Source organism: Megascapheus bottae, chromosome 17 (genome assembly GCF_031878675.1).
Source record: "Megascapheus bottae isolate mThoBot1 chromosome 17, mThoBot2.hap1, whole genome shotgun sequence".
Taxonomy (NCBI): domain Eukaryota; kingdom Metazoa; phylum Chordata; class Mammalia; order Rodentia; family Geomyidae; genus Megascapheus; species Megascapheus bottae.
In genome coordinates this window covers 34178758-34247104 of record NC_143525.1, presented here as the reverse complement: position 1 = coordinate 34247104, position 68347 = coordinate 34178758, and the positions used below count along the sequence as shown (strand labels likewise).

The following is a 68347-nucleotide window of genomic DNA, read 5'->3' as shown; positions in this document are numbered from 1 at the left end:
AGGAAAAGTCCTGCACCTGGGGAGGGGGCACATTGCCTAGGAAGGGAAGGAAATGGTGGAAGGAAAAAGAAAGAAGGCAGGGATGTTCTCTCCTGCACCCGAGGGAGGCAGAAGCCAGCCCCCACCCAGGCAGAACTGGCAGAGGCAGAGGGAGGAAGAGAGAAAAAGAGAGGGAGAGACAGAGGGGGAAGACAGGGAGGGAGGGAATAGGAAAGGAAGGACGAAGGGAGGGGAAGGAGGAGGAAGATTTGGGAAGGGTGTGTGCATGTGTGAGAAAGAGAGAAAGAGGGAGAAAGGGAGAGAAAACGTGCAAGCAAGTGCAGCTGAGTCTCCGGCACACACCACAGACACGTGCAGACACACACACACACACACACACACACACACACACTCACTCACCCCGCATGCGCAGAGCTGCAGAGCTCTGGTACTGTTCAAGGAGATATTCAGAGCCCTCCCCAGCCCACACATGCACTAGAAACACTCTCACATGGATACATGGATGGGTGTACAACACACCCACGCACTAACGTGTACAAAAATGCTGATAGCCACTAAAGCTGTCCCCTCCCCCTTCCTATGCCTGGTAAAAGAGAAAATGAAACAGGCAGCCAAAGGCTCAGGGAGCTAAGAGCCCATCTCTTTTAGAAGAGAGAGAAAGAAGGACCAGGCGAAGGAGAAGGTGGGCTGGGTGCCTGGACCAATCACGCTGCTCTTTGCCATTTCTGGGGAGGTGTGGCTGTGCCTTTGGCACTAACTTGTAACTCCCACCTCTGCCAGTCCTACTCCTCAAGCTCAGTGCCCATCCCACAGCAAAGAAACAGGGAGAGCATTCCTGGGCATAATAACACCCATTTTATTCCTCTTGTCTGCTTCAGAACTTCTGACCCCTCCCTTTAAATTACCACACACAACATAAGGGGTGTTAGTAGCCCAGTTTTGACCTGCCAAGTCACACTAAGGTGAAAGTACATGTGCCTTGCTGCACACTAGCCCAAGATGTGTGTGTGTGTGTGTGTGTGTGTGTGTACTCGCGCCCTGGGAGGGAAGAATCCACAGGTATTGTTTAACATGCCAGGAAGCAACATGGAATGAACACTGAACATGGTTCCCATTCTTCTGTCTGAGGTGAGTTCCCTCTCTGTCTCTCATTTCCTCCTCCCTTGGTCTGTCTGTCTTTGTCTCTCCCCCCCCCCCCCCACCTCTCTCTGTCTATTTCTGTCTCTGACTCTCTCATAGGAGTGCTAGGGATCAAACTCAGTGCCTTGCACATGCTGGGCAAGCATTTTACCACTGAGTTATTCCCGCCCCAACCCCCCCCACCCCAACCACCTTACAATCTTGTCCTCACTCTCAGTGAAGCAGATAACACAAGCCCAGGTCTAGTTCTGCACGTTGTGAATGGTTAAAAACCCAGCCCCTCAACTCCCAGCCTGTCACTTCTGCTTCCCCCACCAAAGAGGTTCCCCAAGCACACCTCTGTAGCTAGGAGTTAATTGAGATTGGGTCCCACTCCAAAGATTCCAGTCACCCTACCAAGGGGCACCCCCATTGCCCTCACCTTACGTTGAAGGGAAGGCACTGATTAAAGAGGTTGGGGTAACCTAGGGCAGACCTCAGATCTCCAGGTGCTATGCCTACCACACATACTTTCCTCAGTGCCTCAGTTCCTCTCTGTTACCACCCTTCATACTAATGACCGATCTGAGTGAGGCAGGCCCAGGTCCTGGTTGATGGATGGTAGTACATAGGTGGCATGCTAGCCTGCGCCCCACCCAAAACACACACCCTGGGAAAGAGTAAAGCTACTACTACCTCTTTGTATAAGGGAGAGAGCTGGGGGGGGGGGAGGGGATTGTTTCCTTGTTATCACTCCTGCTGCCATCACTCAGACTTGTCCCAAAAGAGATGCAGTGGTGCCAGGACGTGTGCCCTTATCTGGGGAGGTGTGTCCTAGGATGAGATGCCAAGGGCTCCTTTTAGGCTAAAAGGTGAGGGTTAGGGAACAGATTCTAGCTTGCAAAAATAAGTAACAGAGGGAGAGGTGACCTTAGTGGTGAGGAGGCTGAAAAATGGAGACCCACTGTCCTCTACCAAGTCTTATTCCCATTCCTGTGATGTTTCCACCTAGCTTCTCCAAGAGATTCAGGGGACCCACGACCCCCAGGTTTCTTCAATCACCATAGCAGGTTAATACATATTGCTTGGTACAAACAAGGTACTTTTCAAAGCATCTGAACTATCTATCAACGTGGAAGGCTTAATGAAGTAGATATTAATATCCTTACTTTACACATAAGGCAAGAGGGAAATCAAGTCTTCTCAAGGTCACCCAACCAACAGGAGGAAGAGCTAGGAGTCAAACTCAGACAGTCTAGCTCCAAAACCATGCCTGCCCTTTTATCATGACAGCACATAGCCTGCTGGAAAGATACTTTGTTCTTTCATCCGACTATGTGTGGTAAGCCTCAGTTTTCTCTTTTGTAGCAGCCCATGGATGCGCTACAGTAGAATCCTTACTGGTGCCTCATCCTTCAAGTAGTCCAAAGCTAGAGGGAGCCTGGCCAGAAATGCCTGGTACCTACCCCCTGAGTTTCGGGTCTCCTGTCCCAGTAGCCTCTGCTTAAATTCCTTCTTTGCCCTTTCCACCCTCACTTGTGAGTAAGGGGTTCTCCTTTCACTCCACAACAGTCTGAGCAGTTGTACTCTCAGAGTCAGGCCTAAAGCTAGGCAAGGAGAACACAGCTGTTGGGCATCTTTGAGGTGGGTCTCAGCTGCCAGGGGTGTGGAGAAAGGCCATTGTAAGTCCTGCTGTGGACCCAGCCAATTCCCGCCACTGCTGAACAGGGTCATGCTTTTCCCACTTAGGTCAGTGTGGAGGGAGGAGCCGCAGCCTTCGTACCCATGGCTCCCACAGAACTGGTGTCCCCTGGCCCCAGGTGCCAGCCTGAGGGATCAGCATAGGGAATAGCTGACAACCCGTCTCCCCCATTCCCAGCCCCTCAAACTTGTTGGCCAGCCTCAGCTGCAGCACTAAGGAAGCGCAGGATGTCCTGAGCAGCCAGCAGAACCCCCCCACCCCCCACCCCAACCTCCGGCTGACCCCAGAGGCGGGGCGGGCGGGATAGAAGGCCAGAGTTTGAGCATTAACAACTGGAAAAGTATGAAGAACATTGCTGCCAGTTCCCATCTCAAAGACAAGCGGCTGTGGCAGAAACGGAGACAAGGGGCAGGGGGAGAGAAAGAGAGTCACAGACTGGCAGAGAAACAAGCAGTGAGGGAGAGAATCAGACACCCCAAGTCAGAGCAACAGAGAGAGACAAGAGTTAGAAATTCCAAGTCAAAAATACACATCACTCACACAGACACTGGTCAGCATATGGCCTCGGAAGGGAAGTTTCCAAGGGACAGGAGGGTAGGGGTGGGAAAGGAGGTTGAACTCAGGGTGGGAGGCAGACATTCAGCTGGGGGCAATTAAGGGGACCCAGGAAAGGCTCAAGCCAGGTCCCTGCTCTGGCTTTTATGGTAGGAACAAGAAAACCCAGCTGCTCCCTAGGAGCCAGCCCTCCCCCAGTAGCCAGGACAATCCCAGCTGCTGGAAGTCACTGGATGCTGCTTCAGGCCCATGGCTCACCCTCTGGAGTCCCCCTAGCACCCATTTTGCTTTTGTTTGTCTTCGCCCCCCCACTCCAAAAAAATTTATTGCTATGCAGTGTCTGAACTTAGAAGACAGAAAGAAGCTGGAAGGAAAAGTCAGTGGTTGTATGTGTGTATCTAGGTGTGTGCCTGATTGCTGTGGCTGCCATGTGTGTACCTAGAGTTGTCTAGACACTGCCAGAGTGGACTTCTGACTGTGTGGACTTGTGTCTTGTGCATGTGTTCTGCACACAAGTCTGTGGGACAGTGCACAAATTGAGTGCACCTGAGTTCCTGCAGTCAATCAACTAACAGGTGTTTCCAGAACACACCCTGTGCTAGGCTCTGGGTGGGATCCAGAGGTCTTCTAAGTGATTCTCCCAGGTTTCAAGGAGCTTGCCATCTAGTAATCAGGTGGTATGACAAGGGACAGTGATGGAGAATGTGTTCCTGGGAATGCTCACTCTGCACCATTATGCTGAAGTCCTTTCATACAGATGAATTTTATTTTTCTCGGGAGTGGAGGTTTATTGTCTATAGGACCTCAGAATTCCACGGTAAGAGTCCAGGAAAATACTTGTTGCTAGGCTGTGTACACATGTATTGATGTGTTCACTGCGTTTGTGTTTGACTGAGTGACAGCGACGGTCATGGCAGGCGACGATGACTGCGTGACTGGGCATATGTGAGCACATGTGCGCCTGCGAGTGACAGGGTCTTTTGTAATTGTGTGGCTGTGTGCACGCATGCATGCATGCATGCATGCAAGAGTGACTTTCTCTGTGTGGGTGACAGTGACTCCTCCTTGCTCCTGTGTGTGACAGCATCTCCGTGTGACCCTGTGCGTGGGTATGTGCATAGGCTGGTCTCCCTGCTCTTGGTCTCTCGTGGGTGTGTCCCGCCCCTCCGAGCTCCACCATGCAGCCTCAGCCTGCCTTTTTCCCTTGTCCCCATGTGGGTGTGTCCAACATCTCCTGTCCTTGAGTCTGCCTGGGTGTCCCTGGGTATGCATGTGGCTGTGTGGGCATATCTGTGTCTGCATGTCACCTTTGCTTCCCCCTTCATCTTGGACAATGGCCCCCTTCATCCCCTCCCCCTTCTGGGGCCAGAGCCAGCATTGAGGGGCAGGCTCCAATCGCACTGGCTTTCCTTCTGTGTGCAGCCCCCCCCCCCCCCAGTCCCTGGAATGGGTGGCTGTCTCCATTGCTTCTGACATCTTCCCAGGCCTTCCTTTCACACTGGACAAGGGAGGGCCCTAGTCGGAGAAGGGGCACTAGAGACACGTTGCAAAGGGAGGGGAAAAAAGGAAGGGAGGGGGCACGCACAACACAGGTCCGTTCCTTCCTCTCTTCTCCAACCATGCCAGCCAGTTAACTCCCCTAATCATCTTGGGACCATCAAGCACACCCCCATCATCACACACACACACACACACACACACACACGCACTCCCCCCCCATCAGCCGCGTTTTTGCAATTAGGAGTGTTGCAACCAGAGCCATGCTCAATTGGGGAGGCGGGAGCGGGGAGGGGGCCTTCCCCGGTCCAAGCAAGCCCCCTCCCACCACCGCACTCACGCTGCCCTCCGCCGCTGGAGAGGCAGGTTTGTAAAGGCCACTCGGTCTCCGAGGCTAGGGGTGGGGGCCGGGTGTATGGGGGGGGGGGCAGGCCTCCGGCGCACCGTAAACAAACCGCGGCGCGGCGGGCGGGGGAGCCTGGGCCCCGGGGGCCCCAGGCCCGGGAATGCGCCGCAAACCGGCCGGACAGACGCCGGGCGGGCCCTCGAGGGGGAGGCCCGGACGCCATCTCCGCCTGCGAACCCGGGGGCCCCCCCGACCGCCCAGCACCACCTCCCTTCCTCATGGGCGTTCAGTTGCAAGCTCCCCGGCTATGACAGGGTCACCCGGACGCCGGGGAAAGGCGACGCTGGGCAACGGGAACCCCCGGGGTACCCCCCAGCTTCGCCGGCCAAGCTGGCGAGACCCGCGGCTTTGCATAATCAATCGCGAGGTATTTGCATATTAATGCCCCCTCGCGCCCTCCTCCTTACCTCGGCGTGGTGCGCCGGACCCGGGCTGGGTAGGCGACCGCGGGGGGGTCCTAGCGCCCCGAGCCGGAGGCGTCCATGGGGGGCCGGTGGGGCCCGGGCCGCCCGCCTCCAGCGCCCGGGTGTGAGTGCGAGTGAGCGCGGGGGGGGGGCGGGGGGCGAGTGTGGCGGCCCCGCGGCTCCTCCGGCAGAGGCGGCGGCCGCTCTGGCTCCTCCCTCCCCCGCCCCGCTCCGCTCCGGCTGGGGCTCGGGCTCGGCGCGCCCGGCCCGGCTCGCGGCTGCTCCCTGCAGGCCGCCGCCGCCGCCGCCCCCCCCCCCCGCCCTCCGCCCCCCGTCCTCCGCCCTCCGCCGCGCCCCGGGTCCCCGGCCGGCCGCCCCACCAGCGCCCCGGATCTCGGCTCGGGTCGGACTCGCCCTCCCTACCCCAGGCCGGAGTAGTATACTGGGTGACACGCTTTGGAAACGATGTCATGAAAAGAAAAGAAAAGAAAAAAGCGAAAGCTTCGACTCGCTGCGAGACTTGGGAGGCTTCGGGGTCTGCGCCCCGGGGTGGGAAGGAGGGGTGGCGAGCCCGCCTCCACTTGCCAGATCGCCCCAAGTACCCGACCGCGTGTGGGCGCCGCCGTGTTCGTGGTTTGGTTTTGTTTCGTTTTCGGGGTTCGGGTCCCTCCTCTCCCTTAAACTCCCCTGTGACCTTGAACGAATCACCCCCGCGGCCAGGGGCAGGGCTCCCCCCGCTCGACCCGCGAGGCCCTCCTCCCTGCAGCCCTCTCCCCGCTCCCTCCTCACCATGCTGGGTCCACGGCCTCCCCTCTCAAACGTCCCCCTTTCTCCATGGAGACTCCTTTCCTTCCACCGATGACGACTATTCCCCAACCATCTCCCCGCCACCCCCTGCTGAGCGAGAGGACAAGGCGAGACTAGCCATGGCCCCTCATCTCCCGACTTCACAGAGGTGGCATTTCCTCCCAGGCTCGTCCCATCAACATCCAAATGGCACCAGGGCCAAACCAAAGGAAGCTGCAAACAAATGGACCCCGTTTCCCCAGGACAGAGGTCTTCACGCCGGCCCCAGACTCCTGCACATACACGCACGTGTGGACACGCACTCATACTCAAAACACACCTGCATTCATGGACATAAAACCATGCCAGTGACGCCAGAGCCCCTTTCATCTCAGGATCTCCTAGCGCCAGGCAGAAGTCTAATTACCCTAGCACCCCCCTCTGGCCCCGCCGGTTCCCCCGCTGTCATTAGCCCAGTTTTACCAGCGGGGGCCATATGCCTTCCCACGGCTCCCGGGGTGGGGCCCTGCCTCTACAGCCAGCTCTTGGGGAGGAGTGAGTGAATGAGTGTGTGTGTGTCTGAGGGGGAGCTGGCTCTGCTAATTGTCCCGTTTATACTGGACAGAATCATGTGCCCGGTGGGATGCTGACCAAAACAGCCTACATAACTCAGGCTGGCCTCATCCGTCCAACTGCATCCTCCTCTCCCATGGAGGCTATGGGCCCAGCCTCTTCTCCAAGCACAGGGAGGCTGAGAGGACAGCTGGAATGAAATCCTCAGGGCACAGTATGCAATAGGAAATGATAGTGGCTATGCAATGGGTGGAAAATCCGCAGTGTGCCCTGGCAGCTGCAGTGGGAAATCGAGGCTGCAGTGTGCAGAGTCAGCATGCAGTAAGTGAACCAACCTGTGTTCAGTCTGGGCTCTCAATGGACATGCAACAGCTGCAGTGTAGGGCAAGTGGCTGCAGTGTACAGTCAGTGCTGTGTGTAGTGGGAGGTGCACTGAGTGTGGCTGTCTGCCAGTTGATGCCACCTCATCAGTGAGCAGGTTTGGCTGAGAAACCCTGGGGAGCAAGGCCGTGGCATGCCATGCTCAGAGCATGTGTTCTACTCTGTACGGAAATAGTTCCTTGTACACGAGGAGTTGGGAAACAAATACAATGCATGAGGTATACAGTTATAATCTGCTTAGACCAGATAGAACTAGATGAAGGTGGTATCCTTTTATTTTTTCTTTTATTTTGCCAGTCCTAGGGCTTGAACTCGGGGCCTGGGCACTGTCCCTGAGCTTCTTTACACAAGGCTAACACTTCAGCCACAGCACCATTTCTGGCCTTTTCTGTTTATGTAGTAGCGAGGAATCGAACCCAAGGCTTCATGCATGCTAGGCAAGCACTCTGCCACTAAGCCACATTCCCAGGCTTCCTTTTGTCCTTTCTTGTCTTGTTATATAGCTTATGCTGCCTCAAACTCATGGTTCTCCTGCCCCAGACTTCAGAGTGCTAATATTAAAGGGGTGTACCACTACATCCAGCCATTCTGTCTTTCTTCACCAAATGTGCAAGGCCAGTACTTTTGATACTAGGTGGAGACTTTTTGAAATCCTAGACCCAGAGCCAGAAAATGAAATTCCTCCTGATTTACCTTCTACTATCCCATCAGAGGCAGAATGGGGCACTTTGAATTCAAAGAAAAGGATTCAGGCCTGGAGCTTGGCCTAGTGGTACAGTGCTGGCCTAGCATGCACAAAGGCCTGGGGGTTCGATTCCTCAGTCCCACACACATAGAAAAAAGCTGGAAGTGATGCTTGTGGCTCAAGTGATAGAGCATTGAGAAAGTCCAAGGACAGTACTCAGGCCCTGAGTTCAAGCCCCAGGACTGGCAAAAAACAAGATAAGGGCTTATCTTTCCCATCTCCCTACTTCTCCCTCTTTCCTGGGTTCCCAGTACAGATTGATGACCTACCTGGGCAAGGGCAAAGTGAATAGCATGTTGCCTTCAAAGATACAGCTCACCAGATGCCAGGCCAGTTCTGGGCCTATAAGCTTCTATCTATGGGTCGCAGGATTCTTCTTCCCACCCGCTCACCCTGCCAACCTGTGCTTTGAAGCTTCTAGCTCTTCTGAGATTCAGTTCATTCCATCTCCTGTTCCCTCCTTGTCATGAAATCTCAGACTATCCTTGCTTACCTTCCCCTACTTCTCCAGGAACCCCCACTTCTGCACCTGTGCAGAAAGCCTGAGGGTGGAGCATGAATGAGATGGTTAGACCCTTTAGGAGACTGTCTGCCAGTCCCCTCCCCTTCATCTTAAATTTTGGTTGCCAAGGAGGCAGCAGGAATAATCTGCTCTCGGGGCTTCCATTGGAGAAGTCGTACCCAGGCCCCTCCTTCCTTCTTTTCTTTGCCTTCCTCCTAGGCTGTTGCTAGGAGGCGCCCCCAAGATTTCTTGAGGTTCCCACCCCTAGAAACCAAGGAATCTGTTTCTAACGAGGTTTTTCCCAAAGCCTAGCAGCTAAGACCCATATAGCACCACTAGGTTCTTCTAGGAAGCCTTATGTATCTTAGGGGTTTGGGGAAGCAAGATAGGCCTCTTTGCCAGCCCTCATATATGGCCTAGGCCTAAGTAATCCCCCTTCCTTTTCTTTATTTCTTTATTTAGTCCTAGGGATCAAACTCAGGGTTGATAGTTTAGCATGTGCTCTACACTGAGCTGCATTTCCAGCTCCCAGCTTCCTCCAATCTCATCTTGACCACTAGGGTTTGGGGTGATGTCAGCAAGTGATGAAATATCCAGCAAACACTGGCTCTGACGATACAGACTCAGTTATTGGGGGTGCTCTGAGGCTCCAGCCATTGGGACTGGTTGGCAAAAAGCCTGTCTCCTATTTCCCCAAATGACTAGAGATGTGCAAAGCTTTCTAAGACAGGTAGAAGGTATTATGTAGGATCTTAGTGTCACAGGAAACTGAGGCAGGGCCAGCAAGGAGAACCTAAAGGCTGGATGTTTCTCCCCCTTCGAGATCTGCCAGTCAAGAAATGACAGAAGAGGAAATTAGTAAATTATGGGACAATATATGGCAATGAAATGTCTAGGAACTACCAAATAATTACCCTGATAAGAGTAAACTGGCCAAAGACTGGCTAGAAGTATGGTTCAAGTGTTGGAGTGCCAGCTGAACCAGCAACCTAAGCAAGTTTAAGCCCTTAAGTTCAAATCCCAGAACTAGAAGAAAACATAGGGCGGGGAATGTGGCTTAGTCATAGAGCACTTTCTTAGCATGCATGAAGTCCTAGGTTAGATTCCTCTCTACTGTATAAACAGAGAAAGTCAGAAGTGGTGCTGTGGCTCAAGTAGTAGAGTGCTAGCCTTGTGCAAAGAAGTCAGGGACAGTGCCCAGGGCTTGATTTCAAGCCCCAGCCCTGGCCAAAAAAGAAAAAAAAAAGTAATGTGATCACTTAATGTTCCCCTTTCAGTCACTTTTGTCTCAGTCACTTTGGGCAAAGATCATCAAAGAGGAGCCAGAGGAACTTGTGGACAGGGATGGGAGGAATAAACTGGGAGAAAGTGAAGGGATGATATTTGTCCAAAAAGGACACATATTCATTATCTGACTACAAAATGGTAACTTCTCCATACGACACCTTAATAATAACAGTAAATTCTTATTTATTTATTTATTTTTGCCAGTCCTGGGCTTGGGCTCAGGGCCTGAGCACTGTCCCTGGATTTTCTCAAGGTTAGGGCTCTACCACTTGAGTCACAGCACTACTTCTGGCTTTTTGCTATGTATGTGGTACCAAGAAATCGAACCCAGGTCTTCGTCCATGCTAGGCAAGCACTCTACCACTAGGCCAAACTCCCGGTCTCTTATTTATTTATTTAATATATTTTTGCCAGTCCTAGGGCTTAAACTCGGGGTTTGGGCAGTGTCCTTGGACACTTTTTGCTCAAGGTTAGTGCTCTGCCACCTGAGTCACAGTGCCATTTCTGGCTTTTCCTGTGTATGTGGTACTGGGAAATCAAACCCAGAGTTTCATGTATGCGAGGCGAGCATTCTACCACCAGGCTATGCTCCCATGACCAACCCCCTCCTCCCAAAAAAGGAGGAGCCAGGGAAAATAAGGGATTGACTGAACATTGCTTTTAATAGCAAAGACAAAAAGTAGGAACAAAAAATGAACTGATGGGGTTGGGAGTTTGGCCTAGTGGTAGAGTGCTTGCTTAGCATGCACAAAGACCTGGGTTCAATTCCTCGGTACCACATACATAGAAAAAGCTGGAAATGGTGCTGTGCCTCAAGTGGTACAGCTCTAGCCTTGAGAAAACCCAAGGACAGTGCTCAGGCCCAGAGTTCAAGCCAGGACTGGCAAGAAGAAGTAGAAGAAGAAGAAGCAGGAGGAGGAGGAGGAGGAGGAAGAGGAGAAGAGAAGAAAAAGAAGAGGAGGAAGAGGAGGGGGAGGAGAAGAGAAGAAGAAGAGGAGGAGGAGGAAGGGGAGGAGGAGGAGAAAAGAAGAAGAAGAGGAGGAGCAGCAGCAGCTACTACTGATCATTTCTGCAGGCTGCCATTTCTGGTTTCTTATCTTTCTATTTATTGAATTGAGTTTTTTGAGTATTTAATATGTGCCAGGTATTGGGTCCTCCAAATGTCCTCACCTTCTGGTTTTTTTCATCCGGTTCATCCTGCCTTTGCCAGCAGGAGGCAGAACAGGAGGAGGTCTTTTTAATCCTCAGAGTTGGGTGCTTATATCCTTTCAGTCTTTCCCTTGCAGTCTTTCCCTTCCAGTTGGAGGAGAGGATGGGCAGTTGGAGTAGAGGTGTGGCGTATAAAGTAGAATGGCTTTCTTGGACTGAAGGTAGAGAGGGGACATCCATTGAGGGTGTGGAGAGGGAGACAACCTCCAGGGTGTTGAGGAAGAGATTATTCTGAGGTTTAGTTCACATTTTGCCCTTTCAAACTGGGCATGGTGGCTCACACTTGTAACCATGTAAGCTTTCTCAAAAGCCCAAATAAAGAAAAATAAAACCAAATGACCTTTCACTGTGGAGCAGCTGAAGACAGAGGCAGATTGCTGGGGACCCAGGGCCTGCCTCTGAAGTACAGTCACCGTGTAGATCTCTTCCCAACCATCTTCTTCTCCAGGTAAAGCGCAAAGCAGGATTTTGATTTTTGAGCTGGTAGGAGGATGAAACTAGTCTGAAGCCCACTACGTGTGAGCAATGTGAGTGCGAGTCTTTTCCCATACATCTGTTTCTCACAGTGGATCTGCCCAGGCAAGTTTCCAGAGGGAAATGTCCCACTTAGGTAACTCAGTTTTTCTCTGGGGAGAAGGAAAGCTGACATGTCCTGGGCCTTGTATGCAGCAATTTCAGGGTTTATGAGTTTTGGACTCCTCTTTCTGTCTCTCTGTCTCTCTGTCTCTGTCTCTCTCTGTCTCTCTGTCTCTGTCTCTGTCTCTGTCTCTCTCTCTCTCTCTCTCTCTCTCTCTCTCTCTCTCTCTCTCTCTCTCTCTCTCTCTCTCTCGCTTTCTCTGTTGGGAGAGGGACAGGGAAGACAGATGGCTCAATTCCAGGAGCTGGCTCTTTGTCACTATGAAGTGGGGGGCACCTCCCTAAAATCTGCTAGGCTTTCTGACGGAGGAGCTGGTTTGAGCTCAGAGTATTATCATCCTCAGAGCCTAAATATCTTCCATTCCCATTGGGCTGCACCAACCAACACTTACTAACCCTGTGTCAAGCAGTCACAAAGCTGACAGCTTTTCTCCAAGAAGGCTAGTTTAAGCTATGAAGGGTAGGAAAAGAGCTGCAGGACCCAGAAATGGTGTAAGGGATGTGTGGGAGGAGGTCCTAGGCTGCTGTAATAGAAAATGAATAGGGAGCTGAGGAGCAAGCACAGGTGGAATGAAGGGCAAAGTGGTAATGTTAAGTATAAGCCTGCATGGCTGAGGAAGCCTGGAGGTTAAGCACAAGGACTCTGAGTTATCCTTCCTTCTGCTTGGGTGCTTTGGTGACACACATTTGTTAGCTATTGTGTATAAATATGGTTCCACAGTGGTGTCACTTGATAGGCACAAAGGGAGCAGAAAGAAGGGGGCTGAAAGTTTGAAGAGACAGAGCCATAAGCATCTTAGAAAAATTCAGTTTGGGGGGCCGGGAGTTTGGCCTAGTGGTTAAAGTGCCTACCTAGCATGCACGAAGACCCAGGTTCGATTCCTCAGTACCACATACGTAGCAAAAAGCAAGAAGTGGTGCTGTGGCTCAAGTGGTAGAGCTCTAGCCTTGAGAAAATCCAGGGACAGTGCTCAGGCCCTGAGTTCAAGCCCCAGGACTGGCAAAAAAAAAATTCAGTTTGGGGTCTGGAATTTGGTCTAGTGGTGAGTGCTTGCCTAGCATGCATGAAGACTGGGTTCGATTCCTCAGTACCACATACATAGAAAAAAAAACTGCGGGGCCAGGGGTTTGTCCTAGTGGTAGAGTGCTTGCTTAGCATGCACGAAGACCCCGATTCGATTCCTCGGCACCACATACACAGAAAAAAAAAAAAGCCAGAAGTGGTGCTGAGGCTCAAGTGGTAGAGCACTAGCCTTGAGAAAGCCCAAGGGCAGTATTTAGGCCCTGAACACTGGGAAAAAAATTAAAAAGAAAGATTCAGTTTGGATTTCTTGCAGCTATACTCTCTGCTTCAGACAGTATTCCTTGTTTCCCTGTTTAAACCTTGCTCAAAGTACTCAGGAACCTGCCATTCTCTTCCCTAAGAAGCTACAAGGCCACTTCCACAGCCCAAATTGGATCTCTTTCAGATTCATCCTGACTGTTATTCAGAAGGTGGCCTAGGACCTGGCATGGTGGCACACACAGTGTGTGTGTGTGTGTGTGTGTGTGTGTGTGTGTGTGTGTGTGCGAGAGAGAGAGAGAGAGAGAGAGAGAGAGAGAGAGAGAGAGAGAGAGAGAGAGAGAGAGAGAGAGAGAGAGAGAGAGAGAGAGAGAGAGAGAGAGAGAGAGAGAGAAAGAGAGAGAGAGAGATCTTCAGATTTCGGCCTTCTGAGTAACTAGGCTTTCAGAAGCGAGTCACTGGAGCCAAACTTCTTAGTTTTTATCAAACATTCTCTTTCTGTTCCAGGAACTGACCTACAATACTGCATTAAATTCAGTCATCATGTCTCTCTAGGAAATTGGAGAGTTTCTTAGAGTTAAAGCCTTGCTTTGGTAATCTTAACCTCAGTTTCCTCCTTACTTTTCCCAGTGTGCAATCAATATGCAGGGTCAGTATAGTTTGTGAAAACAGCCAAATGAGTGGGAATGAATTGGTGATATGTTGCAATCAACTGTACTTCAATGTCACTTCTGGAATACAAGTATGGAAATAGGAACCAGGGTGGCATTAGAGGCTTTGGAGGAAAAAACAAAAAAAAGCCCCCCGAAGAATACCACACCAAGCTCACGCCTATAATTATAGCTACTCACGAGGCTGAGATCCGAGAATCAAAGTTCAAAGCCAGCCAGGGCACAAAAGGACCTGAGACTCTTATCTTCAGTTAACCTCTAGAAAATGGGGAGTGGGGTAGCCTTGAGCTGAAGAGCTCAGGGACAGCGCCCAGGCCAGTTCAAGCCCCATGACCCACCAAAAAAAAAAAAAAAGAGCCAGTAGACAGTGACATCGTTGGGTAACACCTGGCTGTTTCCTAGACCCTCACTGAACTTTGGTTCGCGCTAGGTCAATCTCTGTTTCCGAGGCTCTCTAGCTCAACCACCGTTCCAGCTTTACAAAACTACATTTCCCAGAAGACACTATGGCGGAACTTGCCTTTTTCATGCGTTTTTATTGGTAGATGTGTTTTAGCTCCAGCCAATAGAGAGCGAGTTCCCTGATAGGCGCCAAGATGGCGCTGCCGAAGATCTAGAACTTGATGGTCCGGTAGGCTCAAATTTGCAGAGGTGGTGAATGAAAGGAGAAGAATTGAGAGTTTCAGGTATGGAGAAGGCACAGAAAGTGTGTGTGTAGGGGTGGATCTGGATTTGTGGCGGCAGTGGAGGAGGAACGAAGCTAGAACTAAGGGCTCACTTAGGCAGCGGAGCCCCCGTCTGTGTTTGTCTTAGCGGGTGTGACGCCTCTTGTCAGTGCGGACTCGAGGGAAGGTTGGCACCGGAGGAGAGGTCCTGAGAGGAGCTAGACGTCCCCCCACCCCCAGTTTCTCCGCTTTGCTTATATCTTCCCGACTCTTAAATTTTTAGAACTCCGCCTGCCGTGTTCCTCCCCCCTCCATCCCCCACCTCACCCCCGGCCTCATCTCTTCTCCGACTCCATTTCTCCTATCTCAAAGCTGGCGGCCACCAGCCCGGTCTCCTCGGAGTAAAATCATGAAGGTGGTGAACTTGAAGCAAGCCATTCTGCAGGCTTGGAAGGAGCGATGGAGCGACTACCAGTGGGCAATCAACATGAAGAAATTCTTTCCCAAAGGAGCCACCTGGGACATTCTCAACCTGGCAGGTCTCCGGTGAAATGGGCATACCTTCGTATGGGAGGGGTAAACCCAGAAAACTTGTAACCACTCTGCTTTACCTTGTTATTTGCCTTGCAGAAGCACTACTGGAGCAGGCTATGATTGGACCTTCTCCCAATCCTCTTATCCTTTCTTACCTGAAGTACGCCATTAGTTCCCAGGTAAACTCTTTTAACATTAGCTTCTCTCCCTCCCATAAAAAAACAAGTGAGAGTTTTGAGCTGGGTGTCAATGTCTCACATCTGTAGTCCTAGCTACTCAAGATCTGAGAATGGGAGTTCAAAACTAGCTTGAGCAGATTTGTATTTCCATTTAATCAGCAAAAGGCCAAAAGTGGAGGTATGAGGTATGGCTCAAGTGGTAGAGCACTTGCTTTAAGTGAAAATGCCAAGCAAAAGTATGAGACCTTGAGCTCAAGCCTCTGAAACAGCACAAAAAAAAAAAAAAAAGATTTTGCGCTTGACAATTTGCACATGTCAGTGCAATTTTCAGTCTATATCTTCTCCTGATTACTTCTTTGAACTTTCAGGGTTTTGTTTTTTTTTTTTTAATATGGCACTTCATTTGTGGTGATGAATATTATATTCACTTGACTTGTTCTATTGATAAGTATTTACAAATGTTTGTCTGTGTCAGGCAGCTGTGAACTAGACCTGATTTCATTACATTAAGAATGTAGGCTGGGTGCAGTGGCTCGTGCCTGTAATCTTAGCTACTCAGGAGGCTGAGAGCTGAGGATCGTGGTTCAAAGCCAGGCCAGGCACTAAAGAACATGAGACTTTTATCTCCAATTAACCACTAGAAAACAGGAAGTAGGGCTGAGGCTCTAGAGGTAGCCTTGAGCTGAAGAGCTCAGGGACAGTGCTCAAGCCCACAGTCTAAGCCCTACGACTCACAAAAAAAAAAAAAAATGTTGTGGGTAATGTGGACTGTAAACAGTAACAGGATGGGTTTATGATAAAGATTATGATGAATTACAGATGGTATAGGAGGATAGGGAGGGGATATTTTATGTAGTCAGCGCAGTCTAGATGAAGTGGTGTTTAAATCAGGACCTCAAAGTTGAGTAGGAGTTAGCCAGGCAGATGAATTAGAGTGTGAAAAGCAAATGCAAAGATTAGGAGGCACGGCCTAGTGGTAGAGTGCTTGCCTAGCATGAAAGACCTGGGTTCGCTTTGTCAGTACCACATACATAGAAAAAAGCCAGAAGTGGTGCTGAGGTTCAGGTGGTAGAGTTCTAGCCTTGAGAAAGCCCAAGGGCAGTGCTCAGGCCCTGAGTTCAAGGCCCAGGACTGGTAAAAAAAAAAAATTAGGAGACAGAAGTCATGTGGTAGTGTTGGAAGTACTGAAAATAAGAGGTGGGAAGGTAGCCCAGTGGTAGTATGTTTGCTTAGCATTCACTAGGTTCTGTGTTTGATCCCCAGTACCACAGAAAGGATTGACAACAATTTGGTGTGGCTAGAAAAACTATTTTCATACACAGCTTTTGTTTATGTGTATTATATTACTCATAAAAATTAATGTCTACCAGGGGCTGGTAGTTTGGCCTAGTGGTAGAGTGCATGCCTAGTATGCATGAAGACCCAAGTTCCATTCCTCTGTACCCCATGCATAGAAAAAAGCCAGAAGTGGTGCTATGGCTCAGGTGGTAGAGCCCTGGCCTTGAGGGAAAACCCAAGCATAGTGCTCAGGCCCTGAGTCATGCCCCAGGACTGGCAAAAAAAAATTAATATCTACCATAGAGATTAGAACTGAGGAAATATCTGAGCTAATTTGAGATAATTCATTGTACTTGAATGTAAGTAACAATATAGGATTAGAAGGCGTGAGTTGCCAGCACCTGGCTTCATAACCTTTTGCCTGAGCTAGCCATGAACTACAATCCTTCTAATCTCCTGAGTAAGTAGAATTACAAGCTTGAACTGCTGGGCCAGTTCAATTTATATTTTGTATTTCATTGTATTAAACTCCATTGGTCCTGCCAGGCACCAATAGTTCACACCTGTAATCCTAGCCTGTCAGAAGGCTGAGATCTGAGGATTGTGGTTTTAAGCCAGTGTGAGCAGGAAAGCTCTTGAGTCTCTTATCTCCAATAAACTACTCAAAGCCAGAAGTGGAGCTGTGGCTCAAGTAGTAGAGTGCTAGCTTTGAGCAAAAGAAGCTCATGGACAGCAACCAGTTCAAGCCCTCGGACTGGCTAAAAATTTTAAAAAGTCCATTGGTCCCTAGTTGGATGATATGGCTCATGCCTGGTATCCTAGCTACTCAGGAGGCTGCGATCTGAGGATAGAGGTTTAAAGTCTAGATAGACAAACACCAAAAACCCTTTTATTTCCAACTAGCAAAAAGTTGGAAGTGGGGATATAGCGTGTACCTCAAGTGGTAGGTGCCAGCTTTGAGCAGAAAAGCAAAGGAAGAGCCTTCTAAGCAAGAATGCCAGGCCCTTGGATCAAGTCCCAGTATGCACACCAAAAACAAACCCTTGGCCTACCTCATGCAGTGCCCCATGGTGCAGAGAATCATGCCAGGTGATCACCTTTACACTAAGATGTACATATAGTGATAGGGCTGTTTTGCCTTTTTTTTTTTTTTTTTTTGTCCTGGTTGAGCTCAGGGCCTGAGCACTGTCCTTGAGTTTCCTCAAGGCTAGCACTCTACCACTTGAGCCCCCCACCACTTCCAGCTTTTTCTAAGTCTGTGGTACCAAGGAATCAAACCTGGCTCTTTTTGCATGCTAGGCAAGCACTCTACCTCTAGGTCATACTCTTGGCTGTCTTGCACTTTGAATGGATATTTTACCATTTGAATGGATTTTGGAGCATCATAAAATGGTCATTTGGAAAGTATCCATTGCTGAGTTAATGCAGCTATAATAAGTCCTTGCTATCTGTAGGCATATGGTTCTAAGAAGATCACCATGAATTATCAGAATGCAGGATTCAGTGCTTTTTAAAGATACCTAAATTTACTTATGCTTGTGGCGTATGCCTAAAATCCTAGCTACTTAGGAGGCTGAGCTCTGAGGCTCTCAGTTTAGATACAATCTTGGCAGACAAATCCACAAGTCTGTTATCTCCATATACAGAAAACCAGAAGTGAATGCCTGGCTCAAGTGGTAGAGTACCAGCTGTGAACTGAAATGTGAGCCAGGGCTTGAGTGCCTGAGGTCAATCCCCAGAACTAGGGCAGACAGACACAAAAAGTGAACTCAAATTCACCTTGACTAGATACACAACAGGTCTGAGATCCGTAACTTGGAACTACATGGAGCAAGCTACACTGCTGTGACACAATTTATTGTCACATACATCTTTGTAGTATTAATAGATGTTATTTCAAGTTATTTCAAATTCTGCAGATGGTGGATTCGTTTTTCCCATATTGCTGCCCAACTTTTGCTAATCATATGCTGTTTTCAACAAATCTTAAAATTTCCTTTTATTGCTTTAAATTAAGCACATTATGTTCCTTTTTGCCTTAGGTGGATTACCATAGCCTTTGTCTTGCCTTTTGGTGCCAGTAGGGCTTGAACCCAAGGCCCGGGAAATGTCCCTGGAGCTTTTTCACTCAAGGCTGATGCTCTAACACTTGATGTAAGCTCCACTTCCAACTTTCTGCTGATTAATTGGAGATAAGAGTGTCATGGACTTTTCTACCCTGGCTGGCTTTGAACTGCAGTTCTCAGATGTCAGCCTCTTGTGTTAACTATTTTGGGAAGTATATTTTCACAAAATTAAAGGTAGGGAAACAGCAGATCATAATGATTTAAACACAAGTGGTGATAACTTAGAAAGGACTGAGAGCAAGCTGGGCACAGTGGCTCTCGCCAGTAATCCTACCTACTCAGGAGGCCGAGATCTGAGGATCAAGGTTCAAAGCCAAACCCGGGCACAAAAGGACACAAAAGGCACAAAAAGACTGGAGACTCTTATCTCCATTTAACCTCTAGAAAACATTAACCTCGAGGAAATGAGAAGTGGGGCTTGGCTCAAGGGTAGGGTGGTAGCCTTGAACTGTAGAGCTCAGGGACAACACCTGTAGAGCTCTGGCCAAGTTCAAGCCCCATGACCCACAAAAAAGAAAGAAAGGACTGAGAGCAGCTCTATTAAGCTATGGAGTGTCTGTGAACGTATTTAAATTTTTTGAAACTTATGATTTTAATAAATTTATTACTACTACTATTACTACTATGGCTATTATATTTTTTATTTATTTATTTTTTGCTGGTACTGAAGTCTCAACTCAGGACCCTTTCCTGACTTGCCTTACTTGCTTGGCTGGGGCTATACTAAATGAACTGTGACATCAGCCCTGGTTTTCACTGTTATTTTAGAGATGTCGTCTCATGGGCTTTCTGATCTGGGGTAGTTTTGAACTGTGATTCTCTAGATCTCAGCCTCTTAAGTAGCTAGGATTATAGGGATGAGCAACTGGCACTGGCTATTTGTTTTTTTTATTGACCATGTATGGTTAAAACCAGATGAAATTTGTGAATAAGGTGGGCTTACTTTAATTATTGAATCCACTGCACAACTGTGAGAAAATGAGAGTGAAAAAGGTAAAAAAAAAATAGTAGTATTTTAAAAATAGTTTTGGCCAGGCATGATAGCGCAAAGTAACACCTTAGTAGTATTTTAAAAATAGTGTTGGCCAGGCATGCAGTGCATGCTTAGAATCTCTGCTGTTTAAGCCAGGCGTGATGGCTCATTCCTGTAATCCTAGCTACTCTGGAGGCTGAAATCTGAGGATCTCAGTTCAAAGCCAGGTCTCACCCTGGCTTGAGACTCTTTTTTTTTTTTTTTTTTTTTGGCCAGTCCTGGGCTTGAGCTCAGGGCCTGAGCACTGTCCTTGGACTTTCTCAAGGTTAGAGCTCTACCACTTGAGCCTTAGCACCACTTGCAGCTTTTTTCTATGTATGTGGTACCAAGGAATCAAACCCGGGCCTTCATGCATGCTAGGCAAGCACTTTAACCACTAGGCCAAACCCCCAGCCCCTGGTTTGAGACTCTTAATCCCCAATTAATCTCTAGAAAATGGGAAATGGGGCTGTGGCTCAGGGGTAGGGCGGTATCCTTAAGCTGAAGAGCTCAAGATAGAGTGCTAGCCTTGAGCTAAACAAACTCAGACAGTGCCCTGGCCCAGAGTTCAAGTCCCATGACCCCCTCCCCCACTTTATTTCCTTGGGAAATAGAGAAGGATCACAATCCAAGGCTGTTTCTGGGCCTAGTGTAAAAAGCTTGTTCATTTTTTATTCCATTCCTGGGGCTTAAACTATGGGGCCAGGGCACTGTCTGAGCTTGTTTAGCTCAAGGCTAGCACTCTACCACTTGAGCTACAGCACTACTTCCAGCCTTTTCTGAGTAGTTTGTTCATTTATTTATTTTTGTTGGTGTTGGGACTTCTATCTGGTGATTAATTGGAAATAGAGTCTAATGAACTTTTGTGCCCAGCCTGGCTTTGACTTGCGATCCTCAGCTTCTGAGTAGCTAGGATTACAGGCAGTAGCCATTGGTGCCCAGCTGAGTTGCTGATTTAAAAACAAAACAAAAAAACTTAACAGGGCTTTGTGCAGCTAGGCAAGCACTCTACAACTAGGCTATACTGTCTGCCCCCTGGCCTTGTTTTTGTTTTTTTTTCCTTTGTGGTGGTAGGGGTCAAACTCGTGGTCTTATAATTAGTAGGCAAATGCTATACTACTGACATATATCCCTAACCCTGCGTTTTTTAATCTTTATATATTTACATTTTTTTTTTCATTCAGTAGTGGCTTGAACTCTGGGCCTGGGTGTTGTCCCTGAGCTCTTCAGCTCAAGGCAACTGCCCTGTCCCTTGAGCCTCAGCTCCACTTCCCATTTTCTAGTGGTTAATTGAAGAGTCTCACATTCTTTAGTGGTTCTTTAGTGCCTGGGCTGGCTTTGAACTGCGATCATCAGATCTCAGCCTCATGAGTAGTTAGGATTACAGTCATAAGCCACCTGCTTAGCTTTTGCAATTGTGGGACTTAAACTTAGGGCTTGGGCACTGTCCTTGAGCCATAGCTCCATTTTTAGTTTGTTGGTAGTTAATTGGAGATTTAGTTTGTTGGTAGTTAATTGGAGATAAAGAGTCTCACGGACTTTCCTATCTTGGATGGTTTGGAATCATGATCCTCAGATCTTAGGCTCCTGAGTAGCTAAGCATGAGCCACCAGTGCCTGCTTTGTGTGGGGTGGGATGGTTGATAGATGTGGGGGCTGGAAATGACACTTGGGGTCTCACATATACCGAGCAAGCACTGCCATCAAGTTGGGCCCTTAACACGGAAATTATTTTCATTGTCATTCTTGCACTTTTTGTTTTCCCTAAATGGCTTTTTTCTTGCTTAAAGAATTCCTTGCTTGAAGGATCTAAATATATTCTCTACTTTTTGCCAACAAAAATTAGACTTTGCTGGATGCTGGTAGCTTTTGCCTAGAATCCTAACTACCCTTGAGGATAAGATTGGGAAGTTTGAGATTAAAGGCCAGCCGGGCAGAAAAGTTTACAGACCCCCTCTCAACTAAGCATGGTGGCACTAGCCTGTCATCCTATGAGGGGAAGCTTAAAATAGGTGGATTGTGGTCCAGAACTATGCTCAAATGGCAGGTGAGACCTTATCTCATCTATAGCCAGCACATAGGGCTGGAGACTTAGCAATGTGAAGCCCTCAATTCAAACTCCAGTACTGAAGTAAAGAAAGGGGAGGAGGGGGAAGGGGGGCAAGGGAGGGAGGAGAGGAAGATATTTTTTTCTGTTTCTGTTTAGTCCATTTAGAGTGTATTGGATGAGGGAGGGAGTCCAGGTTGCTCATTTAATTTTCCAAATAGATAGTGGACTCTATTTTTTTTTTGCTAGTCCTGGGGCTTAAACTCAGGGCCTGGGCATTGTCCCTGAGCTTCTTTATGTTCAAGGCTAGTGCTCTATCACCTGAGCCATAGCCCCACTTCTGGCTTTTTCTGTTTGTGTGGTACTGAGGAATCGAACCTAGGGCTTAATGCATGCTAGGGAAGCACTCTACTACTAAGCCACTTAAGACTTGATATATGCTAGGCAAGCACTCTCCTACTAAACCACATTCCTAACATGGACTCTACTGTCTTTATTGAGAAGCCTCTTTGTCATATCTTAAATTCTCTTATCGACAGCACTTGCTTCTTGATACTTTAGTTTCATTTCAGTACTATGTTTGTCTTATGCCAGTACTTTACCAGTTGTTTCGCTTTGCTTTGTTTGTTGCACTGGGGATCCAGCCCCGGTTCTTGTACCTGCTAGGCAGATGTTCTAGCACTGAGCTACATCCCCTGCTCTATTTTTTTTTTTTTTTTTTTTTTGCCAGTTATGGGCTTGAGCTCAGGGCCTGAGCACTGTCCTTGGACTTTCTCAAGGTCAGAGCTCTACCACTTGAGCCTCAGCACCACTTCAGGCTTTTTTTTCTATGTATGTGGTACCGAGGAATCGAACCCGGGTCTTCATGCATGCTAGGCAAGCACTTTAACCACTAGGCCAAACTCCCGGCCCCCCCCTGCTCTATTTTTTTTTTGCCAGTCCTGGGCTTGAGCTCAGGGCCTGAGCACTGTCCTTGGATTTCTTCAAGGCTAGAGCTCTACCACTTGAGCCTCAGCACCACTCCTGTTTTTTTTCTACGTATGTGGTACCAAGGAATTGAACCTGGGTCTTCATGTATGCTAGGCAAGCACTCTACCACTAGGCCAAACTCCCGGCCCTGTTCTATTATTTTGATTACTATACTCTGTTTTGACATCTGATTAGGCAAGTCTTCCCTCACTTGTTTTATTCTTCAAAAATTTCTTGGCTGTTTTCAGGCTGTTTGTCACTTTCCAGACAAATTTTAGAATCAAACTTGTTAAGTTTCCTCAAAAGCCTTAGGATTTTAGTAGAGGTTTTTCTAGACTTTGTAGATTAATTTTGGAAACTTATGAATTAATTTTAGAACTACTCTGGTGGTAGTTTTAGTTTAAGAGACTTAGAATGTAGGGCAGGAGACCATCTATGCTGAGTTTTTTGTTGTTGTTGTTTTGCATTTTTTAAATAAAGGACCAGTTAGTAAATATTTTGAACTTTATAGGCTAAATGTCTGAAGCCAGTATTCATTCTATACATTTTGGAAGCAAATATTGATAATGTGTAAATAAATGGTATATCTGTGTCTAATAAAACCCTTGATTTAGGTTATGATAGTGATTCAAATGAGAAGTGATATCACTATAAAACTAAAAAGTGACAGCAGACAAAATGATAGATCCAAAGACAATTTAGGGAGTGACATGGAGAGGATCTGATTAACTGGATGAGGAGAGTCAGCAGGGGAAAGAAGTCAAGATGATAGCGGTGTTTCCGACTTGGAGACTGGATAATTCCTGAGTTCATGAAGAAACAACAGGAGCAGAGTAAGACGGTTAGAGTTGGAATGAGAGTGAGGATAGCATGTTTGATCCTGGCCTTGTTAGTTTCAAGGTCGCTTGGAGAGCTGTTTGAGAGGACAGTCAGGCGTACATAGGGTTTATGTATGCAACTTAGAAGAAGGTCTAGGTAGGAGCTGTTGATTTGGTAGTTGTATATATATGTGTTGGGTTTTTGCTGCTGTGACACAGTCTCTGAGATAAACAATTTAGAGGAAAAAGACTGGTTTTCAGAGATTTCTGTCTATTGTTGGCCATCTATATTGTTTCTGGGCATGGTAGGTCAGAACATCGAGGTAGAAGGGTATAGAGGAGGGAAGCAGAACGAGGCCTGGAACAAGATACAACCCCCGAGAATGTGCTGTAAGTCACCTACTTTCTCCATCTAGGCCTCATCTCCAGGAGTTTCTACTCCCTCCCAATAATACCATCCAATTTTGAATTCATCTGTGGGACAATTCATTGATGAAGGCAGAAGTCGTCATTGTCCAGTTACTTCTTACTGATTGGATCCACCAACTAGGGACTTCAACACATTGAAACCATAACAGAAGGCATCAGCCTTCAGTAGTAGGGAGTCTAGCCTAGTGGTAGAGTGCTTGCCTAGCATGCACGAAGCCCTGTGTTTGATTCCTTAGTACCACATACAGAAAAAGTTGGAAGTGGTGCTGTGGCTCAAGTGGCAGAGCACTAGCTTTGAGCAAAATGTATCCAAAGACAGTGCCCAGGTCCTGAGTTCAGGATCTGGGACTGAAAGAAAAAAATAGTAGAGAGTGTGGTAAAGAGAAGTGGCCCAAGCCAATTCTTGAAGAACCACTCATATCTGATGAACATGCACAGGAAAAGAATTCCTCATAGGCCTCTGAAAGACCAAGTAGGAAAGGAGAAATGTGAGAATATGATATCCAGGAAAGTAAAAGGAGAGGGTTGAAAATTGTGTGTGCATTTCGTGTTATCAGAAGCTGCCAAGAGGCCAGGTGAGATCACAGTTGAGTTCCAGTGAGTTTAATATCAAGAGTTTGTTGATGGCCTCATGAGAAGATTCACAGGGTGGCAAGGATCGAGGTGATTGGAGTGGTTGAACATTAAAGGGAAGGTGTGGAGATAGAGACAGTGAATGTATAGAAATGTTAGCTGGAGCCGAGACAGTGGCTCACGCCAGCAATCCTAGCTACTCAGAAGGCCGAGATATGAGGATCTTGGTTCAAAGCCAGCCCAGGCACAAAAAGACCTGAGACTTTTATCTCCAATTAACCTCTAGAAAACAGGAAGTGGGACTTGGCTCCAGGATAGGGCAGTAGCCTTGAGCTGAAGAGCCCAGGGATAGTGCCCAGGCCCAGTTCAAGCCCCATGACTCACCAAAAAAAAAAAAAAAAAAAATGGATAAAAAAGAAATGTTAGCTGGGCTGGGTGTGGTGGCTCACGCTTGTAATTCTAGCTACTCAGGAGGCTAAGATTTGAGGATTGAGGTTCAAAACCAGCCAGGGCAGTAAAACCTTGAGATACTTTATCTCCAATTAAGATATAAAGCAGAAGTGGTGTTGAGGCTCCAGGGGTAGGGTGGTAGCATTGAGCTAAAGAGCTCGGGAACAGTACCCAGGCCCAGAGTTCAAGCTCCACGACTGGGGGGGGGGGGGGACATATTAGCTGGGTGCTGGTAATTCATACCTGTAATCCTAGCTACTCTGGAGGCTGAGAGATCTCAGCCAGGCAGGAAAGTTCAAGAGACTCTTTATCTCCAGTTAACTACTAAAAAAACACCGGAAGTGGTGCAGTGGCTCAAAGTGGTAAAGTGCTGTCCTTGAATGAAAGCACTCAGGGACAGTGCCCAGCCCCTGAACAAGTCCCACAATTGGGGGGAGGGGGAAGTCTAGGAAGAGCAGAAGAGTGAGGGTGGCTAATGGAGGTGTGACATTTTCTTTAAAACAGAAAAATCTTGAGATGTGTAAACAATGATGAGGCAAGGAGGAGAAAGAGCTAAAGAGAATGAAATAAATAGACATGACAGACCTCTGTGACCTATCAAGTACTATGTAAAATTAGTAATTTCTTCTTCCCTGAGTCAAGAGGCTCTTTGGTCCAATATTGTGTTTGGAGAGGACACTTAGGAGTGCTTGGGGTGATGAATCTGAAGAAGAGCAGATCGGATTAGAGAGCAGATGGAGGGTCAGACTCAGGCCACTTGCTGCTGGCCACCAGCCTTGGGGGCTTCTGAGTCAGAGTTAGGTTGGTAGTATTAATCAGAATAGAATAGGCTATATCTTTCTGCAAGAAAGGAGAAAGTATATCAACACTTAGGAAATGTATCCAGAATTTACCAAAAAATTAAAAAAAAAAAAGGTCTGAATCTGAGGAATTATAAACTCATTTAAACTAACAGCATCCCTCAGAGCATACGGAACTGGGGGGAGTCAGTATGGGCCTCAGGATGGGGTCTGTTTTTAGTAGGGACATTCAGCTCCCCCTAGAGGTTGGTATCCAGCAAGTTTTAGTTCTCTGCCAAGCTCTTGCTATGGGGACATGGGCTATAAATAAACAAACACTAGCCTGGAACGTTATGGTCATTCTGCCCAGGCAAGCTCCCAATTTTTTGATCACTGTCAGACACTAGCCTTGGCTTCACAGTATGTCCTGCTCATGGTAATTCTGAATACTAATTGTATTTAAGCTTTCTCTGGTTTGCTTCTGTCTATGCAAGAGTTCTAGGTAAAGGTTTCTGGATGGAAGCTGCCTGTTCAAGGGACAGGGAAATTATGCATGGAAAGACAGTTCATCATACTTTGATCATTGGGGCTGAGTTAAATTTTCTTCTTAAATTTTTGGAGAGTTCTACTAAAGCAGAGACATCTCAAGAAGCAGATGATTATTGTGTCATTGTATCTGAATTTTCATTTCAGTGTGATTTGCCATTGATTTTGAGAATACCATTGTCACTATTTTCCATAACATAACTTGTATTTTATTGACACTGTTTTTACTGCTTGTTTTTTTTTTAATTATTTTTTTTTCTTGGTTGTGGGGCTTGAATTCTGGGTCTGGGTGCTGTCCCTGTGTTCTTTAGCTCAAGGCTACTGCTCTACCTCTGGGCCTGGGCATTGTCCCTGAGCTCTTCATCTCAAGGCTACCACCCTATCCCTGAGCCACAACGCCACTTTTGCTTTTCTAGTGGTTAATTGGAGATAAGGTGCCATGTTCTTTAGTGCCTGGGCTGGCTTTGAACCGAGATCCTTAGATCTCAGCCTCCTAAGTAGTTAGGATTACAGGCGTGAGCCACCCACCACCACCCACACTGGCTTGTTACTGTTACTATTGTTTGATGTGATTAGGGTAGAATCCAGAGCCCTGTGAGTGCTAGACAAATGCTTTATCATTGATGTATACTCCTGCGCCTTCTCTAATTGTTTCTTAAAAATATAACAACTTAGTGCTTGAGTGCTTGCCTAGCATGAATGAAGCCCTGGGTCTGATTCCTCAGTACCACATACACAGAAAATGTACTGTGGCTCGAGTGGTAGAATGCTAACCATGAGCTAGAGAAGCTCAGGGACAGGACCCAGGTCCTGGGTGCAAACCCTAGGACTAGAAAAAAAAAAAACTACACACACACACATACACACGCGTGTGCGTGCAAACTTAGCTGGGTAGTCACACCTGTTATCCTAGCTCTAGGCTGGTATTCTTCCACTTGAGCCACACCTCCCAATACCAGCTTTTTGCTGGGTAATTGGAAATAAGAGTATCATGGATTTATATGCTTAGGCTTGCTTCAAACCTTCATCCTCAGATTTCAGCTTCCTTGGTAGCTAGGTTTATAGGTGGGAGCCACTGGTACTGAGTTATCTCTGTGTGTGTGTGTGTGTGTGTGTGTATGTGTACATGTGCTAGAACTTGAACCTAGGGCCTAGGCGCTCCCTGACCTTTTTTTGCTCAAGGTTTGCACTCTACCACGTGAGCTAAAGATCCATTTCCAGCTTTTTACTGGTTAACTAGAGATTAGAATGTCATAGGCTTTCCTGGGCTAGTTTTGAGCACAATCTTAAAATCTCAGCCTGGTGAGAGCTAAGATTACAGTTGTGGGCCACTGGCACCCGGCAATCACCTGTCTTCTAATAAGTTCACAAAGTTTTTTGGAGGGGTTGAGCTTTCAGAGCTACATCAATTTGAAGCATCAGTATTTGTTCCCGTCACTGTAGTCTGCTTGTCTGAATGCTATCTTTCTTCCTTCCCTCTAGATGGTATCCTACTCTTCTGTCCTCACAGCTATCAGTAAGGTATGACCGCAACCACTCACACACTGGGGGAGTGGGGGCAGACCTATGATAGTGACAGACAAGGTCCATTTTATTTATTACTATGATCATGTGACTTCTGGGACTGGACAGAGTCCATGATGCTTCTGGTTTTGCCACTTCTCCTGGGAGATCTGGGAAGTGGGGACTGGAATTAGGAGTCTGTTTCCACATGGAAAGGGTACAGAGTCTGAAACCTGAGATTGGAGGCAAGAAAAGCATGTACCATCTGCTGCCATGCAGGAAACCTGGGGGTTACCAGGCATTCTGGAACCTCTCTACTCTTCTTTCCAGTTTGATGACTTTTCCCGGGACCTGTGTGTCCAGGCTTTGCTGGATATCATAGACATGTTTTGTGACCGACTAAGGTAAGGGTTGGAAGAGGGGGTAAAGAACATTCCAGCATTCTCTCAGTGTAAAGAAGCCCCTAGCACTTAGCTGAGACCAGTTTTGGGTTCCTCCATTTCCTCTCCCCACCTGCCTATTCCTATCTTTTCTATTTATTCCCTTAGGACAAAATGCCTCTTGTCTACTTGAAATAGCTCATTTGAAATCCTGTCTGGTGGAAGTTGGCTGGGCTAAGTGTCTTCCCTCGGACTTCACTGGGTTTCCAAATCTGTTCCCTAGTAGGGGAGTGCCAGAGACTGAGGAACATGGGTGTGGGTCAGATTTCAGCCATTGGAGCAGAGACAGATTTTTGTATCTTTTCCTGTAGCTGTCATGGCAAAGCCGAGGAGTGCATTGGACTGTGCCGAGCCCTTCTCAGCGCCCTCCACTGGCTTCTGCGTTGCACAGCGGCCTCTGCAGAACGGATTCAGGAAGGACTGGAGGCTGTTACATCAGCTACTGGGGAGAAGCAGCTTGTCATGTGTCTGCAGTGCCTGGAGAAGACCCTCAGCAGCACCAAGAACCGGGCTCTGCTGCACATCGCCAAGCTAGAGGAGGCCTGTATGTCCCCTGTGTGCCCCACCTGTTGCTGCTTCTGTAGGGGATCCTTTGATTGAGAGGGGAGAGGCAGGATGCCATCCCACTTCTTTCCAGGAGGATCTGAAACCATCCCACTTCCTTTTCTCTCTCCCATAAGCATTGCATACATCCCAGGGACTTGGGCAGGGTGGCGCCCGAGCCAATCAACCAAAAGGTATTTACTGAGCATTGTCCTATTCCCAGCCCTATGCTAGGTGCTGGGGGTGGGGGGTAAGGGGGGACTACCAAAGAAGCATGTGGCAGGGTCCCTGCCCTCAACAAGTGTATGCACTAGTGGATAGCAAGATTTGTATACCATATAGAGAGAGCAGATTAGATGACAAGGACTCTAGTGCAACTGGGAGAGTGCTTGCTTAGCAAGCATAGGGCCCTGAGTTCAATCCCCAATATTAGAAAACAAATGAACACATTAGCAGACAAAACAAGTTCACCTGTCTGCTCTTTTTTGTCTCAGCATTATTCATCTTCCAGATACAGACTCTTCACCTGGAGTCTACTGTCAGGCCTGTGTTCCAGCCACCTCCATTCAAGTTTAGGTGTTAACTATTGGAACTTTCCTGACTATTGGAACAGACAAATCTATGGGAGGGAAATCTTACAGCAGTGGGGGGGGGGTCCTGAGGGTACAATCTCTTTTTGGGCTCCAGTAGCTTCAGACCACCTGTTTTCTATGGATAAGAATGGTAAAATGGGTAACATCCAAGTCCTTATCTTTAGGGTCCAGTTGGAGAGTTTGTTAGAAAATTACTCTATTATTCTCCAGATATGTCTTATTGTCTGGGAGAAGTCCAGAAAGAGACCTACTATGTCAGAATGGGCTGTATTGATAGTCTCTTCTCTACCTTGAGCACTTGATAAATGTTTATTGGCTGAAAAGTGGATGAATACTTAATTTTAATGGATCTTAGGTCTTGTCTTTCTTTCTCACCATGCTACATGGAGATTGATGGGTTAGTTGGTGCCATTATTCATCATTTGACCCATTGGAATTGTAACCAGGATAAGCGACTTCTAATTAAGTTTTAAATGTGTAGTAGTTACATCCATGTAGTACCCGTGTGTGGGGGTATTTAGGAGAGGGACCAGTCTGACAAGTGGTTAGAGGAGCTGAGGCTTGAAGCTATAATGAGGTGTCCCAGAAGACGAGAGCAGTGAGGGCCAAGCCTGGAAGGGAATGCGTGGTGTTTAGGATCCTAGCTTGCCTAGGGTAGAAGTGGCTGCTGCAAGCAGGGCTTTTTGGATTGGTCTGTTCCTGATTTATGGCCAGTGTCCCTGTTCTGGCCTCTGGAGGAGGGTTTAGCCTCCCTGCGCTTCTCTCATTGGCTGCTAAAGTGAGTCCATGTGACTCCTGAAAGTCAGGCAGTTGGGAGCAGTTTTACAAGGTTTGGTCCTTGTTGCTCATACCTCTTCTAGAAACAGTGCATGCCGCCTTCAGGGCTTTGGCTTCCACATCTTCTTCAGGGGAAGCTTCTCAGCATTGTTTCATGAGCCCAATTGGTACCACAGTCAAGGAGTCTGGGGCCAAACTACCTCTCCACTGTTTCATATCCTGTCTCTGCCTTTCCTTTTCTCTGCCAGCCTCCTGGACTGCCATTGAACATTCTCTTTTGAAGCTTGGGGAGATCTTGACCAATCTCAGCAACCCCCAGCTCCGGAGCCAGGCTGAGCAGTGTGGCACACTGATTAGGAGGTACCAGGCTTCCAGGGGGAGGTAGTGAAGGGAGAGAGAGAAAGTGCCTTGGGGCATTGTGGAAAGATTTCCACTCTCACCATCACTCCTTAACACTGTCTTCTATCTCTGTCCCCTCAGCATCCCCACAATGCTGTCTGTGCATTCAGAGAAGCTGCACAAGACCGGCTTCCCTACTGTCCATGCGCTGATCTTGCTGGAGGGCACCATGAACCTGACTGGCGAGACACAGCCCCTGGTGGAGCAGCTGATGATGGTGAAACGCATGCAGGTGGGAGGGGCCAAAAGGCTCCACTTTCCCAAGGTGGGCCAGTCATTTGTGGGCGCATGGGGGGTCGTTTCTGTACTTCTTGGGAATAATAGGTTTTCTCTTTATCCCTGGACTGTAGATACCAGAAGTGCACAATTCTATCATTCAGCCTTCCATCCCCGGTTCTCAGCCCTGGAGCTGAGACATGGTTGGGCTGTGCAGTGCCTCTTGTCTCTGGAGCGTCAGGAGCATGGGGGGCTGTGGGCACCCTCTCATGCCTCACCTCCAAACTTCCCACAGCATATCCCCACCCCACTGTTCGTGCTGGAGATCTGGAAAGCTTGCTTCGTGGGGCTCATTGAATCTCCTGAGGGGACACAGGAGCTGAAGTGGACAGCTTTTACCTACCTCAAGGTACTTGGGGACATGGAGCAACAGAGTCAGTGTGGGGATAGTTCTCAGGAAATGGGTAAACTGCTGATCTTTGCCTTGTGTGTCCCCCTGCTGGCCTCAGGCTCAGCCTGTTGAGTCTCTAGTGCAAGTTCCAGCCATATTTTCTGAATCTGTGTGTTGCCATTTTGTGAGGCTCACTGTTTTCTTCTTCCTACAAGGTGCTGCTCAGCTCATTGTTAGCCATATTGGTACAAGGCAGCTTGGGGGCTGGGGAAAATGGCCTCCATCCCCTTGAACTTGGCTACTGCTTTGCTTATGGCTTTTCCTTGTTGAGTCAGTAGAAGTGACAGGGCTTCATGTCCTATGGGCCACGAAGTATGGGTGGTCGTGTGGCTGTGGGGTTTCTGATTGGGCTGTAAAAGAACCTGGGCCCTTCAGTAGTGAGTAAATGAGAAAAGAAATTGATTTTCCTATTTTTCCCTCCTACCATACTGTAGATTCCTCAGGTTTTGGTGAAGTTAAAGAAATATTCTCATGGAGACAAGGTGAGTTGAAGAAATGAGAATGAATACATAGTGTTTTTCTGGGTGCCAGTGTATTCCTGTACCCTGGAGAAAGCAGAAGCGTGCATATGGCTGAACACCTATATGCATCTTTGCCTATCTGCACAGGCTCTAGACTAGGAGGCCTAAGTTGATCCCTCCAGCAGATAAGGCTGCCCATGATAATCAGGCACGATAACCATATCAGAATGGGGACGGAGAGACCCCCAGTACCAGTGCCTGGGCTACTGGTGAGCACAGCTGGCTTCAGGTTCTCACCACAGCAGGGTGTCCTTATGCGCCTGCAGTGCAGGCTGCAGGAGGCCTGGAGGACCTAAACCCAGGCAGAGGCTTCTGACTCTTTCAGGACTTCACTGAAGATGTCAACTGTGCTTTTGAGTTCCTGCTGAAGCTCACCCCGTTGTTGGACAAAGCTGACCAGCGCTGCAAGTATGAACTCCCCTATTCCCCAGTACTTCCCTGGAAGGTATTCTGAGCCCTTCCTGTGCTCCCCAAGCCAGCTGACTTGCAGGAGACGTTGCCTATTTGTTTACTACCCTCAGTCTGGGCCGGAGGCAAAGGCTTATGGTTGTCATTGCCCACAGTCTCCCAGACTTGCCGTGGGCACTCCACTTGTCTTAATCCCAAAGGAGGGAGAAGCGTGGAAGGAGCCCGCCCTGTTCCTCATGCCCTCAGTGCCCACTTCCCTTGTCCTTGTTTTCTTCACAGCTGTGACTGTACAAACTTCCTCCTCCAAGAGTGTAACAAGCAGGGCCTTCTGTCTGAAGCCAATTTTGCCAACCTTGTGGCCAAGCGGTAAGTGTGAGGCCACTTGGGTTGCCTCAAGGGCCTCTTGCTTCCCTATGTCCTGCTAACACTGCTGCTAAAAAGCACAGTTGACATCCTCAGTGGCTAACTCAGTCGTGTGTGCGTGTATGTGTGTGTGTGTGTGTGTGTGTGTGTGTGTGCGCGTGCGCGCGCGCGCCCATGCGTATGTGCTCTATATCTTGAACTCAGGGACTTGTCCTCTCACTTGGCTTTTTTTTTTTTGCCAGTCCTGGGGCTTGAACTCAGGGCTTGAGCACTGTCCTTGGGCTTTCTCAAGGCTAGTGCTCTACCAATTGAGCCACAGCACCACTTCTGGCTTTTTCTTTGTATGTGATATCGAGGAATCAAACCCCGGTCTTTGTGCATGCTAGGCAAGCACTCTACCACTAGGCTAAACTCCCGGCTTGCTTGCCTTTTTTTTTTTTTGTCATGGGACTTGAACTCTGGGTCTCATTGTCCCTTCCTGTTTTCATGTGATTCATTGGAGATAAGAGTCTCAGGGACTTTTTAGTGCCCGGATTTTTTAGTGCCTGGGCTGGTTTTGAATCGTGATCCTCAGATCTCCGTCTCCTGAGTAGCTGGGATTACAGGCATGAACCACCGCACCCGGCTCACTTGGCTTTTTTGCTCATGGCTGGTAATTTTACTGCTTGAGCTATGCCTTCAGTCTAGTAAGTTAACTGAAGACAAGAGTCTCTTGGATTTTTCTCTTTGGGCTGACTTTGAACTTTGATTCTCAGATCTTAGCCTCCTGAGTAGCTAACTAGGTAACTAGGTTTATAGGTGTGAGCCACTGGCACCTAGCTTAAACATTTTTTTTTTTTTTTTTTTTTTTTTTTTGTGGATCATGGGACTTGAGGATGCTGTCCATAAGCTCTTCAGCATAAAGCTACCACTCTACCCCTTGAACCACAGGGCCATTTCCCCTTTTCTAGTGATTAAATGGAGATAAGAGTTTCACGGACTTTAGTGCCCAGGCTGGCTTTGAATTGCAATCCTCAGATCTCAGCCTCCTGGGTAGCCAGGATTACAGACGTGAGCCACTGTGCCTGGCTTAGATAAACGTTTAAAATAGATGTAATGATCAAGGACAACTTGAAATGGTTACAATATTGAATATCCTTTTTCTTTGTAAACCTTACCACAAGTCTCAAAGTTTGGGATTTTGTCATTGCTGTATTGTGTGCTGAGCTTCTGTCCTAGAGCCTCATGTTTACTAGGCAAGTGCTACACCACTGAGCTATATATTAAGCCCTCAAAGGTTCCTACATGCCTGTGTGCTTGCTTGCCTTCTCTCCCTTCCCCTGCTCGCTCGCTTTCCTTCTTTCTTTCTTTCTTTCTTTCTTTCTTTCTTTCTTTCTTTCTTTCTTTCTTTCTTTCTGTCTTGGGGCTTAAACTCAGGGCATGGGTACTGTCCCTAAGCCTCTTTATGCTCAAGGCTAGGGCTCTACCACTTGAGCTACAGTGCCATTTCCATTTTTTTTTGAGTAATGGTATTGGAGGTAAGAGCCTCGTGGGGACTTTTCTCCCTGGGCTGGCTTCCTACCACAATCCTCAGATCTCCAGTCTCCTGAGTAGCTAGGGTTACTGGTGTGCACTACCAGTGCCCAGCTCCTATATGCGTTCCACTCTGCTTCTTTTTCTGCGGTTTTACTATAGAGTATATAAAAAATGCTTTGTTCCTGTTTCCTCCTCTTGACCACCTGGTCATGGCCATAGTGCAGCAGACCGAGATCCAGAAGTAAAATCATCAGAAAATGCCAACATCCAGCCCAATCCTGGGTTGATCCTCAGAGCAGAGCCCACTGTCACAAACATCCTTAAGGTGAGCCATCAGGACTCCCTTTTCTTCCTTTTAGCTCTCCTTCCAAGTAGACTAAACAGGACCCCCAGACCTCTCCTGTCTGGTTGCTGTATATAGCTGCTTTGGGAATAGAGAAAGGGGATAGGCAAGGACAGAAAGCTGACACTAGTCGGACTTCATTTGTGTCCCAGGCACTGTGGTAGATGCCTTCAGAGACCACTGCATTGAGGACATGGTGGTGAAACTCCCAGCCGGTTCTCAGCCATTCCCACCACCACTGCACCACTGTACCAGCACAGTTAAGTGGGGGTGGGCCATAGAGCAAGGATAGGTTTTTTTTTTTTTTGCCAGTCCTGGGCTTGAGCTCAGGGCCTGAGCACTGTCCTTGGACTTTCTCAAGAATAGAGCTCTACCACTTGAGCCTCAGCACCACTTCTGGCTTTTTTCTATGTTCGTGGTACCGAGGAATCAAACCCAGGTCTTCGTGCATGCTAGGGAGGCACTCTATCACTAGGCCAAACTCCCGGCCCAGAATAGATTTTAGGAACAGTTTTTCAGACTGGAGTCAGATTGCGGGGTGTAATGTGCCAGTTGGTGGAGCTGTATGAAGAGAAAGTGTGGCTAGGCCATGTCTGGGGGGTCTTCAGTGTTCTTCAGGACTTGATTTCCTGTCCTGTCTCCAGACGATGGATGCAGACCACTCTAAGTCCCCGGAGGGACTGCTGGGGGTCTTGGGACACATGCTGTCAGGGAAGAGCTTGGACTTACTGCTGGCTGCTGCCGCTGCCACTGGAAAACTAAAATCCTTCGCCCGGAAATTCATCAAGTGAGAAAAGCTGAGCCCCTATCTCGGAATGGAGGTTGTGTCTGAAGGGAGGAGACAGCAGAGTGGGAGGAGGCATCTGGGTTTGGCTTTCCCAGGAGTTTCATAGGCCAAGGCTTAGTGAGCGTGGTAATTAGACAGCTCAGCCAAAGGGCTGGTTCCCCTTCCTCTTCCCTCTTCAGTTGAGCTTTCCCTAGTTGATACCTCTTGTCTCTACTTCTTCCACAGTCTGAATGAGTTTACCACCCATGGCAGTGGAGAAAGCAGTAAGTCCTCCAAGCTCCACCAGTCCCTACTGGCCCTGAGAAGGATATGGACAGAGGGGCTAGCGTGGCTCATTATGGGAGTCTGGTTTCCTCCTCCGAGTCACGACTAATTGAAGTTTCTGGAGAGCCTTGAGGGAGGTTAATGCTGGGAATGGGATTCTTCTAAAGCTACCTTTGTCTTCCTTCTACCTGCACCCTTTAACATGTGTTTGTACATTGGAGGGAGGGAGGTTCTAGAAAGCTTAGACTCTTCAGGAAGGGATGATGTTCTATTGAGACTCAAGAAAAGGATTCTGAGCCTCAGAGCTTTGAAAGAGCTGGCTGATCCCTGACCTTCCTTAAGACAAATCCTAGATTGGGCTATAGCTTAGCGAAAGATTACTCTTGCCTAATAAGCAGAATGTCCTCGTTCAATCCCCAGCAGTACAAAGACAAAACAAAGTCCTCATCTCCTTCCTGATCCAGACAAGGTCTCTGGGCCCTTGCCCTGGGCTGAGGGATTGGCTTTCTTACTCTTCCCACAGCCAAAACGGCCTCAGTTCGTGCCTTACTCTTTGATATCTCCTTCCTCATGCTTTGCCACGTGGCCCAGACCTATGGCTCAGAGGTGAGTGAGAAGAGAGCAGGTGTGATTAGGAGATGCCAGGTGATGGGAAAAAGAGGAACAAAATAACCAATAACTTGCCCACATAATTCTTTGTCCCTACTGGTCTCCAACACTAGTGTTTTCTGCTGGTCTCTGAAACCAGGAACCCAGGGTGGGAAAAGTCAATAGATGATTCTAGTTGTCGCCTCCCACCCGAATCCTTCATTGCCACATCCTTCACCCTGACCACTAGGTGGCAGCATAGTCCCCTGTCTGCTGCTCTTGGGCCAATTTGTCCCCAGTTCTTCAGGCTGGGAAGGGAATGGTAATGGGATGGGAAACTGAGGCATAGCCACAGGGCCAAGCTCTGCCAGGCATCACACCTTTCCCACTTATCTTCTTGCCCTCTCACCCAGGTGATTTTGTCTGAGTCAAGCACAGGAACAGAAGTGCCTTTCTTTGAGACCTGGATGCAGACCTGCATGCCTGAGGAAGGCAAGATCTTGAACCCTGACCACCCATGCTTCCGGCCCGACTCCACCAAAGTAGAGTCCTTGGTTGCCCTGCTCAACAATTCCTCAGAGATGAAGCTGGTGTTAGTGACTTGGGTACCTGCTTCGAGGGTAGTGGTCAGGGCAGGGCCACAACCATTCCATGCTCCCTTGTGGTGATTTTTCTTCTTCCCCCTCCTCTCTGTAGTCAAATGAAGTGGCATGAAGCATGTCTTAGCATTTCAGCAGCCATCTTGGAAATCCTCAATGCCTGGGAGAATGGTGTTCTGGCCTTTGAGTCTATCCAGGTAGTCCCCCTTCCCATCCCTCTTTGCTAAGGTACAGTTATCGATAGCGTGTTATATTTAGTAATATGTTTATATTTAATAAGGACAAGGAGAAGACCCTTAATTTAGATCTCATACCTTAAAATTCATTTTCTCTGGAATCATAGTCTTCGCTATCCTCCCACCCAGGTAATTCTGGGACTATCAGACTTGTGGTGCAGATTGGTGTGAGTGTGACCCTGGACTCCTACTTCCTACTTGGCTGCCCCCAGAGTTCAAGGAAGCGATGGCCCAGGAGTGGGGAGAGTAGCCCCAACCCCAGCTTCTGCTCCTCTCCCATAGAAAATCACCGATAATATCAAGGGAAAGGTATGCAGTCTGGCCGTCTGTGCCGTGGCTTGGCTTGTGGCCCATGTCCGGATGCTGGGGCTGGATGAGCGTGAGAAGTCACTTCAAATGATTCGACAGTTGGCAGGCCCATTATACAGTGAGAACACCCTGCAGTTCTACAAGGAGAGGTCAGTGACCCAGCCCCCCTCCCCAAACCCTGCAGGGGTGGTGGGAGGAGACTGCACCTGCAGAAACCAACCCCGCTCTTGTTATCTTCCTGGCACTGCTTGCTCACTTGCTTCCTCCTCACTCACACCCTTCATTCCAAGAACTGACCAGCTAACCCACTGTGACTCCAGAGAGTGCTTAGACCCTCCTGTTCCCTTCCCTTCCCTTCATAGCACATACTCATGCCATAGGCTCAGTGAACATTTAGTGTGTCTTTGTATTAGGAGTGAGGGTTTTGTTCCTTTGTTTGTTTGTTTTGCCAGTCCTGGGCTTGAGCTCAGGGCCTGAGCACTGTCCTTGGACTTTCTCAAGGCCAGAACTCTACCACTTGAGCCTCAGCACCACTTCCAGCTATTTTCTATATATGTGTCTTCTTGCATGCTAGACAAGCACTCTACCACTAGGCCATACTCCGGTCCGTGAGAGTTTTTTTTTTAATGTTTTGTTTTGGTTTGATTTGGTTTTGTTGGTTATGAGGCTTGAACTCTCTGAGCTTCTCTAACTCAAGGCTAGTATTCTACCACTTGAGCCACAGTACCACTTCCAGTTTTTGAGTGGTTAATTAGAGATGAGTTGCATGGGGAGTTCTTTGCCTGGGTTGGCTTTGAACCTCATTCCTCAGACCTCAGCTTCCTGGGTAATAGGATTATAGGCATGAGTCACATGCCAGGCTGTTTGTTTTTTGGTACTGGTTCTAGGGCTTCAACTCAGGGCCTGGCCTGGGTACTGCCCTTATGCTCAAGGATAATGCTCTCACTAGAGCCACAACTCCACTTTCAGCTTTGCTTTTTTTTTTTTTTGTCGTGAGGCTTGAACTTGGCCTGGGTGCTGTCCCTGAGTTCTTCAGTTCAAGGCTACCACTCTATCCCTGGGCCTGGGTGTTGTCCCTGAGCTCTTTAGCTCAAGGCTACCACCCTACCCTTGAGCCACGGCCCCACTTTCCATTTTCTAGAGGTTAATTGGAGATAGGAGTCTCAGGTTCTTTAGTGCCCTGGCTGGCTTTGAACTTTGATCTTCAGATCTCAGCCTCCTGAGTAGCTAGGATTACAAGTGTGAGCCACTGCACCCGGCTTTTTTTTTTTTTTAAATTGTTGGTCATGGGACTTGAACTCTGGGCCTGGGCACTGTCCCTGAGCTCTTCAGCTCAAAAGGCTGTACCCTACCCCTTAAGCCACAGCACCACTTCCAGTTTTCTGATGACTAATTGGAGATAAGAGTTTCATGGTCTTTAGTGCCCGGACTGGCTTTGAACCACAATCCTCAGATCTCAGCCTCCTGAGTAGCTAGGATTACAGGTGTGAGCCACCAGCACCTTCTGTGTGCTAGGAATGCAGACTCCAAACAGCTTGACTTTTGTCCTTAAAGAACTCTTGTTCTCCAGCACTAGCTGAGCAGAACAGCAGAGGGATTATCTTGTTGTGTTGCTGTGGAAGAACTGGGAGCCAAATGTGGGTTGGAAGCCTCTCTTACCCAGCTGTCTTCATAAGCATGTCATGTGCTGGCTCTCCAGGGACTTGCAGGACATTTTTTAAAATGTGGCAAGAAACACATGACAGAAAACGTATAGCGTCTTCACCAGCTGCGTGTGTGACAGTTCGGTGGTGTGAAGTATATTCACATTATTGGGAAACAAAGCTCCAGAATTTTTCATCTTGCAAATCTGAAAGTACACTCACGAAACATCTTCCCTGCTTCCCCCACCCTCTGGTCCCTGGCAACTGCTATGCTACTTTCTACTCCTATGACCTAGGCTACTTTACATGACTCCTATAAGCAAAGTTAGGCAATGCTTATCTTATTGTAACTGACTGACTTCATTCCGTATGATTTCCTCAAATTCACTCATGTTGTAGCATGTGACCAAAATGCCTTCCTTTTTAAGACTGAGTAAATGGTTCGTATATGCCACATCATGGTTATCTGTTCAGCTGTCAATGGCTACTTGTATTGCTTCCACCCCTTGGCTCTTGTGAAGTTTCCTGCAACTCATATAGCTGACCTGGCTACCAGGGAGTTTTATGAGAAACAGGTGGAAGGAAGCATGTGCCTGGGTAGGGTCCATAAGACCACATATGCTTTTCTCTTGCTCCCTTTTCTTCCCCTGTGAGCCCCCCACAAGTCCTGGACCATCCATCTTTTTTTTTTTTTTTTTTTTTTTTTTTTTTTTGCCAGTCCTGGGCTTGAGCTCAGGGCTTGAGCACTGTCCTTGGACTTTCTCAAGGCTAGAGCTCTACCACTTGAGCCTCAGCACCACTTCTGGCTTTTTGCTATGTATGTGGGGTACCGAGGAATCGAACCCGGGTCTTCATGCATGCTAGGCAAGCACTTTAACCACTAGGCCAAACTCTCGGCCCCCTGGACCATCCATCTTAAGCCACGTAAGTGCTTTTGAGTCAGGACTAGTGGGGAGTCTGTGGCTGTCGGGCAGGTGGAAAATGGCTCCGAATCTCTGCCAGCATTCCAGGAACAGCTAGTTCTCACACTCGCCTGCATTGAGCCCAGGACACTCCTGGAAGGTTCCTGGACATGTCTCTTTTGTTTGCCCAGCTACCCAGAGCCGGGAAGAGTCCTGTGGGGCAGCCCTCGGGCCTCGCCTGGAAGTTACAGCTTATTTTGGGAGGAGGCCAAGGCTGGGAGGGGACCCCCCCCAAGCCCTCAGTACAGGGGGAAGTGATTATATTTATTTATGACAGTTGGCAGGGCCAGCACCTGGGGGATGGGAAAGAACACCGGAGCGAATTGCAGGAAACACCTAGCGGAGGCCAGCCTCTGTCCTGTGCTTTCACAGGCTCTGTACCAGCAGAGAAAGCGGCCTGGCGAGGAGCAGAGCTTCGGGTTGTCTCCTCCCCATGTCAGAATAGGGCGACTTCCCCTCCCCCCAGGGTGGTGATCATGAGCTCAATTTTGGAGCACATGTGTGCGGACGTGCTCCAGCAGACAGCCACCCAGGTCAAGTTCCCTTCCGCTGGGGTGGACACCATGCCCTACTGGAACCTGCTGCCCCCCAAGCGCCCCATCAAGGAGGTGCTGATGGACATCTTCGCCAAGTTGCTGGAGAAGGGCTGGGTGGACAGCCGCTCCATCCATATCCTCGACACGCTGCTGCACATGGGGGGCGTCTACTGGTTCTGCAACAACCTGATTAAGGTACTTGGGGGGGGCAGCCATGGTGTGCGGAGACTGGCACTCAGCCTGGCTTCTCCAAGGCTGCTGGGAGCTGGGTGGTCTCCTGGGGATACAGAGACAGGGACCTCATCTCAGGCTGGGAAATGAAGAGAGGGATACAACAAGACCTGGGCCCATACACACCTCCTCAGAGAGCCAGCAGGAGTGGTCAGGTGTCAGAGCCCCCAGACGAGGACCTCAGCACCTGAGCCACGTGCGGGCCTGTCCCTCAGGAGCTGTTGAAGGAGACACGGAAGGAGCACACGCTGCGGGCGGTGGAGCTGCTCTATTCCATCTTCTGTCTGGATATGCAGCAAGTGACACTGGTCCTGCTGGGACACATCCTGCCTGGTCTGCTCACAGACTCTGCCAAGTGGCACAGCCTCATGGACCCTCCTGGCACTGCACTGGCTAAGTAAGATTCTTCCCAGAGGCTACCTAGCTTTCAACCCTGGGCTCCAAGTGCCCAACACCCAGTCAAGCGCTCTGGCATGGAACCTCTGTGGGACATGGGCTGTTGAAAGCCACAGGTGGTTAACAGTTAGTGTGGGCATGGAAGTCTTCCCCTAATGGTACCCTCTTCCTGGAATCCTTTGGCAGACTAGCCGTGTGGTGTGCGTTGAGTTCTTACTCTTCCCACAAAGGACAGGCATCCTCCCGCCAGAAGAAGAGACACCGCGAAGACATTGAGGTAGGCCTGCCGAGGACTTGCTCGCGTGTGTATTCAGGTGTTTGCTGAGTACTGGGATGTGGCTCTGCCCTTAGATCAGCTGGGTGGGGGCCTGGTTGGCCAAAGTCTGGAGAAGTGGTTGATATGAGTCCCCAGACTGTCTGCCAAGAGGTCCTGTCTGCTAATTGGGGTTTGGGATGAGGAGAGGAGAGAAGAATCCGCCTACTAGTGATACCCACTCATGGGCTTTGGGGAGTTGATTTCTGTCCCCCCATCGCAGGAAACGTAGGGAGTCAGGGGCATGATGGTGACCCTCCTACCCCCAGGATTATATCAGCCTCTTCCCCCTGGAGGACACACAGCCCTCAAAGTTGATGCGGCTCCTGAGCTCCAATGAAGATGACACCAACCTCCTGTCAAGTCCAAGTGAGCATGTGGGAGGGCTGTGGCTGCCCGGGACCCCGAGGCGCTGCTCCCTAGAGACCGTAGGCCAGCCAGAAGGTGTGGTGGGAGCTTGTGCCATTCTGTCCTCCAGGACATACACTGTTGTCTCTCCCCAGGGAGCCAAGCTCTTCTGCCCAGAGCCCTGTACCCCCCTGTTGGCCCTACTCCCACTCTGTCACCACAGGGTTGAGGGGTGCCAAGCACCCAGCAGGTTCAGTCCCAGTACAGCCTGTGCCCTTGACTCACCTGCTCCACCTTCTTTCCTTCCTTCCCCTAAAGCATGCCCTGTGGCCTGCAGCAGACCCAGGCGGGAACCTGGAACGACTCACCCCCTTTCCTAACTGGAGAGCTTCCCGCTTGGCTCTGCTTCTCTGGATGCCATTTCCTTCATTGTCCCTCCCACAGACTCCCCCCTCACCGCCCCCCGCCCCGTGCCCCGCCATTTCTGCTAAAGGCTCCTTATTTATAGTCCATTTAATTTTTCCTCTTTCCAGAGGTTTCTCTGTAGCCTAGAAGTTTACTCTGGGTCCTGTTAAGGACTGAGGTTCACACTTAAGCAGAAAGTCTGCTGCCTTTCGCTAGTTCCTTAGCAAATCCTAGCCTGGTTTTCTGTTTGTACAATGGAGCATCTGGAGGATTCAGTGACTTCATACACAGATTGCTACCGCCCTGTGTTGTCATGCAGAGTTCACTCTCCCTGCATCATTTTGGCTTGAATTCAGGGCCTAGGCACTGTCCTTGGGCTTTCTCAAGGCTAATACTCTACCACTTGAACCACAGCACTACTTCTGGCGTCTGTGTATGTGGCACCGAGGAATCAAACGTGGGTGTGTGCTAGGCAAGGACTTTACCACTAGACCAAACTCCCGGCCCTTCCCCATCTTCTGATGGGGGATCCTGCTGTGCGTCTTGGTCCAAGAATCATGTCCAGACTCTGCATACATGCATACCTTGATGAGCAGAGGCAGGAAGCACTGGTTCTGAGTCCAGTTCCCTCTGCCTCATCCCACAGCTGACCGGTCCATGAACACCTCCCTCTCGGCCTCCCAGCTCCACACAGTCAACATGAGAGACCCTCTGAACCGAGTACTGGGTAAGTCCTGACAGAGGCCCCTGAGCACAGCTGGAGGCAGGGCCCTGGCTGGAAGGGTCCCCCAGGGCCCCTCACTTCCCTCCTCCTGTCCACCTCCCCTAACTGTTGGTGGTGCCTCTCTCCTGCCTTCCTCCTACACTTCCTTCGTCTCCTCTGGAGTGGGCTTAGTGCTTTCTCCTTTTCCCACCAAGGCTAACCAGTTCTCATGGACCCCTCCTGTCCCTCCCTGCACAGCCAACCTGTTCCTGCTCATTTCCTCCATCCTGGGCTCCCGCACTGCCGGCCCCCACACGCAGTTTGTGCAGTGGTTCATGGAGGAATGCGTGGACTGCCTGGAGCAAGGCAGCCAGGGCAGCATCCTGCAGTTCATGCCCTTCACCACCGTGAGCACCAGGGAGCCAGGCAGCAGGGGGCGGAGGAGGGGGCCAGGGGCAGCCATCCTGAAGGGAGGGCCCTTTCACCTGGGACCTCACCCCTCATTCGCTCCCTGTTGGCCTGTCTGTGGCAGGTGTCGGAACTCGTGAAGGTGTCTGCCATGTCCAGCCCCAAGGTGATCCTGGCAATCACAGACCTCAGCCTGCCCCTGGGCCGCCAGGTGGCTGCCAAAGCCATCGCTGCGCTCTGAGGAGTTTGGAGTGGCCACAGGCATGGCTGGGGAGGGAGGGACTCAGACACAGTACTCCAGAGAGAACTGTGAGGAGAGCGAGCCACCAGCTCCCATCCAGCCTGCACATCGAGGTGACGGCAAAACCCGGTTTCAGTTTGCAGACTGCCCACTGCTGACTTCTGACTTTCAAGGCATCTGGCAGTTGGTTTTGTAACTTACTCTCCCTCCTGCCATCCTGAAGGATATGAGCAGCAGAGGCCCGAGTGCTCACCCACCCTGAGGGGGGAACTTTGTAGCTGCATAGTGTGTACATAAGCCTATTTTTGTAACACCCAGGGAGGCTGCCTGGGCTAACTTGTTAATAAAGGTCCCTGTGGATGCTGGGACTTTAAGTGCTTTGTGCGTGCGCCTGTCCTCCCTGTCCTCCTGTGCATTCTGGTGCTGGAGGGGCGCAGTCCTGAGGTGAGGAGAAGGAAGAGGCAGCGGCCAGGGCCAGGCGCCAGGCGCCCTTTGTGCATTTGTTTACTAGGCAGGGCAGGGACAGGATCAGGGAAGGCCAGAGCAGCTCCCTTCAACACACCTACTAGGGTAGTGAAGAATCAACCCTGTCCTCCCTTCCCTAATGAAAAAGGGCCAGGTTCTGGTAAAAGGCCCCACGGGTGTTAGGGCAGGTGTCTTTTTTTTGTGTGTGTGCCAATCCTAGGACTTGAACTCAGGGATTGCACATGGTCCCTGAGCTTCTTTTGCTCAAAGCTAGCACTCTTTTACACTTTGAACCACTTCTGGTTTTTTTCTATGGTTAATTGGAGATAACATTCTCAGACTTTTCTGCCCAGGTCAGCTTCAAACCTGGATCCTCAGATCTTGGCCTTTTGAGTAGCTAGGATTACGGACGTGAGCCTCCAGTGGAGGCCTTGCAGGACAGGAGGGTGTGGCTAGGCTTTCCCACCCCATGGGAGCCTTCACTGAACGTGTGCCTCCATGGCTCTGGCCCCATTATTCCAACCTAGAAGGCTGAGCTTGGCCCTGCTGGGGTGTTCTGCTGGTGGGCTCCATAGGGAGACAAACCATACCTGGAGTTCTGCCCCCCAAGTGGTCATTTCTCTTCTGGCCTTTTCTGTGTATGTGGTACTATGGAATTGAACCCAGGGCTTCATGCATGCTAAGCAAGCACTCTACCACTAAGCCACCTCCCAGTCCTGAAGCTGTGGTTCTTTTCTCTACCATATCTCTATGCAGCCCAACATCGATGCCCAGGCAGCATCAGCTCATACAGGCTAAACACCAAAGGTCAGGAGAGCTAGAGGAGCCTTCTCCCATTTCTCCTCCCCACCCTCTGCCCTTAGCCACCATTCACCAGTCTCCACCCCACACCAGCTGGATACAAGGAGGAAGAACATGTATTGGAGACAAAGACTTTATTCTTTCCAGACTTAGTTACAGTGAGGAAATGGGGTGAGGAGGGAGTGTATACACAGTCCTGCTTGCTCCCCACGTTTCCCCACCTTTCCCTTCCATTTGCTAGTCCCAGCCTGACAAAGTCCTAAAGAGAATCCCAGCCTTGTCAGCCAGGGGGCCGCTGCACCTACTGCCTGATGGTGTGCAGGAAGGCAAAAAAGAAATCTTAGAGCAAGTGCCAGGCCAGGCTTCCTGCTCTATGGCCTCTGCTCCTGCAGGGACTTAATCCCCACGGGCCATGGACTTGCAGGAAAGCAGGATCTGACTGAGAAGCCAGTCGGGAACACTGATGTTTAAATATTAAACAGGTCTCCCATGTGGGAGACCTCCTGGTACTCCCCAGGGGCGGGGGGGAAGGGGGGCTCGCTGTGGCTGGGGAGCAGTGTCAGGAATCACTCAATACCTGGTATTTACCTATTTACCTCCCAGTGCAGAGGACCGGAGGACAAAAGGACAGGAGCTTTTTCTTGCTGCTACAGGCACAAGAAGGAAACTCGAAGATGAAGGGAAGGACTTAGAACTTGGCTCCATTCTTGCTTCCCTATCTTTAAATAGTGGGCTTAAATAAGTATAAATATTAAATAGAGATAAATAAGCCACGTGCCATCGGCTCACACCTGTAACCCTAGCTACTCAGGAGGCTGCAATCCGAGACTCTAATCTCCAATTAAGCACCAAAAAGCTGGAAATGGAGCTGTGGCTCAAGAAGTAGAGCTGAAGTTCAGAGAGAAAAAGCCTAGTGCCCAGGCCCTGAGTTCAAGCCCCAGTACCAGTACCAAAAGACCAAGAAAAAATAAATAGCGCTAAGTACATTGGAGAGGGAAGGGCTGTGCTCAGGGCTCAGTGAGGTAGCTCAGAACTTGATGTGCTTGCTCCAGGAAGCTCTGCAGGCTAGAGGTGACCAGGACACCCCCTGCCCGGCGCTGGAAGGCAGAGGTAAATGCTGGTATGGCGCCCTGAGTGGGCTTCACCTCCAGGACCACCCCGAGGTCTTCCATCTGTGGGGGGAGAGGAGACGTTAGGGGCTGATGGTCCCACTGTGGGGGCCACAGTTGCTAATGGGTGGCCCCAAGATTTGAACCTAGGTCTGTCTCAAGGCCCTAAGATCTTTCTCCTTGCCCTGGGCTGGGTGGAGAGGAGGAAGGAGAGTAGCAGGAATGGCCTGAATATAGGGACATCCTCCCCCAAAACACATCCTAGGGAATGCTTCCATCTCAGCCCCAGCGAGCTTCCTGGATGCCACTGGGCTGTGGTGTGCATGGTGGCGTGATCCCACTTGATCCTCACCCTCGCCCCTCCTACAGCTCACCTGCTGCCAGATGGTGATGGCAAAGTTGGCGACATCCAGTTGTAGCATGTCTACGGAGGGGGATATCTCAGTGGAAATCCCTGCCAGGGCCTGCAGGAGGCTCTGGTAGAAGATGAGGCCCCTGTGGAGTTGGCTCAGACAGCCCTCCTGGAACCAGAGTGGGAGAGTTAGGCTGTGCCACTTGGTATAGGGCACCCCCTTTTATGTGCCTAGACACAGGAATGTGGTGTACTGCGCCCCCTTCCCCATCCCCATCACCCTTCCACTCACCAGCTGCAGGGCCTGGCTGGAACAGCTGTGCAAGGGAACCTGAGAGATGCCCAAAGAGTGGCCAAGTAGCGCCAGCTCCTCGGGGTGGCACAGCTTGTAGGTGGCACACTGGGATGGAAGGGAATGGAAGGGAGTTGAGTCATTGAGGATGGACTGCTGCTCTTTCCATTTTGCTGGGACTCCTTGCCTCCCCCTCAGCTCTCTCCTCAGCTCATTCAGTTGTGCTCCCTGCCCTGCTGCCCTGGGCCCAGCCCTTCCGAGTGCCGGGCCTCCTTGGATCCTGGCCAGAACCCCATCGCATCCTCACCAGAGGGTCCCCCAGCTTCACCTCTTCTAGTTTTCTTTCCGGCCCATGTGCCTCCCTCTCGATGTCCCTTTCCTGATGACATTTCCCCCCATGTTCCCATTAGCTCTCCCCCTTCCCTCCTACCTAGGCCTTCCCCTGGGTCTTCTGACCTCTACTTCCATGACCCCCTCCCCCTTCTGCTCGCACTCACCAGCATCTCCAGCAGCTCAGTGCCCTCTGCCTGGATTTTTCTCACTTGCTCTGAAGACTTGAGCAGGAAGCTCCGGGGAAGGGGCAGGGAGCTGGCAAGGCTCAGGGGTATAGCTTCTTGCCCCATCCACAGTGCACTATGCCACAACAGCAGCTGCAAGGCTGAAAGCAGATGGGGCTCAGATGGGGCTCAAGAGAAACTCTGTACTCCTGCCCTCCTTCTCCCCACCCCACACCCAGGCAGGTAGCCAGGACACTCACCCATCAGCTTCATGGGGCTCTGGGTAAGAAGTTCTACCAGGGGTTCTGGAAAATCTGGGCTGCAAGTTCTGGGCTCTGTGAAGGCCCAGTCTCAGAGTGCCTTTATACATCGCCTGTTGGAGTCTGGGGAGGAAATTACCTGGTCTTGTGGCAACTAAGGCTTAGTAATAACTTCCTAGGATTTATGCAAATTTGGTGTCCAGGACAATGCCAGGGGGGGTGGGACAAAAAAAAGTTGTTTGCGAAAGTTTTGTGAAATTATGGAATCTCTCATCCTTCCTAGACTTCGTCTGCCCCCCTCAAGCTCTCTTCCTCCCCTCCAGCCCCACCCAGGCCCACAGCTGACCCCATATGTTTGATGCAGGCAGAGAAACAGGCTCAACTGCTGCTTCAGTCCTGAGGTTGGTGAGGCCCATGGGGAAGGGGCCAGGCCCTCCTCTGGGGAACGCCCCTGTACCCTAGACAGAAGGACAAGGCGAGTTGTCTTATCCTTGTGCACCAACTCCCAGGAGGCTGCCTCCTGCAAGGCCAGGGGTCCGAGGTGGGGTACTGGGGTCTCCTGTGCCCACCCACTTGGGTAGGAATCATCACACATTTGGAGCTGATTAGCTGGGAACTCCCCAATATCCCCCCTCCCTCTCATGACTCATTTTGCTAAGCCCCTAAATCCCGGCAGACAAGCCAGAGGAAACCGGATATCTGTCTTGAATGAATGAATCAAGACACTTTGGGGCTCTTTGCTCCCCTGACCTTGCCCTTTTACTTCCCTGCACACTACCCCCCCCACACCCGGGAGCTCTTACCCCTATGATACCATACCTCTGGAGCTTTGGAATTTGGGGTTTGGAACATGTGCCTTCTCTGGGAGTTGCTGCCTCAAGGGAGATGTTGGCTTCCAGTGTGTGGCCCTGAGGGCTGGAATGAGAAAGGAGAAACTTCCCCCATCTCCTGGAACCCTGTAGTGCTGGTGTTATTTGCTAGGGGATTCTGGCCCAACCCTGTGAACCTGAACCAGAGAGGGAAGTACCTTGCCCAAGGTCCAGGGTAGCCCTGATTTGGAGTTATAATCTGGCCTCTGCCTCCGTTTTTGTTTTTGTTTTTGCCAGTCCTGGGGCTTGAACTCAGGGCCTGGGCACTGTCATGGACACTTTTTGCTCAAGGCTAGTGTCCCACCACTTGAGCCACAGCACCACTTCTAGCTTTTCCTGAGCATATGGTACCAAGGAATGGAACTCAGGGCTTTTTGCATGCTAGGTGAGCACTAGGATACGCTCCTGGCCCCATCTATGTTTACTTTTATTTTTATGGGCTGCAGACATGGGGCTTCCCTAGTCTGACTGACCACACCCCAGGTTGTCACTTTCTGAATTCCTTTTGCCAAGGAAGAGCCATTTCTGGATGTGTGTGGGTGGGGCCATTACTGGGGCTGGGCTGCCCTCTGGTGGCCACTGTTGGCAGGGTTGTGGCCTGAGGATCTTTTCTTCTATCTTCCCAGTAGTGGGTGGCCAGTCCCTTCAGATTAGAGGAGTGTTTAATAGAATGTCAGCTTCCTGGAGGGCAGGAGATTCACATTCTTAAGCACACTGGACAGAAGCCACTGGGTACCTCTTATGTGTTGTGTATCATAGGATGTGAGTGTGTGTGTGTGTGTGTACATCCTTATGCTTTCATTATTTCATCCAACTAGTGTGTTGTAGATGAGGAAGGCTTTGTGCAGGTCACAGAGCTAACTACCCAGGCAAGGATTTGTGAGTAGGTAGTCTTCCTAAGCAGTTTGTCCTATGAGGTAGTCACTCAGTCCAGACTTGGGTCCTACCTGTGGAAGAATAAAGATCAAACAGAGAACAAAGACTTATTACCAACCTCTTTGACACACATGAGCAGAACTGGAAAGGAAGCTCCAGGGAAAAAGGATCTATAGACAAGGTCTGGCTTCAGAGATTCCAACTGTTCCAACTTTATAAAGGCATTCTCTATATTTTTGTGGTGTTAACAGTTGAACCTAGGACTTTTGTTGTTGTTGGTCATGGGGCTTGAATTCAAGGGCTGTCTTTCAGCTTTTTCACTCAGCTAGTACCACTTTGAGCCACAGTGCCACTTCTGATTTTCTGGTGGTCACAGAGTTGCTGTCAGGGCTGGTTTTGAACTGCGATCCTCAGAACTCAGCTTCCTGAGTAGCTATGATTATAAGCATAAGCTAACTAGTGCCTGGTTAACCCAAGGCATTTTTATTACCAGGCCAGTGTATTACTACTGAGCAACATTTCCAAGTCTACTTTCAGATACCTCAGAGTGTGTGTGTGTGTGTGTGTGTGTGTGTGTGTGTGTGTGTGTGTGTGTGTGTGTGTGTGTGTGTACACATGCCCATAGTGGGCTTAAACTCTAGGTCTCAGGCTCTTATTTGGCTTTTTTGCTTAAGGCTGGGCATTCTACCACTTGAGTCACAGCTCTATGTCCAGCTTTTTGCTGGTTAATTAGAGATGAAAGTATCATGAATTTGTCTGCCTGAGTTGTCTTTGAACTATGATCCTTGCATCTCAGTCTTTTTTTTGGGGGGGGGGGGACATAATGTTTGAACTCTGGCCTGGGTGCTGTCCCTGAGCTCTTCAGCTCAAGGCTACTACCCTATGCCTGGCGCCACAGCCCCACTTCCTGTTTTGTAGTGGTTAATTGGAGATAAGAGTGCTCAGGTTGGCGTTGATCCTAGATCCTCAGATCTCAGCCTCGAGTAGCTAGGATTACAGGCATGAACCTCCATGCCCGAGCACAATCTCTTGAGTAGCTAGGATTACAGATATGAGTCACCAGTGCCCAGCTTCAGGTCCTGGGAACATCCCCTCACTTTTCTTGTTTCCATCTGGAAACTCCTCATTTTTATAAGGAATCTGTAAGAACTCTGTTGGTTGCTGGAGTCTAGAATTATAAAGCCTGCTCATAGACACCTTGATTGGAAGAATAAACTATGATGAGGACTTCCGTGTATGTGTGTGTAGGGGGTGTGTGCGCGTGCGCGCACGTGCATGTGCCAGTCAAGTGACTTGAACTCAGGGCCCACTCTTTTGCTCAAGTCTAGCATTCCACCACCTTGAGCCACAGTGACATTTTCCTGTTTTGAGTAGAAAATTGGAGATAAACGTTCTAAAGGGACTTTCTTGCCTATGCTGGCTTCAAATTTTGATCATCAGATCTCAGCATTCTAAGTAGTAAGAATTACAGGCACAAGCCATCATATACCCTCTATCCATGAGCCTTTATTCTACCAGTTGAGCCACAGATCCACTTCTGGCTTTTTGGTATTTAATTGGAGATTAAAGTCTAGAGGCTGGGAGTGTAGCCTAGTGATAGAGTGCTTGCCTAGCATGCATGAAGCCCTGGGTTTGATTTCTTGGTACCACATTCTTAGAAAAAGCCAGAAGTGATACTGTGGCTCAAGTGGCAGAGCACCAGCCTTGAGAAAACCCAAGGCCATGCCCAGGCCCTGAGCTCAAGTCCCAAGGGTGGCAAAAAAAAAAAAAAAAAAAAAAAAGAAAGTCTTACAGAGACTTCCCTGCTCAAGCTGGCTTGTAGTCACAATCCTCAGACCTCAGCCTAAGATTAGAGGTGTGAGCTGAGGACTTCCACTTCTCAGAGCAGATGAGAGCCTCTGAGCTGAGATATTACACCCTAAGTTAGGAATGGCTTGTATATTTTTAAATGGTTAGGGAAAATATCAAAAGAATATTTTATAACATTTAAAATTCAAATTCCCGCATCCAAAAAGAGTTCATTTACATACTGTTTATAACTGTTTTTTTGTGCTAGAAAGATAGAATTGAGCTGTTGTTAAAAGGGACAATTTGAGCCCTTTATAAAGCCTAGATAATTTGCTATCTGAGCTGGATGATGCTGGAACACACTTGGAAACATAGCTACTCAGGAGGCTAAGACCTGGAGATTCATGGTCACATGTCAGCCTGAAGAGACTCTGAGACTCCAATTAACCAGCCTAAGTGCCTGAATAGAGGTGTGGCATAAGAGGAAGAACATCCATTGTGAGCAAGAAAGCTGAGCAAGAGCATGAGGCCCTGAGTTTAAGCCCTAGCATTGCCCCCCCCCCAAAAAAAAAGCAAGCAAGCAAGCAAGCTGGGCACGGTGGCTCACGCCTGTAATCCTAGCTACTCGGGAGGCTAAGATCTGAGGATCAAGATTCCAAGCCAGCCTGGGCACAAAAGGACCTGAGACTCTTATCTCCAATTAACCTCTAGAAAAGGGGAAGTGGGGCTTGGCTCAAGGGTAGGGTGGTAGCCTTGAGCTGAAGAACTGACAATGCCCAGGCCCAGAGATAGGGTGGTGGCCTTGAGCTGAACAGCTCAGGGACAGTGCCCAAGCAAAGTTCAAGCCCCATGACCCACAAAAAAAAGAAAGAAAGAAAGGTTGCTATCTGGTCCCTTTGAGTTTGAACTATGTTCAGCTTGCTCTGTATCCTGGGCTCTGGTGAATTAAAAATACAGTAGACTATATTGAACATGTATAGACTACTTTTCTGGTCTCTTAGCATATATACAACACATCTATTTGCACAGCATTTGCCCTGTACCAGGGTAAGTCCTTTCGTGATGACTGCAAGCCTGTGGGAGGGAGGACGTGCGGCAGGCCTGCGCACACACTGCAGCGCTGGATGTGCGGCCTTCACAGCGCTTCACAGTTCTAGACAGAGGACTGCACAGGGTATATGTGACATATGCCAACAAAGCTGCCCTTTGCAGCCTTCTTTGCAGTTGTAAACCAGTGAGAACCATTGGAAATGCCCTTGGGCAGAAAGTGGCCATGTGGTGGCCTCTTCCCAGCACATGTGCCACCCTGCAACCACCTCCCATGACGCTGCCGTGGGGAGGGGCCTGTTTTTCTCAGCCGTATTCTCAGGGCTCAGCCTGGGCCTCAACATGCTCACATCTCTGAACAGAACCAAATGAACCAAGTTCCTTCTAGGTGACACCCCATCTAGACACACTGAGAAACTCAACAGGCTATTTTGCAATGAAAATATATAAAAATATGGAAGGCTACCCACAGAATTCATGGGAGTGGTTGCCGATGGGGAGGGTGCAACAGGGTCTTCTAGCTTACCTGTGATGTTTTCCTTTGTTGATTAAAATACATTGCACGGCTGTATTGGATTACAATCCCTATAATCCAAGCTTTTGGAAGATGGAGGCAGGATTGTGAATTTGTGGCCAGTCTGGTGGCACGTGGTAAGACCATGCCTCCAGGGTGCTAGTGATGGTTCATGCTTGTAATCCTAGCTACTCAGGAGGCTGAGATCTGAGGATCGCCATTTGAAGCTAGCATATGCCCAGGCTCTGGGTTCAATCCCTAGCACTGCAAAAACAAAATAAACATGAACTAGAAATATAAAAATTAATGTTCCAAACAACTACTTTATTATTGTGTAATAATGTTCTGTTTAGTTTGAGGCTTGAACTCAGGGCCCAGGCACTCTGTGTGTGTGTGTGTCTATGTGTATAATATGTGTGTGTGTGTATATATATGTGTGTATATATATATATATATATATATATATATATTTTTTTTTTTTTTTTTTTTTGCCAGTCCTAGTGCTTGGTGCCTGGGCACTGTCCTTGGGCTTTCTCAAGACTAGTGCTCTACCACTTGAGCCACAGCACCACTTTCTGTATATGTAGTACTAAGGAATCAGACCCAGGGCTTTATGCATGCTAGGCAAGCACTCTACCACTAGGCTATGCTTCTGGCCCCGTGATATTATTTTTTGAGCCACAACTTCACTTATGGCTTTTTGTGTGTGGGTAATTAATTGGGTCTAAGAAATTCACAGACCTGGGTTGATTTTGAACCATGATTCTCTATTCTTCTGAATAGCTAGGATTACAACCATGAGCCATGAGTGTCTGGCTCAGCCTAATTTTTGTATTTCATGTAGTTTTCAAATTAAGGAGGAAATTTTTTAAAAAAAGCAAAAAGCAACCAGAAGATAGCGAATAAACAACCTTCTAAATGCAAAAATGATACTAAACTTCTCTAAGAAATAAAAAGTTGGGGGAAGAATTACAAGAAATTTCCATGTTGAGTGCCAGTGGCTTGCAAGAGGTTGAGATTTGAAGATCCAGGTTCAAAGCCAGGTCAGAGGCAAACTTGAGTGACCCTTATCTACAATTAACCAGCAAAAAGCTGAAGGTGGAGGGGCTGGAAGTTTGGCCTAGTGGTAGAGTGCTTGCCTAGTATGCACGAAAACTTGTATTTGATTCCTCGAAACCACATACATAGAAAAAGCCAGAAGTGGTACTGTGGCTCAAGTGGTAGAGTTCTAGCCTGGAGAAAACCCAAGGACAGTGCTCAGGCCCTGAGTTCAAGCCCAGGACTGGCAAAAAAAAACAAACCCAAAACAAAAAAAGCTGAAAGTGGAGGTGTGATACAAAGGGTAGAATACCAGTCTTGAGGAGTAAAGCCAATCAAGAGCACAAATCCCTGAGTTCAAGCCCCAGTATCAGCACAGAATATAAATAAGGAAAAAACATAACAAAACCCAAACTTCCAGGCAGTGAGTAGTTAGAAAGACAGCTGACAAGACTCCAGGAAGGCTAGAACTAGAAAAACATGGCAAACTCTATGACAAACATATCTTCCCAACCAAGAAAGGGTCTTAGACACTGGCTCACCTAACTTTAAGACTGATAACTTCAGTGTGTTGGGCAGCAAGAATATTATATAACTATTAATGTTAAGCAGGTTAGAAAGAGCCAGAAGTAGCCATACCTGCCCTGTGTGTACCAGCCTTTTCCAAGAATCAGAAGATCACAGAATGTAACAGGCCCGAGAATGTGCTGTTGGCAGCGAGCATGTCTGGAGCTTTGGACCCACCTCAACTTGCCCTCAGTTCCTGAAAAAAGACTTTCAGGAAAAGTTCCATTAGTGTCTTCGACTTGCCCCCTGGAATGGAATTTGAGATGAATCTTTAATTTGGTCAGCAAAAGTCAATGGATAAAGCAGGAGAGACAAATTGGACAGAACACAAGACTGCCTTCCACAAACCGCGGGGTAGGTTGGGGAACAGGAAGTGGTGTTGCTTCATGCTGCCAACCTCAAGACTTTCATGACTTGAGGGCAACATTAGCTTTAAGGACGTGGTGGTGCTGGGTGACGGTGACCAGGCTGGGATCAGGGACCCAAGCAAGACCAGGCCAAAGCACGTATTTCATGAAATCTGCAGCTGGTGAGCAATGTCTGCCTTTCCCAACAAAGACTTGAAAAGATCTGAATAATGTGTCATGCACATTGTCATGCCCTGGGGAAGGCCAAGGACACGAGGCCCAGCTCTGACGAACAGGCCAGATGAGATGTGCCCACCAGCCACCTCCTAAGCAAGGCATTCAGGGAGTGTCCCAGCCCAGATCACACAGCTCTCACTGTGAGGGGCAGCCCAGACCATGTGTGGGATTGAGGCAGGGGACAGACAGAAAATGGGTTTCAGGTCCGAGAGTTTGGCCTGGTGGTAGAGTGCTTGCCTAGCATGCACGAATACCTAGGTTCGCTTCCTCGGTACCACATATGTAGAAAAAGCTTGAAGTAGTGCTGTGGCTCAAGTGTTAGAGCTCTAGCCTTGAGAAAACCCAAGGACAGTGCTCAGGCCCTGAGTTCAAGCCCCAGGACTGGCAAAAAAGAAAGAGAAAGAGAGAGAGAGAGAGAGAGAGAGAGAGAGAGAGAGAGAGAGAGAGAGAGAGAGAGAGAGAGAAACAGAGAGAGAGAGAGAGAGGGAGAGAGAGAGGGAGAGAGAGAGAAAGAGGAAGAAAGACAGAGAAAGAAAAAGAAAACAGGGGTTTCAGTTAAGATATTGGGCCTGGCAAGAAAAAAAAAGAATATGTACATCAATTTTTTTTGTTTTGTTTTGTGTGGGGGTCATAGGGCTCTTCAGCTCAAGGCTACCATTCCATCCTTGAGCCAAGCCCCACTTCCTGTTTTCTAGAGGTTAATTGGACATAAGAGTCTCAGGTCCTTTTGTGCCCTGGCTGGCTCTCAGCCTTCTGAGCAGCTAGGATTACCGGCGAGAGCCATCACACCCAGCCTTACATCAGTGTTTTAAGTGCCACCTAGAGAACGCAGGAATAGTTTTGACCCTGTACAGGGAGCAACTATTTGTGGCTGGGAGATCCAGACCTGAATGGCTGAAGTTGGGACTCCATCTATAGTCAGAGGTCTGCCCCTTCCTAATCCATGGGCTCCACAATACCTACTCTCAGCTCATTTCTGTTCGCCATTTTAGGTCACAACTTGCCCTTTCTTGAACCCCTTGCAGGGTTCCTGATTTTAGGATCTAGGAAGTACAGAGTCTGCTCCAGTATCTGACATGTGTGGGAAAGGAGCACAGATGTAGCGATCTACCTAGTACCTGAGGGCCAGTTAGGTAAAGAAAAACCCTAGCATTCGGACCCAAATTTAAGGCCTCCTTACCTCCCCTTGGCTTTTCTCTTGGCAGATACATTGGGTCAAACCACACTTGGGTTAGGACTTGAAAACCAAGAAAGGAAGAAAAAAAAACCAAACCTGTAATCCTAGCTACTCAGAGGCTGAGACTGGAGGATCGCAATTTGAAGCCAGTCTGGGCACGAAGTCTGAGACTCTCATATCCAATGAACAACCTAAAATCCTGAAAGTGAAGAGTGTTAGCTTGGAGCAAAGTAGCTCAGAGGCAGTGCCCAGGCCCTGAGTTCAAGCCCCTCCATGACCGACAAAAAAAAAAAAAGACTGGGCCTGTCAATATTACAGCCACAGAAAGCAAGACATAGCAAATGACAACATGTACAGAGCTTTGGAGAACTTTTTATTGTTTAAAAATCATAATTGAAGGCTTCAGAAAACATACAACCCAACATTTCCCAACTCCAGGCCCTCATCGATGGGTCTGTCCGTCCCCTCCGCTGCCCACATCGCTAGGCAGGACCTGCCCTGGAGGCCGCCGGCCCACCCTCCTGCCCGTGGTGTGTCAACTCACTGGCTGGAGAGGAGCACTGGGGTGAGGCGGGGTGACCGGCTCCCAGCACCCTTCACCCCTGCATGTATGCAGTCTGTGAGCTGTGTGAAGGAAAAGGGAGCCAGTTCCCTGGGCAAGGGACCCCCCCAAATGCCCAAATGGGAAAGACAGAGCTAGTCCCCCTTACCCCACCCCTCCCCAGCCCCCAGGCTCAAGGGAAGCTGTCATCATCATCTTCTGCCATCTCCTTGGCAAATTCTAAGTCCTGCTGCTCTCGCTCACGCCGTTCCTGGAGAGAGAGAGCAGGGTGAGGGCTGATCCGGCTTTCTCCCTTAGTGCTTCACCCAAGGCCAGAGACTGCCCAGATTTGGTGCAGCTTCCCCTCCTCCCTTTTGGCATGGAAGGTCAACCTTTCAGTCTTGCCCAAAGGAGGCTCACCTCTGCAGACTCCAAGTCCTTGTTGTATGATTTGGGAGGAAACCGCATGGCCTGGGAGGCAGCAGGGTGGAAGGAAAGAAGCAGAGGAGAGGCAGTCAGTCCACACATCCCTTTGGTGTTCCCAACACCCCAGGCTGCTTGCTATGTGAAGCACGGCAGGAGCGAGTTCTGACAATGTGGGGGAATGAGAATCTGGAAGGGGTAAATGACTACCCCTCCTGAGCGGGCAGGAAGAAGGAGAATGAGGAAGAACACACTGGATTAGGGACGGAGGAGAAAACTTCCAGATCAAGGGCTCCCATGTGAAAAGGCCTGGCCTGAGGCAATGTGAGAAAGAGGGGACCAGGTCATAAAGTGCCTTGTGTGCCCTGCTGAGTGTGGCTTTGGCAGACCTAAGCAAGGCACATATTCCTTTAATGGGAGGAGACAGGAAAAAACAAAAACAACAACACCCCCCCCCCCCCCCCCCCCGCACATAGCACCAAATAATAGCACCAAACTCAGTACTTATCAGAGGAGAGGGCTTATAACTTGTTGTTAAACCAGTGTCTCCCCATCTGGTTTGGGCTTCCAAGTGCCTTCACAAGGCTTTACAAGACTTCAGTTTAATCTCACCACCTATCCAGCAAGCAGGCCAGCAGGGGCACTTCCCCATCAGCTCCTCAGTGGGCAAAAAAAATGAGTCCCTTCACGTGAGAGGAGCCACCACAGTCCACCAGCAGGAGGCTGGCTGTGGACTGAACAGCGCCCTTCCGGCACCTCTGTCCAGCCCTTTGGAAATTCCAGAGATAGGCTGGGAACTGGGCCACAACCAAGTTAGTCTCCCTAGGAATCCATGGGAATGTTGAGGAGGGGCCTCACACACTAGCGAGGGCCACTCACCTTGACCGACATATTGTGGATGTCCAGGCAGAAGGAGATGCGCTGATGGAAGGCCAGCTGGGGCTCCCGAGTGGAGTAGATATCAATCATCTCCTTGGACTGGACATAGCCCTTCTCGTGATTGATGCTGGCCTCAATGACGCCGTCCCGGATGGCCTACAGGCCCCCACAGGGAGGAAGGGTCACGAGAAAGCCCAGCCTCTAGGTCTGAGGACCACGGGTCTGTCTCTGTCCTTACACACTCACATCTACCCTCCCTGGCTACTTTCTGGCATTGCTGCAAGTGTCTGGCCTTCCTGAGGAGACCTTGCACGGCTCTCCCATTCTCTCCCCATTTCTGGCCCCTGACCCAGCCCTACCTTGGCGACGATGAACTCTGCGTCTTCTGGGCTATCCAGCTGCAGCTTCTGGGCGATGTCAGCCAGGGAGATTCGGGAATAGGAGAGGCTGATCATGCGCACACCTGGCAGAGAAAGGAGCACTGGGGTGGGCAGGGAGGTCTTCGCTTCCCATGTACCCAACAAGGTTATCCAGCCCTGGAAGAAGCCCCACCTGGGTCTTGCTCAGACCCGGGTCCGCACCTGTCTTAATCACATTGTGTCGCAGTCGGATGATTAGGGTATAGGTTCCATCTGCTTGAAACTTCTCCCCAAACTGATCCAGGACCTGGTTGAACTTGGCTAGATTTCCTGTTCTGACAGCTGTGGGGGGACAGGTGAGTGAGCTGATGCACATGACACAAGCAGAGGCCACAGCGGAAGGCCCTGGGAAGGGGCAGCCATACCTTGGGTAAGAAGGAAGTAGGGCATGAGTGAGCGCTTGAGGGAGGGCTGGCGGAACTGCAGCCGGTCTGGGATCTCCCCGAGGAGCAGCTCTACCACAATCAGAAGCTTGTGCACCTGGACAGGGGGTGAGAAAGCACAGTGGACAGGGAGTCCCACAGATAGAGGAAGAAAATGAAGCACGTGCGGGCGTGGTGTGCATGTGTACAGGGGTGAAGGAGCTGGAGGTATGACCGAGTAGTAGAGTGCCTGCTTAGCAAGTGTAAGGCCCTCATTTTAAACCCTGGCACTGGGGGAAAAACAAACAAGTGGGCGCCATTCTGTAGTGAGGTGGCTAGAAAACTAGGCCTTTCCTCCTCTAGAAAACCATGAGGTGTGTTTCTGAATGGTGTCCACTAAGTGGGTCTCGTATGTTGGCCAGGTGAGTTCAGCACTGTGCAAGGAAACAACGGACCAGGATGAGGATGTTTAAGCAGGAGACAGGGCAGCACAAAACACCCAGTGTTGTTAGAGAGGCGAGGGATGATAAAATGGAGGGGGGGAGAGGATGTAAGGATGCAATATGGCCATAGCTGGGCAAAGACTTCCGCCCTCCATTCACTCATGAGCTTGCCTTGCTCTCTGGAGTAATTCTGGGAGAGGGGAAATCTCTTATCTCTTTTTTTTTTTTTTTTTCTTTGAGAGAAGGTCTTGCTATGCCCAGGCTGGTCTTGAACTCTTGGGCTTAAGTGATCTTCCTAGCCTCTAGAACTAGGAGAAACAAATTTTTGATTTATATATGGTACCCAAGACTGGGTCTCAGAATGCAGCCAAGTGCCTCCAACTCACAACCCTCCTGCTTCAGCTTTTTTCCAAGTACGGAGATCAGAGGTCTATACCACCACACCTAGCCAAAGTATGGTAGTTGGTTATAGAAACTTGAATAGACTTGCTGGGCTTGGTGGCTCATGCTTGTAATCCTAGCTACTCAGGAGGATGAGATCTGAGGATCAAGGTTCAAAGCCAGCCCAGGTACAAAAGGACCTGAGACTCTTATCTTCAATTAACTTCTGGAAAACAAAGTGGGGCTTGGCTCGAGGGTAGGGTGGTAGCTTTGAGCTGAGGAACTCAGGGACAGTGCCCAGGCTGAGTTCAAGCTCTGTGAGCAACCAAAAAAAAAAAAGAAAAAGAAAAAAGAAACGAACAAACTTAAGGTAATGGATGAGTGTTTTAAAGTAGAAAAGGGAGGAGAAGGAGGCATGCTGTTGCAGATACAAGTTAGTCTCTCTCCACTGGCTTTGAAGAGGAGGATCACAAAGCAAGGGGTGCCATCAGCCTCCAGATGTAATTGAATCTATTATTCTATACCCATGTGTCTGGAAAACAATGGGTTCGTGTGTGTGTGTGTGTGTGTGTGTGTGTGTGTGTGTGTGTGTGTGTGAAAATCCTATCCAGGTTTCTTTCTTTTTTGCTAGTCCTAGGGCTGGAACTCAAGAGCCTAGTCATGGTCCCTGAACTTCTTTTTGCTCAAGGCTAATGCTCTACCATTTGAGTTACAGTGCCATTTCTGGCTTTTTCTGAGTAGTTTATTGGAGATAAGAGTCACGGATTTTTCCTGCCCAGACTGGCTTCCAACTGCAATCCTTAGATCTAGGCCTCTTGAGCAGCTACGATTCTAGGTGTGGGTCACCTGTGCCTGGCTCCACCTTTCAAAAACCAGTTCAAAGTTAATTGCATAAGATGTCAGCTCTTTTAGCTGGGTTCCTCAGTAGCAGTAGGATATAAGATTCTGGTTTGAGGCTAGTCTGAGTACAAAGCTTGTCCTAGAGCACAATGATGTACGCCTATCCCAGCTGGGGATGTGAGGGAGCAGCTAAGAGCCTGGGCTTATCAGCATAATCCAGTTCTACACAGACAGTCAAGTGCTGGGACTCAGGGATGCTTGAAACTCATCTCTCCAGGAGAATGCTCTGCATGTTAAGTTGCCAGATGCGCAGAAATTGTGTGAGGACAGTGCTGACATACAACACTGCATGCACAGCTGGAGCAGTCTCTAGGGTAAGGCAGGTTACTGAAACCCTTCCCAGCCCCTAAACAAGACAGCAGAACTGCAGGAGTATCATATGGGAAGAGGTGAAGAGATGATGCTAACTTTGGCTCACCGTCTGTTTGAAGCCAACAGCTGTGTGCTGAGGGGCTTTGCGAAGGGCGTTGGTCATGGTTCTCCGAGCCTCTGAGTACTCCAGCTGTATGGCTTTGATTCGCCCTGGAAGTAAGGAAAAGTGGAGTGAGTGAATCAAAACCCCTAGCAAACTGGAGTGTTCATGAATTAACGCTTACAAAGTTTGCTCCAAGAAAGCGTGAGACACTTGCTTTTTGGACCAGCCCTCTGCTCACCTGTGTAGTAGAGGTACCTGGCCCACTCATTGTTGTTGGCCTGCTCAGGGAACACAGATTTGGACACTAGCTTCTCGGCCTGGTCATACAAGCTGTAGTGTAGGTAATTTCGCAACAGGAGGTTCAACAGGGTGGCCTGCCCATCAGCATCATGCCGGAGGGTGGCTGTCCGGAGCCGGGCATGCAAAAAGCTTCAAGAATGAAAGAAAAGGTATCACAGGCCTTAAACCACAACTCTCCCCCTGGCCTGACTTCATCCTTTTTCAAGTCCTTAAAAAAGTGATACAGAAGAAGTGAGGTAGAAACGGGGCCCCAGTGGCTCACTCCTGTAGTCCAAGAAACTCAGGAGTAGCCAAGTCAGCCTGGGCAGAAAAGTATGTGAGACTTTACCTCCATCAATTAGAAAACAAAACAACAAAAAAAACCCAGACTGGAGGCATGGCTCAAGTGGTACAACAAAAAAGCTAAGTGAGAAGCTCTAAGTTCAACCCTTAGACCAGAAAAAAAAGCTATGGGTTAAAGACTGCTTTTCTAGTTCTTTACCAAATATAGCAAATACCAACTGTCACCAGGCACTGGTGGCTTACACCTATGATTATAGCTACTTAAGAGTCTGAGATCTGAGGACAGAGGTTCAAAGCCAGCTTGGGTAGGAAAGCATGTGAGACTCTTATCTCCAATTAATGACCAAAAGGCCAGAAGTGGAGTGTGGCTCAAGTAGTTCAGTGCCAGCCTTGAGCACAAATGCTCAGAGAGAATGCTAAGGCTTGAGTTCAACCCCTAGGACAAGCATGTATACACCACACCACACACACACACACCCCAAAACAAATATCTACTGTCATCTGAAATGACATGGTTTCCTAGATGCACAAAAAGGAAAAAAAACCTATTCTCAAGGAGCTTAGTGAAGAAGAGACAGGACCCACAATCAGTAATTGTACTGAGGACAGCTTGACAGAAGGTTGTGTGGAATAACAAGCCTACAGGTAAGTGTAGTGGGACACGGGGCCCAAGCACTGTCCTTGGGTTTTCTCAAGGTTACCACTCTACCACTTGAGCCACTCTATCACTTACGGCTTTTTTCTATGTATGCAGTACCAAGGAATTGAATCTGGGTCTTCATGCATGCTAAGCAAGCACTCTATCACTAGGCCAAACTCCCAGCCCATCTTAGCATTTATCAATCTGTGCATATGCTGACCACTGCCCCCACTACTTGCCAGGCACATTCCACCTCACCCCTCCAGCTCTGTGGTAGTGATGACCAAGGCTCTGATCCCATGAGCCACCCATACCTGCGCACCACATCCAGTTTGTCCAGGAACTCGTAGACACGGGCGTGATAATAGTAACACTTGGCAGCCACAAGGTCCAGAGCCCGGCGGTTCTGAGTGCTGATCTTCTGCATCAGGTCATCAGAGACTTTCTGTGCCTGAAGAGAAAGTGAAGAGAATCAAGTGGCAATTCCTCAAAAGGTTAAACCCACCATTACCATGGGGCAGTATGTTCAAGAGAACTGGAAACAAGGAGCCGGGAACAAAGCCCAGTGGTAGAGTGATTGCCTAGCATGGACGAAGCCCTGGGTTCAAGTCCTTGATACTACACACACAGAAAAAGCTGAAAGTGGCTCAAGTGGCAGAGCACTAGCCTTGAGTAGATCAGGGACAGTGCCCAGGCCGAGTTCAAGACCCAGGACTAGCCTAACTGCATCACCAAGAGGTGGAAACAACCCCAGCATTCCTTGGTGGCTGAAAATTAAATGAACAACCAGATATGGGGGTACGTGGAATCCCAGCACTTCAGAGGCTGAGGCACAAGATCCTAAGTTCAAGAGCAGCCCCAGGTTTACATGGAGATCCTGTCTCAACCAAAAACAGAAACGGGCCAGTTACTGGTGGCTCACACCTGTAATCCTAGCTACTCAGGAGACTGAGATCTTAGGAAAACAGTGTAAACCCATTCAGTCAAGAAAGTCTAAAAACTCTGTCTCCAATAAACTCAGAAAAAGCCAGAAGTGGCACTGTGGCTCAAATGGTATAGTACTAGCTTGGAGCACAAAGAGACCCAGGGACAGCCCCAGGCCTGAGTTCAAGTCCCTGACACGAAAACAAGACAAAACAAAAAAACCTTAGAACTCCAAAGTAGGCTACATCCATTGGGATGTTATTCACGTAAGCGTAAGAAAGTATACACTAAGGCCACATATTGTAGAATTCTATTTATACGAAATGTCTCTAACAGGCAAATGCTCCATAGATATTGAAAGCAGACAAATGGTTTCGGGGGTGGGGAGGAGAGATGGTAGATGTGGTGTTTCTTTCTTCATTTTTTTTTTTTGGTGGCTTGCACCCTACCACTTGAGCCACAGCATCACTTCTGGTTTTTTTGGTGGTTAACTGGAGAGAGGAGTCTCATGGACTTTAGTGCCCAGGCTGGCTTTGAACCACAAACCTAAGATTTCAGCCACCTGAATAGCTAGGATTACAGGTATGAGCCACCTGTGAGTATAGCAAAAACCACGGAGCTATACACTTTCCCCAAATAACCAAACAATGGGGAGGAAAGCAAAAACTGAACAGGGATTTGAAGAGAGGCACTGTCATTTCTTGCCCGTCCCCTTGTAAGACGTTGTGACAGGTAAGGAAGCTAGCCTGAGCTGGGGACATGTTTCCCTTAATGGAAATATTTGGGACTAGAATATTAACATAGATGAGTTATCTTCGGGATGCACCTTATATCCTGAGGTAATGTGCCATGCGTTCACTGGAAGCTGTCACTTGAGATCAGATGTGAAAATTTCCTGTTGTGCTATCATGTAACAAAATTTCAGTTTTAGAGCCTTTTGGATTAGCAATGCTCAGCTTGTGTTTGAACTGAATCTGTTCTTTTCTTTTTTTGGGGGGGGGGGTGAGTGGGAGGGGAGGCAAGAGCAAGTGTGGCTCAGTAGTAAAGCACTTGCTTAGTAAGTATGAGGCCCTCGGTTCAATTATACGACCAGACACATATACAAGAAAAAATATAAAATCTACCAATGGAGCTATTTGGCATCATAGAAGTAGCTGACATTTATTAAAGTCCTGTGAAGCCTACTTTGCTGGGCTGCCTATATTTGTTTTCTTCTTCTTCTTCTTCTTCTTCTTTTTTTTTAATTTTTGCCAGTTCTGGGGCTTGAACTCTGGGACTATCCTTGGGCTTCTTTTGCTCAAGGTTAGCATTCTACCACCAGAGCCACAGTGCCACTTCTGGCTTTTTCGGTGATTAACTAAAGAATCTCCTGGGCCAGGAGTTTGGCCTAGTGGTTAAAGTGCTTGCCTAGCACGCACGAAGACCCAGGTTCGATTCCTCAGTACCACATACATAGAAAAAAAAAAAAGCCAGAAATGGTGCTGAGGCTCAAGTGGTAGAGCTCTAGCCTTGAGAAAGTCCAAGGAGACAGTGCTCAGGCCCTGAGCTCAAACCCATGACTGGCAAAAAAAAAAAAAAAAAAAAAAAAGAATCTCCTGGACTTTCCTGCCTGGGCTGGTTTTGAACTACTAGCGCCTAAGACCTCAGCCTCCTGAGTAAGTAAGATTACAGGTATTAGCCACATGTCCAGGCTAGCACTGAACTTGAAATCCTTCCTTAACAATATGCCCAGCTAAATGCAATATTTTATGTAGTACTAACAATTTGGTAAGGTGGACAATGTTATTTACCTGTAACTAATAGAAATTAATTTGCCTGGCTGGGAGTTTGGCCTAGTGGTAGAGTGCTAGCCTAGCATGCACAAATGCTAGGGTTGATTCCTCGGTACCAAATACATAGAAAAAGCTGGAAATGGTGCTGTGGCTCAAGTGGTAGAATTCTAGCCTTGAGAAAGCCCAAGAACAGTGCTCAGGCCCTGAGTTCAAGCCCCAGGACTGGCAAAAAAAAAAAAAAAGAAATTAATTTGCCTAAGGCACAGACAGGATTAAAACCCAGTGTTTCTGTCTCCATGCTCCTTACTTTTCCCAAAGAACCCACTATGTTGGAATTGTACCACAGATGAGACAGATGACCACTGCCAGGCATTTCCCATGGTGCCATCTGTAGGTCAAGCACATTAGCATGTAGAAATACAGGAGGAAAGAGTTTGGGGGATAGTTCCCCCACCTTTAGAGACAGGGTCTTGCTATTCAGTCCAAGCTGTCAAGCTGTCCTCCGACTTATAATCCTCCCAACCTTAGCCTCCTGAATGCTGAGATGCAAGCTGTGTGTTATTATACCTAGGCTGGGGGACAGCTCTTCCCTAGGCCACTCTCCCTTACAAACTCCTCACGCGACATGGGACTTATTGATGACACAGCATCCTAGATACCTCTTTGTAGCGCTTGCTGTTCATCAGGAAGATGACCAGGAGAAGCTGGAGATAGGCCTCCACTTCAGGCAGGAGTGGTGCTGATGCAGCTTTTCCTGTGCGAGGACGGAACTGTAAATCAGCTTCTGTGTCCATAGGCTGGGAGAGTGGAGTTGACATAGTAAGAGAGATTTTCAAGAAAGAAAGAGTTCACACCCTATAAAATGGCCGGCCTCACTCACCTCTTCTAGAAAGAGTAGCAAAAAGTCTCGAGTGGCATTATTTGAGGTGAAGAAGCCATGCACAGCCTTATAGAGGACGTAGTGGTTGAGCCGGCGTGATGTGGACGGCAGCATCCGCAGAGCCCTCAGCACAAATCGTGGCTCCTTGCCGGAGACGGCCTTCTCCAGCTGTTTCACATGCTCTTTGATGTCTGTAGACCACCAGAGAAGGAAAAGCTAATGCTGTGTCCAATTGCTCCCATTCCCTTCCATCTCAGCCAAGTAGTTCTAGGGGCCTGATATGCAGGGTCAGAATGTGGACTCAACCTTTGGCTTAAAAGGGCCAATAATACTTAGGAATGTGGTAGGCATACTGAATTTTAGGCATAGCTAAGAGACAAGAAAAAACTCAGCTACAGTTGGGGAAAAGGGTGACAGAAAAATGGGGGGACAAAGAAGAAACATGGATCTCAAAACAATAAACACGTTGTAAACATAAAAAATGAGAGGAAATCTCACACATAAATTAATGATTTTGATTTCATAAAATTTGAAAAAATATAAAAAGATAATATATGTATGGGGGGTGTGGGGGGAGGGAAATGGGTACCAAGACATGTGAAAGGGTATCAATGTATGTGAATTAATGCACCTTCTATCTGGCAAATATCATGTAACCCTTTTACTAATTACAATTAAAAAAAAGATAATATATGTAACAAATATTGTGACCAGATATTCTTATTTTTATTCTACAAAGATCTTATATAAATGATTAAAATCTATTGCCACAGATATAACCAGAAGAGGGACAACAAATAGCTAATAGACGTAAAGAATAGACTTCATTAGAATTTGAATAACTGTAAATTGCAAAATTTTTTTGGGGGGGTGGTGTGGAGGGGTCATGGAGTTTGAACTCTGGGCTTGGGCACTGTCCCTAAGGGTTTCAGCTCAAGGCTACCACCTTACCCTAGAGCCATAGTCTCACTTCCCATTTTCTAGTGTTTAATTGGAGATAAGAGACTCTCTCAGCTTTGTATTGCTTGGGCTAGATTTGAACTGCAATCCTCAGATCTCAGCCTCCTGAGTAGCTAGGATTTACAAGCGTGAGGCACCGTGCCTGCTGAAATGCACCGTGCCTGCTGAAATGCTTTTATACTACTAAAATTAATAGCATTTTAAAGATGAAAATATAAACAGTATAGTGAAAAAAATATTTCTTCTACTATAATATAAATCAGGCTTTCTGAAAAGCATGTATAAAAAACTAGAAATGTGCAATTTAGCGCTGGTGGTTCATGCTTGTATTCCAAGATCCTCAGGAAGCTGAGATCTGAGGATAGAGGTTAGAAGCCAGACCAAGCAGACAAATTTGACTCTTACTTCCAATTAATCAGCAAAATGTTGGAATTGGAGATGTAGTTCAAGTGGTAGAGCACCAGCCTTGAGTAAAAAAGCTAAGCATGAGCAGGGAATTTGGCCTAATGGTAGTGTGCTTTGCTTAGCATGCACAAAGACCTGGGTTCAATTCCTCAGTACCATGTTCATAGAAAAAAGCTGGAAGCGGTGCTGTGGCTCAAGTGGTAGAGCACTAGCCTTGAGGAACGACCAAAGACAGTGCTCAGGCCCTGAGTTCAAGCTCCAGGACTAGCAAAAAACCAAAAAACAAAAAAACGAAGCTTAAATCCTGAGTTCAAGCTCTAATACCAGCATACTCCCACTCCACACCCCCCATTTTAGAAATGTTCACACATGTAACCCAAACTATTCAGGAGCCTGAGATCTGGAGGATAAAGGTTCAAAACCAGCCCAAGAAGTCCTTGAGATTCCTATTAATCAACAAAATGCTGGACTGGAGGCATGTTCAAGTGGCAGAGCTCCTGCCATGGGCCATGAGGCACTGAGGTGGGGCCTGAGGAAGGGGTTATAGGGAGAAATGTTCACTTTCTTTAACTCAGGAAAATAGCTTCTGAGAACCTACACTTAGGAAAGTCCTGGGTTCAATCCCTCAGCACTACATAGACAGAAAAAAGCCAGAAGTGGCTCTGTAGCTCAAGTGGTAGAGTGCTAGCCTAGAGCAAAAGAAGCTCAGGGACAGTGCCCAGGCCCCCTGAGTTCAAGCCCCAAGACTAGCAAAAACCAAAAACTTGAACAAAGATGATGACTAGAAAGCTAATATAACAAGAAGCTGGAATTACTTTAACTGTGTAGCTATACTTTATATACACACGTATATATAAATATATACAAATATATAATCAAGGGCTGGGCATTTGATCTAGTGGTAGAATGCTTGCCTAGCATGCATGAAGACCAGGGTTTGATTCCTCAGTATCACCTACATATCACACACACACACACATACACACACACACACACACACACACAATTTGTTAGTTTCTTAGTCACCTTTGTATATTTCCCACTTAGTCCAGGGTGCCTGTGGCATACTAATGACTATGACTAATAACATCTATTTATGGAGGGCTGGCTATGCATTTACCATATACCAGGAACAGTTCTAAGAATTTTAATGTTTTCAACAATAAAAGAGGTACTATTATTCTCATACACATGGGGAAATTAATTCCAGAAACTGTACTTTCAACAAATGTTCATGTTGATGATCCAACAAATGTTCATGAAACAAACTGAATATTATGTTCTTACGTTAAAAATGAAAAAGACAAGATCAAAATTATCTACATTTAGTTACACCTAGATCCAAACTCTATATAACAATCTCAATTATGGAAGAACAGCTAGAAAATTCAGAGAAAAAAAAACAAACCTGGCCAATTACAAGGCTTCACATCTGTAATCCCAGCTCCTCAGTAGTCAGGAAGGCAGAGAACAGAGGATTATAGATTGAGGCCTATCCAGGCAAAAAGTTAAGACTCCATCTTAACTAAAAGTCCAACATAAGCGCCTATGCTTGTAACTCCAGCTATGCAAGATTAGCATAGGGAGGAGAATCACAATGCAGACTGCCAGAAGGAAAAAGTATGAGTTCTTATCCAAAAAGTAACTTAGAAAAAAAGGGACTGAGCGTGGTGACTCACGCCTTGTAACCCTGCCTTGTAACCCTAACTTCTCTGGAGGCTGAGATCTTAGGGTCTGTGGTTCAAAGCCAGCCCGGGAATTAAAGTCCTGTGAGACTTATCTCCAGTTAATCTCTAGAAAACCGGAAGTGGCGCTGTGGCTCAAAGGTTAGGGCGGTAGCCTTGAGCTGAAGAGCTCAAAGACAGCACCCAGGCTCAGGGGCCTGAAGAGTTCAGGGACAGCGCCCAAGCCCAGAGTTGAAGCCCCACGACCAACCAAAAAAAAAAAAAGGGCGGAGGGCATTAAGGTGGTAGAGCGATTGCCTA

General features: G+C 48.5%; 4 protein-coding genes and 1 non-coding gene across 8 annotated transcripts in view; 2 read left to right on the top strand and 3 right to left on the bottom strand.

Annotated features, from left to right (window-relative positions):
• The window catches only part of Thra (thyroid hormone receptor alpha), a 26325-nt gene extending 20423 nt beyond the window's left edge, over window positions 1-5902 (bottom strand). The window contains exon 1 of the mRNA XM_090350806.1: window positions 5687-5902. The gene's annotated coding sequence lies outside the window, so the exon portion shown is untranslated. The remainder of the gene's footprint in view (window positions 1-5686) is intronic.
• Window positions 5903-14342: 8440 nt separating this feature from the next.
• Window positions 14343-43577, top strand: Med24 (mediator complex subunit 24). Its single transcript, XM_090350783.1, has 26 exons — window positions 14343-14441; window positions 14793-14959; window positions 15051-15133; window positions 27642-27680; window positions 27993-28066; window positions 28414-28646; window positions 30264-30375; window positions 30496-30646; window positions 30926-31039; window positions 31516-31563; window positions 31928-32010; window positions 32290-32376; window positions 34108-34213; window positions 34876-35018; window positions 35244-35281; window positions 35806-35888; window positions 36284-36462; window positions 36567-36666; window positions 36988-37163; window positions 40086-40350; window positions 40602-40783; window positions 40969-41059; window positions 41365-41464; window positions 42495-42575; window positions 42810-42958; window positions 43084-43577. The coding sequence occupies exons 2-26, from the start codon at window positions 14830-14832 to the stop codon at window positions 43198-43200; spliced, it is 2964 nt and encodes a 987-aa protein (XP_090206909.1). The 5' UTR covers window positions 14343-14441; window positions 14793-14829; the 3' UTR covers window positions 43201-43577.
• LOC150051709 (small nucleolar RNA SNORD124) lies at window positions 35527-35629 on the top strand. The gene has a single exon (XR_016538529.1). It is a non-coding gene; the product is annotated as a small nucleolar RNA SNORD124 (small nucleolar RNA).
• Window positions 43578-45473: 1896 nt separating the features above from the next.
• Csf3 (colony stimulating factor 3) lies at window positions 45474-47004 on the bottom strand. 4 transcript variants are annotated; one of them, XM_090351690.1, is made up of 5 exons: window positions 46977-47004; window positions 46717-46877; window positions 46220-46327; window positions 45950-46096; window positions 45474-45638 (listed from the first exon to the last, which is right to left on the bottom strand). In XM_090351690.1, exons 1-5 carry the CDS (start codon window positions 46987-46989, stop codon window positions 45474-45476), a joined length of 594 nt encoding a protein of 197 aa, XP_090207816.1. In that variant the 5' UTR covers window positions 46990-47004. The 4 variants fall into 4 exon arrangements, with proteins under 4 accessions (XP_090207816.1, XP_090207817.1, XP_090207818.1 ...); XM_090351691.1 differs by having other exon boundaries at window positions 46220-46329; window positions 46710-46877; window positions 46977-46995; XM_090351692.1 differs by lacking the exon at window positions 46220-46327 and having other exon boundaries at window positions 46711-46877; window positions 46977-46995.
• An 8784-nt stretch (window positions 47005-55788) lies between these two features.
• The window catches only part of Psmd3 (proteasome 26S subunit, non-ATPase 3), a 14086-nt gene continuing 1527 nt past the window's right edge, over window positions 55789-68347 (bottom strand). Inside the window, exons 2-12 of the mRNA XM_090350782.1 lie at window positions 64998-65188; window positions 64777-64914; window positions 61736-61872; window positions 60438-60628; window positions 60203-60306; window positions 58064-58178; window positions 57861-57980; window positions 57639-57742; window positions 57280-57435; window positions 56398-56448; window positions 55789-56248 (exon numbers count right to left, since the gene is read on the bottom strand). Of these exons, the coding sequence (XP_090206908.1) occupies window positions 56171-56248; window positions 56398-56448; window positions 57280-57435; window positions 57639-57742; window positions 57861-57980; window positions 58064-58178; window positions 60203-60306; window positions 60438-60628; window positions 61736-61872; window positions 64777-64914; window positions 64998-65188 (1385 nt within the window). The 3' untranslated portion in view covers window positions 55789-56170. The remainder of the gene's footprint in view (window positions 56249-56397; window positions 56449-57279; window positions 57436-57638; window positions 57743-57860; window positions 57981-58063; window positions 58179-60202; window positions 60307-60437; window positions 60629-61735; window positions 61873-64776; window positions 64915-64997; window positions 65189-68347) is intronic.

What these genes read in the sequence shown, in the direction of transcription:
- Med24 (XM_090350783.1), top strand. Translation starts at nt 14,830, where the DNA reads ATGAAGGTGGTGAACTTGAAGCAAGCCATTCTGCAGGCTTGGAAGGAG. An exon ending in AGTACGCCATTAGTTCCCAG is followed by an intron (nt 15,134 to 27,641) that starts GTAAACTCTTTT and finishes CCTTCCCTCTAG; the next exon opens with ATGGTATCCTACTCTTCTGT. An exon ending in TGTGGCACACTGATTAGGAG is followed by an intron (nt 30,376 to 30,495) that starts GTACCAGGCTTC and finishes CTGTCCCCTCAG; the next exon opens with CATCCCCACAATGCTGTCTG.
- Csf3 (XM_090351691.1), bottom strand. An exon ending in GCTGGAGATGCTGGTGAGTG is followed by an intron (nt 46,330 to 46,709) that starts CGAGCAGAAGGG and finishes CCCTTCCATCCC; the next exon opens with AGTGTGCCACCTACAAGCTG. An exon ending in CCATCACCATCTGGCAGCAG is followed by an intron (nt 45,639 to 45,949) that starts GTGAGCTGTAGG and finishes CTCCCCCCACAG; the next exon opens with ATGGAAGACCTCGGGGTGGT.